This window comes from Equus caballus, chromosome 28 (genome assembly GCF_041296265.1).
Source record: "Equus caballus isolate H_3958 breed thoroughbred chromosome 28, TB-T2T, whole genome shotgun sequence".
Taxonomy (NCBI): domain Eukaryota; kingdom Metazoa; phylum Chordata; class Mammalia; order Perissodactyla; family Equidae; genus Equus; species Equus caballus.
Genome location: NC_091711.1, coordinates 9,396,767 through 9,468,855, shown reverse-complemented (window position 1 = coordinate 9,468,855; position 72,089 = coordinate 9,396,767). Strand labels below are relative to the sequence as shown.

General features: G+C 43.5%; 2 long non-coding RNA genes across 3 annotated transcripts; one reads left to right on the top strand and one right to left on the bottom strand.

The window, feature by feature from the left end:
• Window positions 1-27,887: 27,887 nt before the first annotated feature.
• LOC111770991 (uncharacterized) lies at window positions 27,888-49,356 on the top strand. The gene is made up of 4 exons (XR_002804496.2): window positions 27,888-32,908; window positions 34,155-46,177; window positions 47,088-47,188; window positions 49,194-49,356. It is a non-coding gene; the product is annotated as an uncharacterized lncRNA (long non-coding RNA).
• LOC138921197 (uncharacterized) lies at window positions 46,866-52,456 on the bottom strand. 2 transcript variants are annotated; one of them, XR_011433558.1, is made up of 4 exons: window positions 52,172-52,456; window positions 49,244-51,555; window positions 48,154-48,359; window positions 46,866-47,516 (listed from the first exon to the last, which is right to left on the bottom strand). It is a non-coding gene; the product is annotated as an uncharacterized lncRNA (long non-coding RNA). The 2 variants fall into 2 exon arrangements; XR_011433559.1 differs by having other exon boundaries at window positions 49,244-49,303; window positions 52,172-52,451.
• Between the last annotated feature and the right edge of the window lie 19,633 nt (window positions 52,457-72,089).

The window sequence follows — 72,089 nt, the reverse complement described above, 5'->3', positions numbered from 1 at the left end:
TCTTACCTCTATCGATTTCAGTGGGATTTATGTTCTGGTCACCCAGAGTCTAGTTCCAGAGTCACTGCAATTAGACAGGTGGAAAACTTACTTCACAATCCTGGAAGTGGTTTCCAATGATGTGGCGTCAGTGAGAGGGGCCTATAGCAAGCGAACTTGGAGTCACTGATGTCTCAACGAAAGACACTGAGGATGTGCTTATTTAGCCTGTAGGTGACGCTACATCACGCAGACCAATGTGACATCATTCAACAGGAAGCACAATCCCAGACAAACAGGATAAAGGAGGGGGAGAGTGGGCATTTAGGAAACCAAAACCATAAAAATCATTACAAGATTGGTGAGCCACACTATTTTAGAAGACCAGAGCTGATCATTATGAGTCAGCAACATCATGTCGCTGTGGGAATAGAGCTGAGACCAGCCAGGAAGGACGCAATTCTTCCTCTACGCTCTGCAAACAGTTGACGCTCCGCATCCGCCGGAGTCCACATCCGCGGATTCAACCAACCTCAGATGGAAAGTCCCGCGATGGTTGCATCTGTACTGAAGATGTACGGACTTCTTTTCTTATCATTATTCCCTCAACAATGCGGTATAACAACTATTAACAGAGCATTTACATTGTATTAGGTATTATTCGTGACCTGGAGAAGATTTAAAGTATAGGAGACGATGTGCGTGGGTTATATGCAGATACTGCACCATTTCATATGAGGGGCTTGAACGGCTGTGCGCTTTGGTACCCGTGCAGGTCTAGAACCAATCCCCCCAGATTCCAAGGGATGACCATGCTTCAGTCACTTGCTAGTGTGTTACAAGTAATACGGCTTCCTGAATTAAAAAAAAAAAGATTCAAACATTAGTATTTTAATTAAACCAATAAAATTGGAAAAGTTAAAAAATAAGACTCAGTGTTAATGCTTGTTTGAAAAAAGGGACATGTTTACACTCCGTATGGGATTCTGAAAGATGCCACCTTTTTACAGGGCAATTTGATGACAAGTATTAAAAGTCTTCAGCTGTAACTGTTCTTGGAGCAATTCTAATTTCAGGATTTTTTCCCCCTGAACAAATTGTTTGAGCTGAATGGAAAGATGTGGTTACACAAGTGTTTCTTGCGGTATAATTTATAACAGCAAGATTGGTTAATATGGTGGACTATCATGGGGCTGTTAAAAATCCTGTTGCTAAACGAGAATTTTTGACTGTTTTCATTCAGGTCATATACTCTTTTGGGAATATGATGAAAGCAGTCAACTCTCTTCTTGGAAGCACATCTGTACCCATATAACATTTTTAGATAATTTCACAGAATTCACGGACTATATGAAGCCCACGCACAGACCTGGGTTGATGACTGCTACTCTGTATAAAGAGCCATAATTAGTGACATGGGAAAATAGTCACAAAAGCACATATGTACAGTGGCATATGAGACTGGAAAGAGACATATCAAAATAGTTGTTAGCTCTGAGAAATGAGTTGATGGGTTTTTAAAAATTTCTTCTTCAGGCTTTTCAGTATTTCTCTAATTTTCCACCATGAACATGTATTACTTCAATATGGTTTTTAAAAATTATTTTAATATGGACTAAAAAACACACAGGAGCCTTAGAGAAGTTCCCCCGAAGTGTAGCAAAAAGAAAAAATGATCAAAAGTGCAGAGGAACAGTATCACGTTGCCTGCGGTAATAGGCACGCTTAGGAGGAGGACAGCGACCCGGCCTCTGTGCTCAGGGCACATTCAAGGGAAACGCATTTAACGTAAACTAAAGGTTATGCTTGCGCAGAAAATAGACTTTCTTTTTTGTCAGTGCTGTAAAACGCTCAGATGAGGCCCCAAGGACAAGGTGGAACCTCTGTCCATGGAAATGCAAAAGACGTAACAAAAAATGGTCCATCTTGTTAGTTTAAGCCTTCATCTCTCTGAAGGCTTGAGACGGAATCAGGAGCTTTATCTAGAGCCCTTCTGCTCAGTTTGCTCCTGTTTTTGAAGCAGGGTACACTGGTACCCAAGAGAGAGAGGGACTGCCGCACTCAGCAATCTGCTCCATGCCCCCGTGCCTCACCGACACCCCTCTCACACCCCTGTCCGATGGGGCGTGGGCGCTGCTCCTCTAACAAGGGCATTCAGGCCTCCTGTTAACACGTATTGGTGACCAGGGAAAATTGGTGATCTAATTTCAACAAAGCTGAAATTCATTTTTGTGCCTTTAGTCTGATCCACGTTACTAGGTGAAGTATATAGTAGGGAAAGTCTGGTCCAGTAAAATTATCCTCCATGCTCACGGTTATTAATGTTAACGACTTCTCTGGAAGACAGCAATCTATTTACTGGCCAGACCGAATCCTCTGGGGGACCTGCTGAATCTGGGGGGTATTCCTCTCATCCACTCTATAGGCTTGGTAATCCTTTGACCTTGTTATTTTTGTTTCTTATCATGCTGACTATTTTTTTTATGACCTTGAAGCATTTCTGCTCAAAGTATATACCTCAGGACAATTCACTTTCTGTGACAGAATGCACAGATTGACTATCACTGTACTACACACACACATACACACATATGCGTACACAAACATACTCCCAAGTACATACACACGTATGTACTACGTATATAGATGTAGCAATATGCAATATGGTGTATGGTTGAGAGCATGGGGTCTGTGGATAGATTTTCTGAGTCAGGCTCCTGGCACCAAAACAGCTTTGTGAAATGGGCAATTTATTTAACCTTGATAAACTTTAGTTTGTCAAGATGAGGATAATAATGGTTACCTTTTTGATAGTGTAGTGGTGGTGATTAAATGCATTCATACAAGTACATTGATTATAAGCTTGCCTGTACTATAGTGCACGTTTGCTAGGAGTATCAATACTTCCTGAGTGTCAGAAGGTTTGTGAGAGGCTCTGATTTATTGTCCCTCCCAGCCCCAGGATATGAAACTGTTCCTTGTTCCTAAGGCCACAGGCACTGGGCTCTCCATTGGATACTGTACCATTTCCAGCGCCAGCTTCTCTAGGGCAGATGTGCCCCAACTGCGTCTACAAGTGCTGGGTCGTTATGTGCACAGGATTACCCAAGGGAGGTTCGTGAAGCAGATAGAGCTTTCCCAGCCTTGGGTGCCCACGGGAGTGGAGTACTACTCGTTATCCCTAAGTTAACCTACTTGCCAAAGCTACCTGAGAAGAGGTTACTTCTTAGTCCCTCGTATTTTTACTGGTCTCCTGGGCGGAGTACCACAGACTGTCTTGGGAGTGTGGAGTCCGCACTTCAAAGTCCCTAACTTCACAGTCGAGTTGATTCTCTCTTTACCAATGCTCTGCCTTCCAATAGGAGGCCTGAGCTCCTCTTAGGATTCTCATTCCCTGCGATCCTAGACTTTCTGACTTTCCTAGATGAGGCGGAGGAGCTGATTATGGTGTGATGTTGATAAGGACAGCCCACAGAATCATGGATGGGTATATCTCTCTTCACACAGAAGTAAAATTTCTCAAGTTGTTTATAAATAACATTTTTTTAACTCAAATATAAATTTGTTGAAACAGTTTGTTCTTTTTTTTGGTAAAGATTCTGCCATATTCTCAAATAACGCATCAAATAAACACAGGTAACCATGTTCTCTACTGTAGAAGGCACTGTAAGAAATATTGTTAAAGAAGTTATCAAACAAGTAGAAATCATATTTGTCTCCATAGAGTCCACATTTTAACGGAGAGTCAGGGAGAAGCATAAATTAGGATTTTTTTCAGTGTACATGATCCTGTTTGGATTGCTCTCCAGCTGTGGGGAGTAGAAATACTAGTCTCCCCAGACTTCACAGCGAGGACTGCACAGGGACAATTCTGAAATGTTCATACCATTTTAATTTCCCGAAGGTTGCACATCCTGCATTTACCGGGACAGCATCTACTGCATGTTATTTCATTCTATTCAATAGAAGCGACTTGTTAAATTCACAACCAGTACAACTTAAGTATTTAGCCTTCCGTAACTTTTTATGCAAATCAAAACAAAACCATAACAAACCTTTGATGGACCTCAGGTTCTAATATTTGGTTCTGAAAATATGGTCTTTTGGACTCACAGCACTTTTGGTTTCATGGGCTTCTCAAGAGCGTTACTTAGAAAAAGAGACTGGCGTCATTTGGGAGTCTGGCAGCCTCCTCTGAGGTGGGGACAATGCTTTATATTCCCACAGGGCATCTGGGATTGAGCAGCGCCCTTGGCACAGTTCTCCGTGGTGCATTGTGACCTCTGTAGCATGAATGTTGGCCTGTCAGCTTTTCCATCTGGCAGAGGGGACCAAGAACAAGTTTGAGTGATCCTGCCGTTGTTCACTGTTGGCTCCGGCTTCCTCTCCTCTCTGTTTCCCACAGCTGCTCCATTGTCCTCCACTGGTTGGCTGCCTCACCTGGGACACTTTGAAAACTGGACCGTCCAGGGATGGAGCGAGTCATTATTGAGTGTCTGCCCCTAGTCAAAGGAAGACTCCGGACAGCCTCTGCTCTTTGTTCTTTTAAAGGAGATTGGAGAGGACATTGCTGTGCGTTGTGTCACAATGTAGGTTTGGCCTGTAGTGCCCTAAATGCCTAACCTGAGAAGCGGGGGGTTCATTGTTCGTCTTCTTTGTGTCTTTGGGCGTACAGTTCCTTAGCTGGTTTCGTCCTTGGGCTAGAAAAGTAAATGTCCCACATGAAGCTCAAAGGAATTTTCCTGCTTAGGATTTAATAGTGCAAATAATAACTGTAGTGCTGTACAGAAAGCATACTTTGATGGCTAAAAGAAAACTTTTGGGGCCAACCTGCTCCCTAAAGTTAGGAAAGGAGAGGAGATGGGGCAGGTCAAGTGTTTTCAATCTCTCCAGATCAGAGTTCTAGTTTTGCAAATTTTTTTATGGTTCATAAGCTGTATGTGCTCTAAACACATTTTAGAGATCTTAGCATAAAACATTCTGTAATAAGCTTCAGAGTCATCTCAAAATAATTTCCCTGAATTAGATAGAACGGATTGTCTGATGAACTATATGACTCTGTATTCGGACTGGCAGAGCTGATTAGCCGTGAACAATTGTTCTTGGCCATTTTTTATTATGCTAGTGGGAGAATTATGCTTTTATTTCTTACAGCTATAATTTGAAGAAATCTAAAGACTTTACTAAAGTAAATAGCGTATTTTAAAAAAATTTTTAAAACATGTATTTAAAATCAGGACACCTTCATTTGAGGTCTTCCATCTCCTCCCATCTCCACCCCCTGCACTCACTGGCTGTAGGATCCTGACAAATCACTCACACTAAGTGTTGTCTCAGCTATCACATGGGTTAATAATGATACTCGCAGGATTAAATGAAAGAGTATCGTGATTGCGTTTAATAAATAATGCTATGTCACGTTGTTTATAAAAAAATAATAATGAGGCTTGAAAGGGGCTTGAATAAGCAATATTTTTCAAGCAGTGGGTTGCAACCTATTACTAGGTGCTGAAACCAATTTACTAGGTTGACATGAATAGTAAAAAAAAAAAACAGTGAAATAGAATGGGATGTTAAACATCAGTGTGCTCACAGCTGGTGAGGGCAAGTGTTGTTCCAGTGAAGGTCGTGAAGTGCATGTGTCTGTCTCGGGTGCCGATGTTTAAGGTATTTTTCACTGTGGATCAAGGGTGGTGATTTTGAGAGCCACTGGGGAAGGTGTACCTTATAAAACGAAAGCAACATCAATTTTTGAGCAATTTCATCCACTTTTCTAGTTTCATATAACTTTTCTAGCTGCCTTCCTCTGAGTTTGTATTGAAGACAAAAATATCCATTTTTTGAAGTCTTAGATCCACAGAATCTTAATCAGATGCATTAAATAACAATATTGAAGGCACAGCATTTTCTTTCTGCAGTAGACACTGATGCCCACCTAATTGCCAGACTCCTCCATGTCTTTCTTCCTTACTGTGACCTCTGGAGCTCTCCTAGGAAACTCAGGGAAGACTGGCCCTATCTTCAGTTCAGGGATAAATGCTAATCATAATGGTTTCATTTCTCTTGATGGTAGTTGGTTTAGGAATGGACATGTGACATAATTCCGGCCCATGAGATGTGAGGGGAGTTCTCCTGGGGTGCTTCTGAGAATGGTTTCCTTGCTGACAAAAACAAGTCACAGGAAGAGTCCCCTTTTTCGTCATCAGTAATGCTTGGGTCTGTGACGACGTCTTTTAACTCAGACAGGAAGCATCTGAGGACATCCCAGTGGATGGCACAGCTGAAAGGAGGAGACAACTTGGGTCTTTGATAATGATGTTGGGTCTCTAACTTCACCCACCTTAAAGCTGCCTTACCTGCACCTCTGACTGCCTTCTAACGGAGATAATACATATTCTTTGTGGCTTAAGACATTTTGTGTCAGAGTTTTCTATTGCTTGCAGCTGGAAATGTAATAGCTAGCACATCCCGAATAACATCTTGATTATGTTCCTAAGACATGTAACCCCTGCCACTGCACCTCCTTGGAACATATTGAGCTTTACCACATGACTATTTCTACCTGAGAGCCAGATGTGAGTCAGAAGGTTCGATATCATCTTCTTCCAAATCACTATGCCTCATACTCTTTGGAGTCATCTCTTTACAGAGGTTGTTGGTATAGGTGTGTGAGGGAAAGAGATTCTTAATTCTTTGTGGAGGTATTGTGCTTTGTACTTTTTGAAGTCATTTTACATCTATTTTAATTGAGCATTCATTAATTTAAAAGTGTTTATTGAAAACATACACATGCCAGAGTGTTAGGCATTTGGAGGTACGTGGTATGATCAACATAGCTTGTCTTCTCTGAAAGCTTAAAATTAAGTTATTCTCAGTAACTTTGTAAAGTAGAGCGACTATTATGAAATTTATTAATTTGTGTATTTTTCATTAATTCGCCATGTTTTTGGTGAGATTCTGCTATATACATGGCATTGTGCCAAGGAGTGCAATGGTAAGCAAGACAGACACGACTCTTCCCCCACTTGGAGCTTAAAATCTAGCTCTTCAGGATCGTCTTACAATTAGTAAATATTAATTCATTCACTCAACAAATATGTATAAAACACCTTCTGTGTGCTAAGCGCAGATGAGAAAACTGAAGGCAGAGAGATGAAATAACTTAACCAACACAGTACTGGTTAGTGAGAAAGCTCAGTCCAGAATGCAGAAGTCTGTGATCTAAGTGACTTTCTCATGGGATCATGTTGTCTTTTAAACAATGCAAAGGGCAGTGAGAATTACTTCCGAAGCACAGTTTGCCAAATGCATAAAGGAATTGGCATCAACATTGTCCTCTCAAACAAGGCATCGGAAGGTAAGCTGGAACATTGCTCTGAACTTTAAATGTAACATTTACTTTTATATCCCAGGGGGCAAAACTAGCCCAAATATTTTTAGCTCAAAAGACTGGGGCTCCATCAAAATGGAAGGTTTGCAAATGAATAAGTAGGACTATTAGGGTGATTAGAGAAAAGTAAAGATTCTAGTATTTATGGAGGAAAGAACATAGGTGAGTACCTTTGTAGCCGCTCATTTCAAGGAGCTATTCATCTCTGTGATGCTTTCCCGAAGACTCCATGTATGTCTCCTAGGTGTCTGTGCTGGGGGAGTTCCTGTGACTGTCTTGTCTTTTGTGCCTTTCTTTTCTCCAAAGCTTTCTTTGGATTCCTTACTTTTTCTAAAGTCATTCTTGACTTCACTCTGTCCAACATCTTTGACTAAGATTCTGATTCAGAAGGAGAAGAAACAGTACTTTAAGACCATCAAATATAGAATATTTAATGCTTAAGGGGCTGTAAGTTTCTAAATAGCATAAATTCTCATAATTTGGAGACAGGGCTGGAAAATACCACTTTCTGAAACGGTAACTAACAAGCATTAACATAATTTGACATGAGTCCTCTTGTGGAAATATTCCTAGTAAATAGCATCCCTTAAGAGAAAAAGGACAATGATGAAAGGAGAGGACAAAAATTGCTGAATAAATCAAACAAAGAAGGAAGCTGGGGGATAGTGAGGGGAGATCAGCAGCAAACATGGAATGTCAACTTTTGGCCTGAGATAAGCTGGCCCCAGGGAGTAGAGGCGGGCCCAGGAGCCCTGGGTTGTAGGTGGACTGCTAGAGTCCTTGGGAGAGAGTCGAGGCATAGGCTTCCTGTTGGATGTCTGGTTCTTTTGGAGGCGTGTCTCGCCATGCGGAACATGTATAGAGTTTTGTCCTCTGCAGGTGCGGAGGATGTTTTGCCTTGCCATGTGGTTGTGAGCTCAGTAAGTGGCCTGCCTGGGGTCCTCTAGACCGTACTCTAAAAGGAGTGGGGCGTTATTAGTTCCATTCACACATTTATAGCTCCAAACATAATTCCCAGTACATGGCAGAGAGTCAATGAATGTTCTCAAATGTTTGATCAACTAAATGGAGCTTGGGTGTGAGTGTGACTATAGGTCAAGTGTAGAAGTGGAAGCTGAAAGGCATCATTCTATTTTTATTGCATTTAACTTCGTCAGTAGTTCTTACTTCTGTTTTTTTTAATTGATGCTACCTTTCAATTTAGCCAATAGTCAGTGCAATATCGGAAAGCTAGTTTCCTAATGGAGACAGAAAAGTGAAAACAAAAAGATGGTGACAAAATGAACATCAGAGGAAATACCATCACTGGAAACCCAGTCCAGTCCGTGTGACCACCTTGGACAGGAGCATATGTGGGCAGACCAGGCAGCATGAGGTATTTTTATTATTATTATTTTTTGTTTGAATTAATTTATTGTTCTCTTCGTAAAAACAGTTACCACAGATTTGTTGTTTGTGTCTCTGGTTGAATATGAGCCAGAGTATACACATGTATTTCAATTTGTACCCAGTTCGAAATATGCCCTTTTTTGTAGAAAATGAAATCATGGTCAAGTCACAAACAATTTTCTGATGGAAAGCAGTGACACCAATGTGTTATTGCATAGCTGAGTTCTCAACCAACTGAGTGTGAAAATGAAGGGCCTGGACTCTGGGACCAGCATGCCCGCGCTTGACTCGCAGCTCTGTCACTTACTGGCTCTGTGACATTTTATGTAACCTCTCTGGGCCTCAGTCCCCTTATATGTAAATTGGAACTGACAAGGACTCTACCTCACAGGGTCGTTGTAGGATTTTGTGAGTTACCATATGTTAAATCGTTAGAACAGTACCTGACACATAAGTGTGGCTATTGTTATTAACCATTAGATATTAACCAGTAAACAGTACTAATAATATCAATGTTGAGATCTAATAAAATTTATTAAAGAAAATTTAATAAAGTATAATATTACTATTAAATAATTTAGAACCACTACATCTTGTAATATTAGCAAATGTTGACTGAGAGAACACACAATGATAAAAGCTTTTATAAATTAAGTAATGGTTTTAAATAAACATATATTTCGCTAATCAATAGCATTTACACATATATTTGAAACATAGCAATACTGATATATATGAATATATGTGGATATCCTTGTGTGTGTGTACATATATATGCACGTAGAGACATCCGTAGCATTGTTCATTTGGTCTTTACGTGAAACAGAGTGAGTATATGAATTTGTGGCCCTTGAGGCCTCGACGGTATTTGCAGTCCTCAGTTTGGGAACCACCAGCTTTCTAAACCTTTATGCTCACTCTATATATCACTCCTATAAATTAGTCCAGATTCTTTTCCTGAAAGAAATTCCATTGAATCTGAAAGAAATCAGGCTGCATTTAAGAATTGAATACATTTAAATCCAGTTAAAAATACCCAACAGAACTGGGATAATATCTGCCTCAGGCTCGTGGAGTTCACTCCGTGGCCCCAGGGCCTCATGGACTGAGGGAGGTGAGCGAAGGAAGACCCAAAGGCAGTTCTGCCATGGGAGGTCGAGTGGAGAGCAGAGTGGTTCCACAGCTACTCTCTGAGGAAGGTGATGTTATTGTCCCTTTTTACAGATAAGAAAACTGAGACTCAGAGCGGTTCAGCAACTTGCTCCAAGTCTGACAATAGAGCTGAGATTAAATTCTGCCCGGCTGACACCAGAGCACTATACTTTTATGCTATGGTCCTTCCAGTAATGGCCCTCTTTTTAAGATAGCCTCAGGATCGTGCAGGTTTTTTTGGTTCTATTTTTATTTTGCCTGACTCTCAGAACATAGCACATCAATATAATGCAGATGGAGACACCAGAAGAAGAAATGTAGCTATTCATCATGGCAGTCAGCAACAAGGAAGGGTCTGAGATCTGCCACAAAATTCCTTGTAGGCCAGAGACTAAAATCTAGGTTATCTGAATCAGTTGCTGGGGCATCAGCGGTCAGTAAAAATTAGGCCTAAAGATTAGGCCTGCTTAAATGCTAGTGGGCGTGAGGTGAAACAAGAGGGTGGGCCTCAGACTCCACTGCAAAGTGCTGGTGGAGCTGATGAAGAGAGTGGTAAGAAAGAGCCATTTCGCGTGGTTGGGTGTCTTTCAAAGGAAGGAATGGGGGTGGATATAGAAAGACCTTATCACGATCCAGGAATGCATGTCCAGGGGCTGTAAAGGAGGGGACGGGAAACAGACTCACTCAGACACAGGGAAAGGAAGGAGGCTGAGGCTGACATCCACCCATCCCCGGGGAGGCCTGTGATGTGGGTAGAGTGGGGCAGTGTGGGGAGGAAGGGTGACCTTACTGATAAAGTCTGTTGTTTATCTTCTTTTAGCTGGTCTGCGCTCTAGGATGGCATTTGAGTATCTGGTCTGGTCTTAGGTCAATACTTTCTAAGATATTTATCTCTTATTGCTGGTACCTGGCCTGTGGTTCGCCTCTCTTCTGCTATTCCTTTCTCTCCCCAGCCTGTTTCAAGGTTTTCTTCCTCTGAGGGTTCCAGAGGACACTCTCCTATCGCCTTATTTTATCAAATACTATTCCTGTGAGGGAGATTTGTGAAGCTCCTTCCCTTTGTCTCAAGTCCCCTGGCTGAGTTCCTGATGACCCTGTAAAGAAGTAACAGTAGGTGAAGAGTAGCAGTTGTTTATTGAGCATCTACTATGTGTAAGGCACTGGGAAAACCATGCTCAAAGAAACGTAGTCCTTCCCTTAAGCAGGTGACATACCCTTATGGAGGTGATCTTTTAAGAGGGGAAAACAAAATTACAAGCAAATGTGTATAATACAGTGTAAAAATCTACTAAGAATATGTGCAATGCTGAACGTGAACCGGCGTTTCTCAAGGGCTCTTCCGTGCCAGTGGAGTCCAGTACATCAAAGAGGAGTTCCACCTGCCTAAGAGGGGCGTGTAGGTGGCAGCAGGGCAGTGGCAAGAACAGAGGAGTGGAAAGTGAGGGGATGAGTCAGGGAGTGTGAAGGAGGACTGTGTAGGCCACAGGTGGCCTCTGAGTCTCCCTGAGCAGCCCCTCAGCTTTACGGAAGGGCAGAAGAAACGAAACTTACAACGTGTAAGATAATTATGCTCTCCCATCGTGATGAGAAAATTTCATGATACTATCTCCTCTTTTTCCTCTCTTTATTTAGATTAAAATTGAGTAGGTTAGTCTCAAAATGTTTTTGATGATGATTTAAGAAGAAACTAGAAGCTAGTTAGGAGATTATTTTGAAGAGATGATGGTTCCTGGAGCCTGGGTCCTACATGCTCAGGGAAGCATCTGAGAATAACGAACAATATGAGGACAGAAGAGACGCTTACCACAGGGGACATCGACATGGAAGTGTTGCTCAGAGCGCCTGGATCTCTCCACCCCAGGAACACTTGACTTGGGAAGAAGATGATTTCGCAAACAGAAGGAACCAAAACTTGGCACCGACCTTTGGAAACACAAGTTAACTGATGCCAATAGATAAAAATGAGAATGTTTCAGAATAAAAATTTGCCAAATAACAGAAAGAAGTAACCTATCTTTGGGAAGTTCATCTAAATATGATCTATTAAAATATCTTCATGTGTTACAAAGTTAAGGAATAACACAAAAGAGGGATATTAAATATTGTGTAAATGTCCTCCTGTTAGAGAAGGATTTCAATGAAAAGTAACCAAAACATCAACAGAAAAGAGATAGTTCTTGAGAAGACTGAGGATCTTATTTTCCTCTAGCTATTCTTTTTCATCTGTTTTCTTTTTTCTGAGAGAGAGAACTTCAAATGGAAATGGGATTTCCTGAAATGAGAACTTGCAAAAAGTCTCTAAACTCCCCAAGGAAGAGAACTGATTCAAGATCCAGAAATAGCAGGAAAGGGAAAGTGACCTCAGGAAGCCCTTGGTCCACTTGTGCATGGTTGGGAGAGCTGCTTCTGGGCTGTCTGAGAGGAACTATACAAAATATGAATCGGCAAAGATACGACCGGCTAGGGGCTAAAACTGTTTCTTTGCTTGCTGTTCACCTAAAAGGAACTAGAAGAAACTGTGACTCAAAATTTTTGGGTGGTGGAGTTCCCAGAGTTGTGAATGGTGTTATTTCAATTCAATAAACACTTATTGAATATCTGTGCCCATCAGCATTGTGGTGGTTGCTATTGTTACTGACTCCTGGCCACCCTATGGATGAGTGATGTCTACAGTGTCCTGTCCTCAGCAGCCCTATGCAGCTTCTGTAAACTTATGCCTATGGCCTCCTTAATGGAGTCAATCCATCTCATATTCGCTCTTCCTCTTTTCCTGCTGTCTCTACTTTTCCCAGCATCGTTGTCTTTTCTGAAGAGTCCTGTCTTCTCATGATGTGCCCCAAGTAGCACAGCCTCAGTTTTATCATCTTTGCCTCTAGGCATAGATCAGGCTTAATTTGCTCTAGGACCCACTTGTTGGTCTTTCTGACAGTCCAGCGTATCTGTGAAGCTCTCCTCCAATGCCATATTTCAAGTGAATCAATTTTCTTCCTGTCAGCCTTCCTCATTTTCCAGTTTTCGCACCCGTACGCAGTAATTGGGGATGCGAGGGTGTGGATGATCTTGGCCTTGGTCTGTAATGACGCTTCCTTACACTCGATGATCTCTCCTCATTCTTTCATTGCTGCCCTTCTGAGTCTCAGTCTTCTCTTCATTTCTTGGCTGCAGTCTCCATTTAAATTGATGACTGAACCAAGGTCAACAAAACGTGCAGGTGTACCAAAATCACTAAGATGTGATTCTTACTCATATTCTTTAGCCAGAGCTGTGATACGATTTGTGAGTGGGAGGGAAATTCATTGGGATTTTTGGATAAATAAAAAAAGATACCCTACAAGATAGTGTGACTGTAAAATTATTCACAGATAATTGATAATTGATCTGATTTTTGAGAATCCAGCCTTGCTTGGTAGCAAAAGGAACGTATCTAAGGCCCCCAAACCCCATCCCTGACATGCTGTGTATTTTTCTCCTTGCCGTTTCTCAAATAGTGTCTGGAATTTGGGGTGGGGTGGGGGACGGAGTCAGCTTGAAGACGTGTATTAGGGAGAGGAGCATTTCCAAAGTGAGATCTTTGTTCACAGAATATCTGGCTTCTAACAAGACAGTATTTAATCGAAAGTGAAATTGGTGGATTTCACAGATGTATTTATCCCTCTATAATTAAAAGATCAGTCCCATACAGTTCTTTTCTTTAAAGATTATTCTATAATGTGAATAAACCATTCTCAGAAATGACAGCTTCTCTCTTCTGAAACCTTTCATCTCTTCCGCAGCTGATTAAAAGGGCTGCTCATGGTCTTTTTCAGCTGCTTATAAGGCATATAAAGCAAACCAGTGCAGCAGAAAGAGATGAATAAAGATTCCTTTGTTCGTGATCACGTGCCTGAAGAGAGAACACCACTGCCCTTGAGGCTCTCTCTTGAGTGGGTTCAGGATCTTCCCCCTTCCTGTAGCGGTCGGTGCGATTCTCTCACAGCGCCGCCCGATAAAGGGCCTCTGTTCCTTCTGGGCTGCACCCCCGCCATCGAAGCTGCCACTGCCACCTCCGTTCCCTTTACCCAGACAGCAGGGAGAGACTGCTAACAGCACAGTGTGCTTATTTATTCCCTCTGCCTAGTGGAAACTTGTTTCAAAGAAAATAACAGGGATTACACGGTGGGAGAAGTTTCAAAAAATTGAAATACATTTTGTAAAATAATTGGGCTCCATTATATGAAAGTAAGTGGTGTCTGTTTGGGGGAGTGGCAGAGGAATGGAGCAGCGGGTTCATCAGGGAAGGAAGGAGGCAGAGAAAAAGAGACGCATGCATCTTCTCTCTTGGTACGGCGTCCAATGACTTTAGCTTGCACATCACATCTGAACATCTGCCTAACTGATGTGATATGTTTATTTTGATTTCCTTGAGCTTATAAATTTCCTGGAAAAATACAGCATCTGGTCTTTGGAATCTTTTTCTCTCACAACCTTAAAAATCTGATTTCTGTAATTTCTCACTCGTTCCCTTTCTTAGAAACCCTCAGGACCCAGCTTCCTGGTGGACTCCCTGGGGTTTTTTGATACGTTGATGAGTGGTTTTCATTTGTAGCCCGGGCCCCCATGCAAAGTCTTGCACACACTGGGTGATCAATAAATGTTCCCTAAAGAAGCGTATGAATAGAAGAACAAAGAGGTCAAAATATTAAACTGTTCAGTGAAAATCTGACGTGTAAGCCTTTCTCCCTAGGAATATTCTGATTCTGATCCCAGGCTCAAATATCAAGCTCCTCTGAAAAAGGGCCTTGTTTTCTCTAGGCTATCACTGAGCTGAACGCTGGGAACAAAAGCTTTGGGAAAACATCCAGTGCAGTGGCCATTGGGGGTAAGATTAGGCAAAAGGTGGCCAAAGTAAATGTGGCTCCATTTTTCCTCAGGACAATCTTGGGCTGTATAGCTGCCTACGTGAGATTTACTAGGCTGTTAGTGATTCTTTGAGTATGAAGAAGAAAATACAGGGAAACGTTAGAGATCTAGCTTGATTTACTGAATGCTGTGCTTCTCTTCTTGTGAAAGCCCTTCTCTGTCCTCCTGTATCAGTGGGACTGGGCCTCATGGTGAAGAAAGTGGAATACCACTCGGGCCACCGACAATGTCTGTGTTGCTGGAATGAGGCAGCCTCACCTCCCGGTAGCAGTGGGTGTGGAGGGTAGAGTAGCAATGTCCTTCTCTCCTCCAAGGTCATGGCCACGAGGGGAGCCTGTATCAGTTTGCTAGGGCTGCCATAACAAAGTACCACAGACTGGGCGGCTTAAACAACAAAACCTTGATTTCTCATGGTCCCGGAGGCTGGAAGTCTGAGATCAAGGTGTCGGTAGGTTGGTTTCTTCTGAGGCCTCTCCCCTTGGCTTGTAGGTGGCTCTCCTCTCCTTGTGTCTCATAAGGTCTTCCATCTGTATGTGTCCGTGTCCAAATTTCTTCTTCTTATAAAGACACTGGTCATGTTGGATAGGGCCCACCCCAATGACCTCGTTGAACCTTGATTACCCCGTTAAAGGCCCTATCTCTAAATATAGTCACATTCTGTGGTCCTGGGGGGTAGGGCTTCAGTATATGAATTTTGAGGGAGATGAGTCAGTTCATAACAGGGCAATAACAGCCAGATCCTTCTTCCACCATTGGATGTAAGTTATTTTACCTTGGAGAAAAACGAAACTGTAAAAATAGAGAATAGTTAGCTACTGATTGTAGGCAATAGTAACCAGAAAGTGTTGGAGATGTTGAAATAAACCTAAGAGGCAATAATATAGCTGAATGTGATTAAGTAAAACACAACAAAACAACCACAGTTCCCGACATTGGGCTGAAAAAGAGCCTCCTAGCATGCAGAAAGAGCAAGGGAATTTTCCCTCAAACAGTATGTGTCAGGCTGCCATATTATGGTACCACTCGAGACTTTTAAGAAACGAGTGATTTGAAGGGTGAAGGAAATTACAGAGGTGGAGGAAAACGAACTATGGAAAAAAGATGAGAAGAATCTAAATTGCTCAGCTCAGCAAGAGCTGAGAGTGGGAGAAGGCTGAGTGGCATGAAGAGCGGGAGGTGTCTCGGCTTGGGCACAAGTTAGTGATGTACCACAGACTGGCTGGCAGGCCAAACAGGCATTAGTTTCTCACATTCTGGAGGCTGAGAGCCCTAAGAGCAAGGCCCCCGCTCTCTGGGGAGGGCTGGCTTCCTTGTTTGCAGAGGGCTGTCTTCTTGTTGTGTCTTCACGTAGCAGAGGGAGAGAGAGAGAGAGAGAGAGAGAGAGCAAGCTCTTCAGTCTCCTTCTTAAGGGCACTGATCCCATCATGGGGGCTCCACCCCTAATTAATGACCTAATTACCCCTCAGAGGCCCCACTTTCTAATACCATCACATTGGGGGCTTGGATTTCAACATATGAATATTGGGAGGACACAATCATTCAATCCAGAACAGTAGGGTTAACCCACGGGTTATCTGATAGTGTGGGCAGAGAGGGTGTCCATCTTCACTGATGGCAAAACGTTTCTCTCCAAGAAACTGTAAAAGGAAAAAGCCCTCATGTGAATGGGGTTTTGGTTGATATAAAACTTGAGGGGCTTATCTTCAAGATGCCTTTAGAGAGAACTAATGACGTTGAATCTGAGAGTCTTAAATCGAAACACAATAGAGAGATACAAAGTTTAAGCCTAAAACGAAGAATAAGGAATCATTGACTAGGGCTAGCAGAGATGCTGTGGTCTCTGGACCACCCTTCTCCTCTTATAGGGACCCACAGAGGGTTGAGTCCAAGGTCCTTCAGATGTAGAATTGCTGTTGCAGGTCTCATTTTGGCTCTTTTACTAGCTTCTTAACTGGTTGTAAACAAGTTAGTTAAACATATCATATAAAATATAGATAGAGTGACGTATGAACTGTAGGAGGGTGTAACGGGAATTTAATGATTTAAGAGATTGAGTCCTATGTGATTGAAAATGTACTTGAGCCCCATGTGGCTCAAAAATCCCAGCATCTAAAGAGGTAATTAAAATGAAAACGTGAGCATGTGGCACTTTATTTAATGTCCTTTTCGTGGAGCCAGAGACTCAAGGGGAAAATCTGTGCTTTGACTGTTCAGGGCACCCCGGGTAACTGTGCTTTGGCTACAGCCGTCTGATTTTCCAGCATGGAAGCAGAACCCGTAGGGTTATTTACTGCGCAAGGACCTGCCACAGAAGAGAAACTTTTGTGCTTTCAAACTTTGTCTGTTTTAATAATTCATCATTCTATTTTCATTCTCTTCCTCAAATCTTGTTGCTGTTGGACAGCAGGATGTGCTTTGTGACCTACCAGATGTATCTTAAAAATATAGAGACCACGGGGCCGGCCCCCTGGCTGAGTGGTTGACTTCACGTGCTCCATTTTGGTGGCCCAGGGTTTCGCTGGTTCGGATCCTGGGCGTGGACATGGCATTGCTCATAAGGCCACGCTGAGGCGGCGTCCCACATAGCAGAATTTACCTACAACTAGAATACACGACTACGGACTGGGGGGCTTTGGGGAGAAGAAGAAAAAAAAGATTGGCAACAGATGTTAGCTCAGGGTGAATCTTAAAAAAAAAGATGTACATTACTTAAAAAATATAGAGAACTATTTTATTGATACAGAATTTGAAAATGTATGATAACATGCTTATCTAATTAAACTTTTGAATCATCTTAATAGTAAGCTTATTAACTTAGATGTAAGAGACATTTTTGAAAGAAATATACTGAATTCGTTCATGATTTGCTGAGGTTTGATAATGGTTCAAACTTTCCTACCTTAGAAATGATGGAATAAATCAAGTTAAATCTTTAAAAGTGGTATCCTGATTTTGTCAAAGCACAGTCTACTTAACACATATTCATGCACATTTAAAAAAATCCCTCTTTGCATCTGGGAGAGTTTCCTTTTCATTTGTGCTTTTTTTAAGTAGTTGGATTCCGAAGATTTTACCCCTATTTCTTCCAACCACTTAGTCATACCTTCTTGGCATCTTTAATTACTTAATGAGGAAGATGGTGCTTCATTTTTGTAGTGAAGAAGCTGAGTATCTGAAATTCTGACTTCAGCGTTAATCAATGTTGTTGCTTCCTGAATTTGTTGATGAGCAAGCGTGAGGTCGAGTGGAAGAGTTTACTTGTTTACGTTCTGTCTTCTCATTTGCGTCATGATGTTCCCAGGGGAGACCCAAGGCAGGAGATTTGGGCTGATCAGGAGTCTTATTGCCGTGAAGAACTGATGGTGGGCCTGGGAAAGAACAGAAAGAGGGTGGTGACAGAAATTTGTGCACCAGAACAGAGGCATTAAGATTCAAACATTGGGCTCCCTCAGCTTCTTGGGAAGTATCCTTCGAAGGCAAGGAATTCAACTGAAGTAAGAGATCTGAGGAACTCGGACTACCTCCTAGGATGCTGGTTTACTGTCTATTGACAGTGGCAATCCAAGGGACATTGTTCCAATTTTTTTTGCGAGAGAGGAAGAAGAACTGAGTTAGGACACCTTTTTGGAAACCTTATAAGAATCATAATTCTGATGGGGAGAGGGACCTCTTCCACCAGAGGGATGTTCATTCATTCATTCATTCATTCACACATGAAGCTATGTGGCAAGCATGAGATGCTAGAAGGCTTAGCAGGACAAAACTTCAGCCCTCACGCAGCTTGCCTTCTAATATGGGAGGGAGAAAATAAACGTATATCATGTGGAAGAAGGGTTATCAACAAAAAGAAGGCAGGATGAGGGGCTAGGAAGCGTGGGAGCGGGCAGTGGGCAGGACTTGTATTGCCTCAGAGCTCGGGGCAGGCCCCTCTGATAAGGCGACCTGAAAGAAGTGAGGAATGAGCTCCATAGACACGTGGGGAGGAACATCCCAGAGAGTGAAAGCAGGCGTGCACTTGGAGCAAGGAGCAATATGGAAGGCAGTTTTGCTGAATCATGATGGCTAGGGGTGGTGGTGTAGGAGATGAGAAAAGAAAGATGGAGTTGTGGGGCAGATCGTGAAGGTTCCTTTAGATTCTTGAAAGGAATTCTGCTTTGACTTTGAGACGAGAAGCCATTTGAGGGTTTTGATCCGAAGAGTGACTTAATTTGACTTTTAAATCATGGAGTGAGGAAATAACTAGAGATGTTGGGGTGGAAGCTCAGTGGGGAAGTGATTGTACTAATGCAGCAAGAGGTGATGGGGGCTTGGACCAGGGTGGAAATGGTAGGGGTAGGAGAAGTGGTGGGAGTCTGGATCTATCTGAAGGTAGAGTCAAAAAGATTAGCTAATGAGTTGGATGTCCAGTGTGAGCGAAAGAGAGGAGGCAAGGATGACTATAAGGTTTGGGACTGCCCATCACTGAGATAGGGAAATGGTCTGAAGAGGAGGTTTGGTTTGGTTTTAGAAAACAGAGTCTGACCTGACTATTAGATACCTAAGAGGAAATGCTGACAAGGCCATTAGATAGATGAGTGTGGGGTTCAGAGGAGAAGTCAGTGCTAGAAATCTTAATTTGGAAGTTGTCAGTGTATGTGTGGTATTTAAAGGCAAGCATCAGTGATGGGAAGAGCAACGGGGTGTTTGGTAATGGCAAGGAAGTAGCAGCTTGGCACAGGATCACAGCCCACCGTGGGTTAAGGCTTTGGCAGCAGGTAGGGGAACAAAGTCAATAGCTGCTGAAGGAAAATGTTGATGACTATCAAGGAGACCCAGTGACCTTGCAAAGGGAAGGCAAGTAGGCCAATTTGGGGCAATAGGAGCGAGGGACACAGCTTGGTGCAGGGTCAGATCCACAGATGCTTTTTTTTTTTTTTTTAAGATTTTATTTTTTCCTTTTTCTCCCCAAAGCCCCCCGGTACATAGTTGTGTATTCTTCGTTGTGGGTTCCTCTAGTTGTGGCATGTGGGACGCTGCCTCAGCGTGGTCTGACGAGCAGTGCCATGTCCGCGCCCAGGATTCGAACCGACGAAACACTGGGCCGCCTGCAGCGGAGCGCGCGAACTTAACCACTCGGCCACGGGGCCAGCCCCGCCACAGATGCTTTTTGTTGCGGTTGTGATGCTCGCCCCCGACACATGCCTGATTTGCCAGGTGGGTGTGGCTTGGTGAGGTAGCAGGCACCCCTTCACGGCCCTTGGGTTACAAACGGCACGTGTTTTGGATGATTAGCTTCAAGTCTTATATTTCCTGATTGATTGCATGTTCCTTAAGAGAAAAATACCATATTCGAATTCATTTTTATATTTTGCATAGAGCTTAGAACAAAAGCTTTTGTATATGGAGGTATTCAACAAAATTGAATGAATTAGTTAGAAAATTACCAAAAGTTTCAGAAATCTCCTAAAGGTTCTTAGACGGAGAGCAGTCATGGAGGCGATTAGCTGTGCTGGGTTCTCCTGGACTAATGGGCTGCTCTGCTTGGAAAATGCCCTGAGCACGGCCGTGCAGAAGCGTGAGACCACTGAGCCCTGAGCACGGCCGTGCAGAAGCGTGAGACCACTGAGATCACTTACCGTGGGGGTGGCTTCTTAGGTAGGATCTTTCTAAGACTAAAAATTATAGGTTGTTTGGGTAATTGTTTCAAAGTATTTGTCCCAAGTAAAAGTTTTGCTGTGTGTTATGGCAGAATTATCCAAAAAATATATGCTTAAGTTGAGGTTTCTAAGTAGGATCTTGTAAAAACAGGCAATTACTTGCTCAGGGCGGTTAATTGCGTGCACAGATGGTTACTTGTGTTACCAATTACTCGTTTGCACTTGTGATTACCATTTGCATTACTTCATGAAATCTAGGGGAATTTTTAGGTACTAAGAAAGGTTTTAGGCGTGTACAAAACATATTACTGCCATAAGAGGAGACTGGAGGGAAAGAAAAATCTAAATATAAACCCTATTCCAACGGCTATATTTAAAGAACATTTTTTGAAGCTCATGGTTATGGAGCGTAAGAGGTTTACCTGATTATCTTACTTAAGTTGTTTCCATTCACTCTGGTGGCTTGAAAAAACAAAAAGGAGAAGAAAAGAAAACAGTATTTCAGCATTTCTCAGTTTTTGTTTCTGTAGCTTTCTATTAACGGCAGTCTCTGTCAGACTATTCCTACTTTGATGCCTTCTAGTTTGATAGAAGGGTTTTTTCTGAAAGAAATGTACTCAAAGTTCTTTGAGATAACTTGAAATCATAGACCTGGGAAAAAGCAGGTGAAAATCCCGAATGCCCCAAGGTTGTGACGGAGCGTCAAAGAGGCCTGCTGTTCGAGGTGGTTCTCTTGACAACCCCGCGCTGTGGTAAATGAACAGCCGCATAAACAGAAAAGGAAAGGCATTCTCCTCCCCTTCAGGATATGAGCACTAGCTTTAAGAAATATTTTTTCAAAATACTTATTGAATATTCTGCCATGAACAGCCTGAAATAAATGCTTTGTGAGGAAAAATATCCTACACTAAGATGTTGTCATATGATATGCCAAGTTTTGTACTGAAAAGGGAACTAACCTGTCACTTTCTGGTGGGAGCTACAAAGAACTTTGACTTTAAAGTCCCTTAAGGCACTTTGCAGGATGTGCTGTTTTATTCTGGTAGTTGAATCTATTGTCCAAAACCTTTTGGGGAAAGAAGACAGGGAGTAAACCTATCCCATAGGAGCACTTTAGTGGAGGGGACAATGGGTTGAGATCCTAGAGACCCTTCAATGTCCCGCTGGCTTAAGAGTACTGCTTAGGGATGTGGGTCTGAGGAGTCGGGCAGTCAGCACGGGACCCTCTGAGCGGTCCAGCGTAATCCTTAATTTGGAGGATTCCCAGTAATGATTGGGTCAGTTCTGGGAGTCTCTCGTTGTAGTCCATTCTCGTGCATTTGCCTCCTGAACTGAGGTGATCCAAACCCAGGGTGCACTGGATCAGTTAGGATAGGCTAAGTAATGCTGCCGTAACAAACGGTCCTCCAATCTCAGCAGCCTGAAGCGACAAAGCTTCCCTTCTCTCTCATGCCATGTGTTCATGTGTGCCCACATCTGGGAGGGGCTCTGTTCATCAGAGTCACTCTGGGACCTAGATAGATGGAGTATTCTCCATTGCTAACATTCCAGTCACTGTGCCAGAGGGATAAGAGCCGTCTTAAAGGGCTTGCATTATCACTGAAATGCTCCTTCTTGGAAGTGACTTATTTCCTTCTGCTCATAAGCCATTGGCCATAACTAGTCACATGGCTCCACACACCATAAGGGGGCCAGAAAAGGCAATCCTATCCTGTGTCTGGCAATAGGGTGAACCAGAAATATTTGGTAAACAGCACTAACAACTATCCCAAGTGACTTTAGATTTAAATGGACCCGATATGGTGTCCTTTAATTGGTTCCAGGAGCCACATAACTATCTTCTGTAGCCAGACTATACTGCCTGCTTTTTAGGTGACTTTTCCTTTATCACGTGCTCTCCTACTAGGACGACTATACTGTGGTACTGAATGCTACATGCTGCACTTTTTTTTAACCCCCATGATGAACGATTGGTTTTAAGTAACTATAGGGCCACTTCTTAGGAATTTCTGAGACATTTGAGAAGAAATCCAATTGTGTCATTTGTGGTTGTATATAAGATTATCAGAATTCTAAATACCTTCTCTAAAGTATTCAAAATTATCTGAACTCTGGAGTACCTGGGCTGTTTCTCTTTGGCAGGAGGCGTCTTTTCACCTTCTATCCTAGTTTTGAGACATTTGGGATTTTTGTATTGGGAAATGTCAACAGAACAAGAGCTGTGCTAAATCTGAACTCCCAGAGGAGAGTTAAATTGCTCAGTTTGTTAGCCAAACCGGCTCACAAAACAGAAAAATTACAGGGAGAATAGATGAGAGGAAAAGGAGGGATAGATTAACGTTCATTCTTCATAACTTCTTTTTTAAAAAACTGCATTATAGCCCTGGCAACAATGTTTATTCAACAAGGTAGACGGATAATGGTATAAAAAACGTTTGAGCTGATTCCAATATTGATCTCTGGTTCCTTCTCATAAAGGACCTAGTCATACATCAGCTTGGATGGCTAAGGTAACGTGACCCATTTCTTTCTATTCTTCATGGTCTGGTCTAAAGTATCCTCTGCTTGCTTTATGATTATTGCTAAGCCTCAGCCTTTGCTTAAGTATTTCGTAAAGTATGTTTTGAATATTGGATTTCTGTCAGCTAATTCTGTGAAAGCCTTTGCTCCCTTCCAATGTGAATTGCCAGTTCTGAGGATGGATACGCAATTCCATAGACCTCTGTTTTCCCCTTCTGAACTCCATCTTCTCTCCTACCCCAGCAGCTGCTTGCTCTTTGCAATTCACATTCTATGTTCTGAGGGGTCAGGGTTCTTTCCTGTGCCTGTGATAATGGGTGGTAGGTATGTAAACCCCTTTTCCTGTGAAGAGTCGCCTCCCACCATAGATGCTGGAATCTGGTCATTCGTGTTCACAGAGCCGTGACACTTTCCTGTTTGGTTCGGCAGGGAATGCTGGCAGACAGTGGTTCCAGATGAGACTGTTTAATTGCTTACTGACCATTACAATTTGTGTTACGATAGCATTTTCAAATTCGTTACCCATTTTTATTTCTGCCTTTGCTACTTAATAGCTATACCACATTGAAAGCATTATCAAGATTTCTCTTTTCCAAAATCTGTAAAATCACTCAGTCTCTCAGATTGAAAACAAAACTTGTCGATTTTGCTGGTGCTAATAAGTAACCCACGTTGCACTGTGCATGAATGAATGCCTAATAAATTCATGTTTTTGATGGTGGAGGTGATTATTTTGAAGAAAACCATCATGCATGAATCAGTTTACCATTTTCTACAGGGGTCTGCTTTAATGAACACAAGCACTGCAGGAGATTGAGGCTATCTGTCATCAGAGAGAGAAGTCACAGAATCGTGGAAGGTGAGAATTGGAAAAGACAGATTTTTTTTCAAATTTATTAAGCCATGAAACCCTTTCTCTAAGGAAAATCTCATATGGAAATCCAGTGTAGAAACAGATAAGACCTGTTGTGGCTGAAGTGTGGTAGTGAGAACGGGGTCCCGGAGATCCACGGATTCTTCTCCGATCTCTCCACCCCGACTTCCACAGTACGCAATTTGAAAATAACTGATGCCCAGTTTCCTTTCTATGGACAGAAAACCTGAGCTCAGAGAAGGCATGTGACTTCCCCAGGACTGTGGCAGAGCCACATACCTCAGTCTTCTCATTTGCCTATTGTTGCCCTTTTGCATTAACACGTGGTCTCTCAGCAGTCACAGAGCGTTTTGTGCAGACAAGAACAGAATGTCATGGGAATGTCACTGGGAAATTGTCTCAGTCACGAAAGAGAAGACAGTGGGCTTCAGCAAAGTCCCTGGAAAAGCGAAGAGAGGGGAAGCTCTCTGTGCAGTCGCCTCAACCCTCCTGCTCTCCCCACGGTCACGGTCACGTCTTTCTTGTGACTGTGTGTGACCCAGTGTGAAAGGAACAAGAACTGTCACAACAAGTCAGTGGAGCTGTCCTGCCCAGAAAGGGCTTATCTCAGTTCTTGGGGGAAAAGGAAAAAAGAAAATAAAAAGTATAAAGTAAAACAGCTGTTACCCCGCTGTTGCCGTACCTGAAACACGCAGCCCTGGACTGTGGATGCATTTTAGCAGCTCCCGGGCTAGAGAGAGTTCTGTGTATTCTGACCCACACAAATCAGTAGTCCTCTGCTGTGGTGGAGCCATGCACGGTGAGCTGGGCTGCAACTGTATTCAGGTCAGGCATCAAGGACAGAACCCCTTTAAAAAAAAAAAATACTCACAAAGCTTTTCTTTCAGAACAGTGGGTTTAATTACATATTCTTCATCTAACAAATAACAGTTCTGCAACCCTTGCTAAAATCATTGCATTTAAAAAATACGTGCCCGGGGAAACAGTGCTGGAGAGCAGTTTTACCCACATCTCTGCGGGTTCTCAGCTGTTTCACCTGTCCGTGTCTGGAGTAGATTTTTTTCTGCTTCTTAAAATTGATAAAATATGGGTTCTAAGTTTTACTTCTTTTTTCTTTTTCTTTTTCTTCCCAAAGCCCCCCAGTACATAGTTGTATATTCTAGTTGTGAGTGCCTCTGTTGTTGGGTGCTAAGTTTAAAATTTTCCTCTTCCCCTTTCCTTCTATTATGACGGTTTAAAGAAGAACAATAAAGTCTGCGATTCTGAAATTGCAAATCCAGCCGTTGATCCTGAAGTGTTAAATTTCACAGTTTCTTGGGGAAGTTTTGAGGCCGGTAATTGATGACTGGATTGGGAATCTTTCCCTTCTTCTGTCATATGATAGAAAACTGACCGCTCCGCTTTCTCCCGACAACCAGTGGAGTGGCTACTACGCGCCAGGCACTGTGGTGGAGTCTAAGGGTACACAGATGGATTACACATAGTCCCAGCTTTTGAGAGGCTCAGTCTACTGAAGATTTGGGTAATAATTAGCCCCTCACTTCTTAGCTCAGACTGTGTTCCTTACACACAGTTAGGCTGCCCCACTCTGTCCTTTGGCAGCCACAGAATTCTCTTTCTCCCTTGGCATTGGTGAGAACTTCTCTCCCTTTCCCGATGTTCTCCACTCTTACCATTGCAGATGCCGAGGACACTTAGGGCCTGCTAAGGGTGAACAAACCTCCCCTGGCCCTGCCCAGCAAGTTGCGAGATGGACATGCTCACTCTGATGCTGAGTTTGAAGATGAGGGAATCTGAGTACATGATGGCCGAGCTTTCTGACCCATGCATGAAGACTGTTTTCTGGAAGGAAGGAATTTAACAGGAGATTAAGGAAGGCAGAAGTCTGGTTATTTTGGTTTACTCTTCTCAGAATTGGATTTAGTTTTCCCCAGCCTGTAAGGCAGGGGTTGAATCCCAGCTGAGTGTGGTTAGAAGCTGTTTTGTTTGGCTCACAGCGTATGGTCGTGGTTGTTTTAAATTTGAGTTAGAGGCCAACTTTTTGCATTTGAGAGATTTCACATGAAATCTAAAGCCTGGCTTTTCTTGAAAAAATCAGAACATCTGGATCCAGTACAGCAAAAGTCAGGTGGCAGAGCTGCCTGGTGTAAGGACTATGTTCGTTCCATGTTGCCACCAGAGCCTCATTGATTTGCACTCCCCTCGCTATACCTGGAGATTTTTCAGATTCATCCTTTGTGGACTAGGATGGTCCATTCTAGTCGGTAATCAATGGGGAAGTTAAGTTGCTTCTGGAACCAATCTCTTCTGAGAAGTTTTCACTGGCCCATGGCGTGTGTGGCTCTGATTAGGTGCTCATAGGTCTGCATGGAGCTGTGGTCTGTTGTAGCTAGCACCCAGAGCCATCAAGATGGAGCCCGGATAAGCCGTGTGCCACTCATCTTCCTCGCCAACTCTCTTGAGCACAGGTGTTCTTCTAGTCTCATGGTCTGAAATGTCCACTGGAAAAAGAATACTATGCCCAACAAAATGGGAGTCGAAAAGCAGAGACATTGTCCCTGGTGCTATGGTAAAGAAAGCTGGAAGTTCTTTTCCTATTTTTCTAGACGCTTGATATTTATCTGTGCCAGATCCTGAAGATAGAGTAGTGAATAATAGGGATGGAAATATCTGCCACCACTGTGTTTCACGTCCTAGAGAAGGAGACAGATGATAAACAACAGTATGTTAGATTACCTTAAAAAGATGGGGGGATCATGTATAGTGTTGAAGGGAGGTAGGAGAATAATGAGGCAGGAAGGGGGCAAGGATGTATTGGGAGTGGGGAGTTGCAAGTTTAGATGAAGTTGTCAGAAAAGGCCACACTCAGAAAATGACGTTTGAGTAAGACTGGAAGACAGTGAGGGAACATGCCAGGCAGAGATCTGGGGAAGAGAATGCAGAGAGCACTCGAGGTACAAAGCCATGAAGAAGGAACAGGTCTGGTGGCTGGAGGACTAGAAAGTTCCTGAAGTTGCGTGTTGTTGTCTGGATTTTGGCTTTTGCTCTCAGTGGCTGGGCAGCCATGGTGGGAGGAGGGCAGTGGTTAAACGGAGGGTGACATCTAACTTAAGTTGTTCAAGGGGATCAGTCTGGCTGCTGTGCTGAAAATAGACTGAAGGGGCAAGTGTCGGGGAAGGGAAGCTAGTTTTGAGTCTGCTGCAATGATTTAGGAAGGAGTGGCAGCAAGTGGGACCAGGGGGGCATATTTTGGGATATATTTTGAAAGTAGAGCTGACAAGATTTGTTGGTGGGTTGAAGGGGAAGTATGAAAAGAAGAAAGGAGCCAGGGATGACTTCAATGCTTTGACTGAAGCAATTAAAAGAATGGAGTTGCCAGTAACTGAGCTGGGGAAGACGCAGCAAGAGCAGGGTGGGAGGGATGAATATTTGTAGTATTTTGGGGGGTGAATATTTGTAGTATTTTGGGGATATGTTAAATCTGAGACACGTATTAGACATCCAAGTGGACGTTGCGAAGGCAGGGAATCATGGCTGTTTCAACTAAGGTACAACTTCAAGTCTTTGCCCATACAAATTCTAAATAACAATTAAGTGTATTCTCATGCAATTAAGGAAAAATATGTTAAAAAAGTAAAAAGATCTTTTCAACATTCAGACAATGTGAAAGGAGGCCAATTTTAATAACCTTCAATTTAACATCAGATTCTTCTATTATTAACGCAAATGTTAAAAATCATCATAAAAACTAAATAGTCATTAGAAATCACCTTGGGCTGAGAGCTGGGAGAATAATATTTTACTTCAATAGACCTAAAATAAATATTTAATGCTGATAATAGAGACACATAGAAAGTCAGTGGGAAACATGCATGACTCACAAAGGAGGCATCAAGGGCTTTTTAATCAAATTGAAACCTTTTGTAATAAAAGTTCTTTGAATTTTCCTATGACTTTTTTGAAGTCAAAGGGCTTCTAGAAATAATCTCATTAAGCTGTAGTGAGACTAGCCAGGACACATAATATTATTTCTAATTTCTAGATCTGGCGTGGAGGAAGCGAGGATGCACAATAGAGTCCCTGTGTTCTTGGCGACTCAATGGCTACAGAAGTTTTGGAGCCTGCATTTTTTTCATTTCAGATAAGTTATTTTCCAGCTTCACTAAATTGTTTTCTTTCTTTTCTCTTCTATGGTAAACAAACAAAAAGATCCTTGTTTGGCTTCCCTTAATGTCTTCTACCATTTTAGCTTCAAAGGGTCAATGTGCAAAAAAGATTTTTCACACTAGAGGAAAGATTTGAGCTCTGGTCAATTATAGCTTAATTATCAGTCTCTAGGTTTCAAGCTGTAGACAGACTCATACATTCTCTCCTCAAGATACGTGTGAAGGATGGTTCTTTCCTCCGAAGTTTCAAGTAATCAGAGGGAACCTATTCCTGTTGTAAATTAGAGCGAGATGTGACATACTATCTAGTGTGGCCAAAGGTGGGATTTACCTGTATCCAATTTTCAGTATTCCCTTTAGAAATTATGTACATCCGAACGTGAGACAGTCAGTTAACAAACATTGTTGAGCACCTGCCAAACAGATAACTCCAATCAGTGAGTCAATGGGCTTTGAGAGAGGCAAGCCCTATGTGTTCTAAGAATACATCAGGATTCCTTAGTTAGAATTTAATGAGAATGTGATTATAAATAGCCCCTGTGCTACATCTTTCTACTTCCTTGACCCCACATGCAAGAAATCTTCCCTTCTAGCCCCAGTTACAAAAATCCAGAGGCAGGGACTCTTATTGCTAAGTTTGTGTTACATCCCTATACCTTGGACCAACCACTGTCACCAGGGCCATGGGTTACTGTGATTTGTTGCATCTGGGTAATGTGGGCAGCAAACTGTGCTTGCAGACACTGTAGACTCACACGGAATGAGTAGTGGGAGAGGAGCTGTTTCTCAAAGGAAAGAGAGGTGAGGCTATTGCTAAGGGAACGGATGCTGAGAAGGCCATAGCAATAGAGGGTGGTTAACAAATGACGGTAGGCAGGACACCAAAGAGGGGAGTCAGGCATCAGGGATGGTTTACCCAACCTGAGTCATTTAAAAAATGTGAGCTAAGTGTTGAAGAAAGAGTAGGCATTCTCCAGGTGTTTCTGTGTGTATTTGTACACGCATGAGAGGTTAGCGTAGTCTGGGTAGAGGGAGTAGAGTGGGTAAAGGTACAAAGGTGGGAAAAAAAGAAAATGACCTATTCGGGGAACTAAGGAGTTTGGTGTGGCTGGAACGGAGGGTAAGATGATCAGGCAGCAAGAAATGGAGAGCTTTGTATACTATGGGATGGGAAATCATCTACTGAATTTACATTGGCTAATATTTACTGAGCACTTCTTAGTGCTGGTGCTGCTCTGTGCATTTCACCTGTATCAGCTCATCTAATCCTCACGTCAACCTGAGGAAGTGAGCAAGGGGGACCTACAAATATGTAACAACCAACCTGGCGTGGTCATGATTGGTGACCGTTGAGTCAGAATGGACATCAGCTGTAAAGCACTGCTACTCCCCACGGTGTGTATCCGTGGCCACCAGCCCTGGGTGTGGGCACGCTTATAATCCTTGTTTTACAGGTGAGGAAGCTGGAGCACAGTGTTGTTTACTTGCCCAAGCACACATGGTAGCAGCAGAGGAAGTAGGCCTCAGACCAGAGGGGCTGCTCTGTACCACTTGCCTGTAAAGGGGGAACGCGAATTCATTCTTTAGAAAAAGGATGTGAGAGAGTGTAATTCTCATGAAGACAGCCACTGGGTCTGTGTTTGTTTCTCATTATATCCCCAGCACTGTTTCTGACACATGGTATGTTCTCAAAAATACTTATTGACTGAATGACTAGAAAGCTCATTGCAGATTTGAGAAAGGCAGATAAGACTGAGGCATTCATCCAGATAAGAAAACAATAAAATCTTGAAGTAAGGAGCCAATTGGAACTGGTAAGGAACTAAGGTGACACCAATTGGAAGATATAAAAGAGGTAAGAGTAAACAGAATTTAGTGACTGTTTAGATGTGGGACATGAGTCCCAGGTTTCTATTTTGAACAATGAAGGAGGTGGTGTTGTCATTCACTGAAATAGGAAGTGTAAAGAGAATAGGTTGTTAGCGGTGGGTAACGTGAAGGGGGATGAGAGAAGATCATGAGTTCCTTTTGTGGATGTCGAATTGGAGTGCCTGCAGCTGCTTAGGAGAAACTGGATTTGGAATCCAGAGAGAGACCAGTGCTGCTGATGTAGATGGGTGAGTAGTCAGGATACAGATGGAGGTTAAAGGCATGGGGGTAGATGGTCATCCAGGAAGAGTCTATGCAGAGAAGAGGCTGGAGGATGGCGTCCTGGGGCAGGGGAGAGAAGCAGAGGCCCAGTGAGAGAATGAGAGTGAGTGGCCAGGCATAGAGGAGGAGGAACCAGAGAAAGCGTTGTCAATAAAGTCCAAATTTGTAGGGGCATCAGTATTTGTGGTGTTCTGAGTGGCCTGGCTCTAAATGTGGAAAAGGTAGCAGGCAGTGGGATTGATCTGGAATTTGGCTTTTTCCGAGTGAATATGGTCCACTATAGGCAAAGGAGTTGACAGTGACAAGAAATGCTGTGTGATGGACCTGAGGCCCCGACAGGTAGAGCAGGAAGCAAGTATAGTAAGGGCTGAATTAGAAGTCAGTCAAGGATGGGAGATCTCAGTGAGTCAAAGAGAGGGTGTGGTGGGTGTAAGGACTCAGGGAGCTGAAGGGATAGGAAGTTGTAGTCAGAGTGGCGTGCTGAAATCCAGATCCAGGTGGTAACAAGGTCCAAAGGTGTGGTCGTGGGTCATGGGTGTGAGAGTTGAAATGCAAGGGAAGTGTACTAGTCAGGTTCTCCAGAAAAACAGAACCAATAGGATATAGATATATTATTGTATTTGATATTGTATGTATTCCATACTTAACATCTATCCATCTGTATATTTGTATCTCTATCTATGTAAAAGATTGATTCTAAGGAATTGGCTCATGTGATTATGGAGATGGGCAAGTCCCGAGATCTGCGGGTGAGTCAGCAAGCCGGGCATCTGGAAGAACCAATGGTTTACTTGGAGTCTGAGTCTGAAGGCCCGAGAACCAGGAGAGCTGACGATACAGTTTTAGTCCTAAGGCCAGCAGGCTCGAGGTCCAGGAAGAGTAGATGTTTCAGTTCAAGTCTGAAGGCAGAAGAACTCTCTTTTACTCAGGGGAGGGTTAGCCTTTTCGTTTTATTCAGGCCTTCAACTGATTGGATGAGGCCCAGCCACGTTAGGGAGGGCAGTCTGCTTTACTCAACCTACTAATTTAAATGTGAATCTCATTCACCCTCACAGAAGCACCCAGAATAATGCTTGACCAAGTATCTGGGCACCCCATGGCCAAGTGAAGTTGACACATAAAATTGACCCTCATTGGGAGTGGTCCATTTACTCCAGACCCTCTGTACTTGCTCTGGTCTTCCTGGCCTTGACCTTTGGGCTCCAAATCCCTACTTCAGCTCCTGCCTTTGGCCATCGACTACGAAAGCTGAGTCTGCTCATTAGAACTGTGACGGGAAGTTTCTGTGCAGATTGGGGTTGAGACCTGGGAGCTGGGACTGAGTTCTGACCCTGCTATACAAAGAATGCTTGCTCGGAGGGGCCTGCTGTTGAGAGAGACGCCTAGAAGTATTGCTGCAATTGTCTAATGTGTGCCCAGTTCATGATTCCCACAGGGACACTCAGGGCTAAACTGGCTCCTCAGAGCATTTGAGGACCAAAGTAAAGATTGCAGCGACATGGCTTCGTGCCACCCTCAGGTGAGTTTGATGGAGCAGATGACAGACACTGGCTGCATCCAGCTACAAACTGAATTGCACTCGCTGCAGGATGAGGGATGTCAGAACAAAACATGCTTGGGACTACCCAGAGAATAAGTTATGATTAGGTGTCTTGTTTCCTGAGCAGAGCAGTGTTAACGGAAATAATGGCAATTCTCATAAGTTTGTGGCTACTGGGTAGTGGATGAATCATGAGGAAAAGACCCACCTTTGTTTAGTGATTCTTGTTACTCCCAAATGTAATGAGATTAGCAAGGAAACCATATTTTTTCAGGAGCCGATAAGGTATTAAAAAGGCTGCCTCCTCTGAGCCTCCAAGGACTGGTTTTGTAGAAGAGAAATCAGGCAACTTCTCTGGGGATAGGCTTTGTGGGAGACAGATAACATATCATTTGGGACTCTTTTTTTCCCCTTAATTTTGCGGCAGATTGGTTGTCTTCTCACCTTTTCCCACCATGATGCGACAGCCCCCTCCTCTGTTTGAACTGCCTGGAACGAAAGTCCTACCTGTATTCCACACTCCACGAACTCCACAGGAGCCTTCAGGGCGCCCACTCATTCCTCTGCTTCTTAACTCAGCTGTTCAATGATTGGCTTCGACTGTCACCTTTTCATCTGTCTGGGACTGAATCCTGGCTCCATCTTTTACATAATGTGTAATCTTGGGAAGTTTATTTAATGTCTGTGAATGTCAGTTTCCTTATCTATAAAAGAGTGATAATAATAGATTCTACCTCCTGGGTTACCATGGAGATTCAAGAAGATGTTTTAGATAGTCATTGCAATGCTTGGAAACAGCAAATGCTCTCTAGTTGTTAGCTCTAATTTTCCTTTCTGATTCTGCACCTCAGAGTCTTCCAGGTTGTCTCTATAGGTCCGTAGCTGATCTGTGTGTATTGACTCCCTAACAATAGAATGTTGACCCAACTCTGAATCATGTTTTATTTCCTATAGGTGACCAGTTTATGTTTGAAAGTGGAAACAGGAAAATCTTGCTTTCCATAGTCTGCCTGAGTAACCAAACTTCACCTGGTTGAGTGGATTTGAGGGGAGTGAGGTGAGGGAAGGAGTGTTTCGGCCGTACACCTCAATTCTCAAATCCTACTTCTCAGCTTTCGACTGTGCAGGAAATCAGAGATTACATTTCTGACACTGTTGACCTTTTTGCTCCTGACTCATCTCAGATGATGCCATAAGGAAACGAGGGCTCTGGTAAGTGGACAGGGAATTTGTTTCTTCAGTTTAATAGTGTGTGAGTTGGGATTCTCTGAGCACTAATTTCCCTAACAAGGACAATTCCTGATTGCAAATTATTTACTCTATATACAATTTGGAAACTTGGGAATGTTAAGATATTCAGCTGTTTCACAAGCCAGACTATTCATGCTCAGAGAATGTCTGCCGAATCCTCTGATTTGATTCAGATAATATACAAGCTTATGCAGCTCTCGTAGAAGGTTCTGGGCAACAAAGCAATGGATCACATGGCTTGGTTGATTCCACCCTAGGTTATTCAGTCATTCTTCAAACATTTGTACTGAGGGCACACAAATGAGTGTGATACCATCTGTTCTCTGGGGGCTCAATGGCAGGTAGTACTTTTGTCAAAAAAATATGGTGGTTACAGCAGGAAACAATCATTTATCCATCTATCCCTCAATTCCATAAATATTTATGAAGCATTTATATGAGCCAGGCACGAAGCTAGGTATGTGATTCAACAGTGGATAACACAGATGCTCCCTACCCTCCTGGACCTGTCAAAGCTCATGGTGGAGATAAACAATTAAACACAAATTTATAGCACATTGTGATAAATGCAAGATAAGGGAACATTTACAGTACATTGGGACACATACAACACAAGGAAAGGAGCTAGACTTTAGTTACGTGCTCCATTCGGAAGTGATTTCTTTTCTCTTTTTTTTTTCTTTGACACTGGAACGATCTGAAGCCCTGAGCAGCCCACAGTTCCATTCAAAAGAACTCATATGAGACAGCTGTATTGTTAGAAGTTTCTTTAGTTACGTGAGTTTGTATAAAAGCAATTAGGAGTACAGATAGAAATAGCAATAGTAATATAGTTGATGTCTTAAGTGGAATCAAACCTGTGCAGTAGGCACTGGACTTTGAGTAACTGCGGACACAAAAAGCAAGAGTTCTTTATGACGAGCATATTCGCGCTGACAGCAGGAAACAGTGCAAAAGGACCTCCCTGGGTGTAGAGCACATGACGGAAGAAGATGCAGGTTTGGACTCGATGAAGACAGGGCTTCTCTTCTAAGTGGTCCTGGCTAAGGGCTTCACCACTGTCCTACAGAGGAGGGCATTAATACTTGCAATTATCTAAGTTTTACGGTACATAATTCTGCTTAAGAAAACTATAAGTTATATGTATTCAGTTCATTTAGTCCTAGGGAACTGTATTTCCTTAAACATTGTCTCATTTTCTCATCAGGTCCTGAGTCAAAAAAGCCTCTCTCCTATTGGTGGGAAATACCTGCGCCGGATGGGACCAGCGCTGCTGCCCCAGCTCCCCGAGCATCGCTGAGCAAAAACCTCTCACTTCTTTTTGGTCAGTGGCCCCCAAAACTGAGGGTGTCTGCAAAGTCAGAGGTTCCCAGCTCTCCTTGTGCATCAGAAAAACCTGAGGAACTTTAAAAACTGGAGAGAACCTGTCCCGTGCCGGGAGAGTCTGACTTCATAGGTCTAGGAAAATAGCTGGGAATGCGTTGTTTAGAAGGCGTCTCAGGTGGGTCTGATGTGTCTGGCCTGCCGTGGGTTGCTGTTTCAGAACCTCTGTACCAGCTTGCCTGCATGATTTCTCACCTGTTTCCACTTTCAGGTCGGTCCCTCATATTAAAACTTAACAGTAGACTTCCATCGATGGTAATTTAAATTCTCATTCCCTCCCTTTGTCCCACCCTCTCTTCTTTCATCTCTTCCATATTTTTCATAGAACGCTAAAATTTGTAGATACATTGTGATCATCTCATCCAAACATTGCTTTGAGACAAGGGAGGATAAAGAACCGAACCATTGAGAGAAATCCCTTACTTATTTAGCCCAGTGAGTTTTCCTGCAAGTCTCTTGATGTCAGATAACAACTCAGAGTAGGACTGCTTTACAATGAACACAACGTACTCGAAAAGACTTAGGGCAGAGCAGCTGCCAACCTGCTGAGATTGATACTTTGTGCAGCTGGCTTGGTCAGACCCTGCCTTCTGGCCTCTGCTGTCCCCTCCACGTGTCAGGCCCCATCCGCGACTCAAGACTCAGCTTCTAAGACCTGGTGACTTTCTCACTGGGGCCCCTTGGTTTGGCGCTGGGTGGGATTTGGTGACGGCTTTCCTTCTGGGTCTGGGGCTTGTCTGCGCTTACTCTGCCACCTTCCATTTAGCCAGTCAGCTCCCTTAGCCCTCTCCTGGCTTCCTTGAACCTTGGCTCCTTCCCTGGGCAAATGGCCTTCGGGAGCCACAGTACCCAACCAACTTTACTCCAGTGTTTGATCAGCTTGATGGCCGAACAGTTTCTTCCTTCTGTCCAGCTGAGATCTCTTTGTCACACTGTAACCATTATCCCCTTATTGGTCCTCTGAGGACTGATATCCGCAAGGACCCATTTTCCATTCCTTAAATCTTGTCTTTCATTCATCTCTAAACTCACTCTTTTTCCTTAAATGAATTAACAGATATAAAGCACTTTGAGCAGTGCCTGATATGGGGTAAGCACACATGGCTGTTAGTATTATTATTTTCTTTATATCCTTTTAATAGTTTTCTGAACAGAGATGGACTTGTGATTTCTCCAATAAGGGTCAGGGTAATCTGAATAGGGTAAGATTACTGTCGTGTTCCTCTTACTACAGCAACACAGATTCCTCTTTACTCCCTCACAGCCCCCTAACCCTCAACCTCTCACACCTCGGCTAACTTGCTGACTTTCAATTTGTTTTCAATGACAGTGACCTCTACGTCCTTTTTGTCACTAGTGCTTTTTCCTCTCGTTAAAATGTGTATGTTTTGGCAGTAATTTAATTGTGATAAAAGGTATACGGATCTATTTTCCATAAAAATTGCTTATTGTACCATAATTTGTTTGTAGTAGGAAGTTATGGTCCAGTAAATTCTTCCATATATTTACATTGCCAGAAACACTGTTTGCAGAGCAGCGGACATTTTTAGTTTCATTCTCCCTAGGTCTGTTTTCAGTCAGGGGTAAAATCTCCCCCTAAGATTCATCACCTAAACAAAGTGTGGTCAATGAGTTTACCTTGAGTAATTGTTGGGGTGTGATATGAAATGTCCTGTGTGGGTGCGAGCCCTCTTACTCTAAGACTTGGCTTAAGTCTGTAGACAGAGGACCTGCTGTCATTTTGCCAAGAGTCAAGGAAGGCGTGAGAGGTTGTTGGTTAGTGGGTAAAGTCTGCTAAAGCTGGGAATTAAAGAAAATCTGTATCTGTATCTATATCTCTTAAACCTTTTAGTTTAAACTTAAAATGCATGGATTATCTTTTACTGTAAGGGCCAACTTTTCCTGGCTGTGAGTTCATTGTTTGGAGTTGCATGTCCTCATTCTTCTATAAACCGCTCTCCTCATGCATCATTTACAACATGCAGTTTCAGTTTCTTTAAAGTGGAGCGAGATCTTGAAAACATTTGTGAAGTGAGCCGAGTGGAGTCTCTGTCTAGACTAGAGTTTTGGTACATTTTTCTCCGACCCTTTTATGGTTGCTTTACCCATACTGGTATGGACATCTGTTTGTATAGCAACTCACTTTTGAGTTTTTTGAGACATCCAACTGAAGTTTTACAGAACAGAATTTTCTTTTTACATTAAAATTTCATCAGTTTACATGATATTTAATATAATTACGTAATTATAACAATAAAACATTGGGCATAAACATGTCTGGGAATAAAGACAAGGGTTCTTTATAGCTCAGCCGGTGGGCGCAGAAGCGCGGGGTCTGCCGGAGCGCAGTCTGTGCCGGGCCACGGGTCAGTGGGTTTGAAAGAGGGACACGGCGTTAGGTGTAACCTCATGTCCCAGTTTGTGCGTATTGTCCTGGCTTAATCATTAAGAGCTCCCTTCTCACCCTTCAGGAGGTCCTGGGCAATAAATTCTATGATCACTCCTAGTGTTGGTTAACCTAGTCAGTCTGGTTAAATGGAGGTAAAAGTTGATTTAGAGAGTTTCTACCAAACTTGATTCAAGTTTAACTGTAGCTGACTTGACAGTGCCTACAAATCCTTGCCAAGTGATGGTGGTTAGAATTGGAGTTGTCAAGGAGCTAGAGTTCTTGATTAAGCTTGGGAACGGGCCTGGAGCCTCTGAGCAGCCCAGGAGGCTGCTCAGAGGCTGTGATTGACGGCTTCCCAGGTAATGCTGCTGCGAGGGGCTTCCCTGCTGCTGCTGGGCGGGGTCGCTCGTTCAGCCAGGTGGGTACTGGAGGCAGGTGATGATCTTGAGCACCAAGGGTGACTTTCATTGACATGGGAATAACGGGCACAGCATCTTCTGGTGGGAGCGGGGGGGGGCGTGCGTTCTAAGCATTCGTAGCTGTGGTTAACTGGAAATGATGTTGAATAAAAGCCTCTCTACTTCCTGGCAGTGTTTCTGGGGTTGGATCTCCCCAACTTCATCCATCTTCTCCATCTCTGCAGCTGCCTTCCTGCATTCTTTCCTCAGTCTGTCCTTCTCTTGGTTCTTTCCCAGCACTGCCTCTTCCCTATCTGTTCAGAATCCCCAGAGCATGCTGACCACCAGTGTGTCCTATCCTGTGTGAACCAACCCCGCTCCGCCCAACCATGCTCATTCAGGAGGAGCGCTGCCCACCACCACACCTCTTCGTTCTCCCCTCCTTTCACACACACTCACCTGTTTTGCTGTGAGACCTCTCTGTTGGTTTCTGGGCCTGGAGGACAACTCTAAAGCTACAGTCCCTGGGATGGATTCAGCCTGGAGTTGGCTTTAGATCCTGGCATCTGGGAGATCTGACCCTCAGCTATGGAGTCCTCTGTGTAGTTTGTAACTGAGTGCTGAGCTTGGGGTGGGGGCAGGAGGGCCAATGTGGAAACATTCACGGGGCCTGAAGACTGCTAGTGCACGGATGCTTTTAACACTTTGACTCAGTTTCAGATTAGCCAGTAATTCAGTGTTTGCTATACGCCTGGGTACAATGCTAGTTACTTTCATGAATACTGTAATATTTAATCTTTTCAACAACCTTTTGAGCTAATATAACACACACACACATACACAAGCATGCACGCACTTTTTTTTTTTTTAAACAAATGAAGATATTAAAGCTCAGAACGTATAAAGAATCTTCATGGGCACACCGACGGCAAATGTAGACCCAGGATTTGAACCTGATGCCTCTTGACTCAGCATCTCCTTCTTCCCAGCAGACTTTAGTGTTCCTCTTCTGGAAAGGATTGTTCGGAGAGCGTTGCTATTTACACACTGTAAGTAAAGAGATTAATGCTATGGCTTTCAGACTTTTAGAAACATCATAAAACCTATTATTTAAATGAAGTCTTGTGAGGAAGCTCAAAAGATAAAATGGCTAAGTGCGAAGCTGGTCCAGGCGGGTGGAGGGTGTCTGCGGTCATCTCCATTTCTTCCCTGCCTCCCATCCTCACAGCCCCTCGAAGCAGGCTGGGGGGCACAGTTCAGTGATGCGGGATTAGTGGAGTCATACATGTGCATCCATTTAATTCCACCGGCCCAAGAAGGCGGGGCAGAGAGCTCGCCTCGTCCCTGGCAACCAGCACCAGGGGCCCTCCCTGGATGTGGTGAGATGACTGTTCCACGTTCACCTGCTGATTTCTTACCTCTGTATAAGCAGATGCATATCTATTCTCTTTTTCCTTTTTGGTGATCAAATTGAAATAATTTGCATTTATGATCTTATTCACTTTCCCAACCATCCTTTGGAATCCCAAAGACCAAAAACAACACTTTTTAAAGGTACTCTGACAAGTAGGGTGACCAACCAGCCCAAAATGCCTATGACTTAGGGATTTCCCGGGACACTAGACTTTCAGTGCTGAAACTGTGACAGTCGCAGGCAAACTGGGACAGTTGGTGGTGAAGCCATGAGGTCACAGGAACTGGCCCTTGAGGACTGCTAACCAGGGCACCGGGACACCTCTACTCCCGTGACCTGGCCGGTTGGCACCTGGTCCCTGGGATCAGGTGAACTGCAGATCGTGTAAGGAGTCTGGTTAACACTGCTCCTTTATCCCTTGCCCTCAACTAGAGCTGAAAAATGAGTTTACGAGGGTGAAAATCAAGTTCACACAGGTAGCCATTTCAAAGAGATTAAAAAGCAATACCTTTTTGTTTTTAAAGCATAGTTAGAATATAGGCACTCTCTCTTTTTCTGCGATTGTTAAAGTAAATGAGTAGATAAAGCTATTTTTAAGGTTACCTAGCAGATAAGTGCTTTTTATTTTCTATGGATTTTGTTTATCCTTTATCAATTTTCTTTATTTGGCATAAATAAATGAGTTGGCTAAAACAAACCCCCAAACACCTCTTGTTATCTGCAAAGTGTAGTAAGCTATAGTATCTGGCAGTGTGATTAAACGGAAAAAAAAAGACTGGAGTTGCTTACCGACTGTAAGACATTGGAAAGGTCCCTTAACCTCTCAGAGCCCGAGCTTCTACACTGTCTCAGTGGAGATAATTGCACCTGCCTAACGGATTAGCACGAGATGTCAAAGTGCTTGGTAAATTGCATTTCCCCGATAAATGTTAGCTTCTTTTCTTCCTGGCATGGTCAAGGTTTTGCTTAATCAAATATTCTCATTAGAAGAAAGTTATCAATATAGAATAAGGTACGGTTAATAAATTCTTTATCAATAAAGAATAAAGTATGTTTACCATTAAAAATGCATCAAACAGGCATGCAGGCATGAGGGAACCTTCTGGGTAATGGAAGTATTCCATATTTTGATCTGGATAGTGATAACATGGGTGTTTACACACATAAATATTCACCATGCTGTATACTTAGGACTTATGTATCTTACTGTATATAAATTAGTCTTCAATTAAAAAAATGACTCCAGATATGTAAGTCATTTGTATTGATTTGTATGATTCTCCTAAGGCAGGAGAGGGGTCATAATCAGAAATTTATTGCAACTCACTCTTAGTGGGGTAGAAAATACCATTTATTAGAGAATTTTAGTAATTAAAATGCTAGCTAAGCCTGACATTACAATTCACACTACATTATTTATTGATATTTAACATTGACAGAGCGATGGGCAGTGCTGTCTTGTGTGCGCAATGGGCAGAAATGCTGTTCACTCAAGGTCTGAATCAGCTGCAGTTTATAATCTCTGTGGAAAGCATGGTAAAATACTGCTTTTCTTCCTTTTGTTATTTGGCCTCCCGGGAAGCCTCAGCTAACCAAACTTTTCAGTAGTTCAGTTATCATCCAATACTTGACTTTGACGAAGGCAGCCAAAGGCTGTACTCAATGGAGCAACAGCCTTAGAAATGATTTTGGAAAACGGATTTGGAAAAAGCCTTTGGGCACTGGGCCTATACAGAATGCACTCATAGACCGCTGGTGACAACACTTAGCACAAAGCACTTGGCTTAAAAAAAGAGAAAAATGCTGGCATTTTGAAACTAATTTTTACATTGTACCCTTTATTATACTCTCTCTCTCTCTGTCTTTGTGGTATCCTGTGTTTAAGGAAATAACATTATCATCTATTTCCAGAACTGGTTTGGATAACTTCTTCTTGGAAACCCTTCCCACGCATTTGTATTTTGGTATCTCTCTGTTATTTCCCACTCAGGCAGACTGACCACAGGCATGCTGGGAGACTCTCTGGCTCTGGAATGCACCAGCCTCCTACTTTCACAAGCCAGGGACACATGTGGGATCATCTAGAAAGGCAAGGGGAGTCATGACACAGAGGGGAAGCTAAACACAGGATTTTGCTCAGTTGAGGGGATATGTGACCATCAGCACCGCTGCCACTACCACCATCTCTATCACTACCGTCTCCACCACCACCATCTCCATCACCACCACCACCACCCCCCGCATCTCCACCACCACCTGGTACCATAGAGAGAGGGGAAGACTCAAGGGAGCTCCCTGGGATCATTCCATGAGACACAGTGTTCAATTCTCTGGTTGGTGGTGACAGGTGATCTCAGAGTGCTAGTGGGCAGGAATCCCAGGGAGCAGTTGTTCTCAATTGGAACAGAAGGGTGGAAGCTCTGGGGAGGCGAGTGTATCATTAAGAAAAATAGGAAACTGAGAGATGTGTTTCAAACTATTAAAAGGAGATTATTCCTTCTGGTAGAGAGTTTGCAGCTGAATTAGCAATTACTGAAAAACTAAGTCAGGGGAAAAAATGATTACTAATTCTAAGAAATATACAGAGTTAACAAGAAAAGAAATAGAAAACTACATGATGCAGCTTTGAATAAGTATTACATAATCAAGATAATGTAATAATGAATATTGATTTAACCCAAAAAATTATATTGGGAAGATGAGTGGAAAAGCAAGGGCTGTGTGTTTGTGTGTGTGCATGTGTGTTGAATTATATAAAAGCTAATTTCTCATTCTTAATAGTATGGAGTCAAGAGATAATATCTAATTGGAAAAATCAACGACTAGCAGTATAAGCATACTATTAAGAAATATGGAGGAAAGAAAGAGCCCTAAGAATTGAAAGTAATTGCTCTCAGGAAATAGGGGATAAGAATATAGCTTTGATAATTGAAATTAAGTTAAAAATTAACCAAAATTTCTCTTAAGTCATTAAAATTAAAGCCTTTCCTGAAGAAATTAAGGTGAGCAGAGAAGTAGGGCAGCTAACAGGTCAGAATTTTCATTGAGAGTGGAAAACAGAGCTCAGAGTCCTATGTCCTTGAAGCTGTTGGTGCCCAGCCCTCTCAAAATGGACTCTGCTGAGCCTACGAAAGACTGGCAAGTGACTTTTGCAACACGTGACATTTCTTCTGGAGGCTGTTCAAAATTTGAATCTGCAAGACAGTACCTTCCCAGGTCCTGAAAACTTGAGAATACAGTCAGAGTGCAAAACAGTGGCCAAAACATTCATTCTGCGGCTTTGATCTCACCAGCTGCTTCCAGTGAACTGTTGCCTGTCTACACTCTCCCTCCCCTCATTGTGAGTTCTCTGCAGTGGATTATAGCTACTCTCACATATTTTTCTGGATTCTAGATTGTTGCAGGGCCCATCCTTGACTCTTCTGGAGTTTCTTTAGGCAATCCAGAATTGTTCTTGCTCCCGTCTCGGATCTCCTATCACAGGGCTGGACCCTGGGAACTACATTTCCAGAATCCTGCGCCAATAGGGCTCCCAGTTAGACTCTGTCAATGGGAGGAACCTGGGGGAGATCTGGAGGCAGAAGCGGTACACATTGCTTCTCCAGCGGTGGGAGGCAGACAGAAAGGCTTTACTGGATATGAGCTTCTGGAGCATCCTTTAGGTCATCCCCTGGAGTCATCTGGTGTGGTGTTGGGGTGCTGTAATCACGGGTGGTGGTTACCTTGGGATTCAAGCAACTTCTTGATTCTCTGAAAGCAGTGGCCAACTTCAGAGCTAGTGCTGTTGCCACCAAAACCTTGGATTTGGGTAGAAGTGGATTTGAATCCTGACTTTTCCTTTTTTGAAACTAGGTAACCCTGAGCTGGGATTTTTAATCTTGACCTATTTTTTTTAACAGTATGATAAGGATAACAGCATTTATCTCATAGGCTACAAGGCATAAATATAATACATGTGAAAATGCCCAGGAAAAAACCTGGCACCAGAGTAGGTACTCAATAAATGGTAGTTATTGATGTTATTACTTTTATCCTGTGTTTATTTTTCAAGATTGGCACCTGAGCTAACAACTGTTGCCAATCTTCTTTTCTTCCCCGTCTTCTCCCCAAAGCCCCCATTACACAGCTATATATTCTAGTTGTGAGTGTCTCTGGCTGTGCTATACAGGAAGCCACCTCAGCATGCCTTGACAAGCGGTGCTGTGTCTGCGCCCAGGATCGGAACCAGCAAAACCCTGGGCCAGCGAAGGGGAGCACGCAAACTCAACCACCTGGCCACAGGGCCGCCCTGCTTTTATCCTGTGTTTGCCACCTGTCACTGTTCTTATTTATGCTATAGCTGCTGTGCAAACACTAGGCGAGACATCCGTGTGCAGGGTGCTGGACTGAGCCGCTGGGACAGCTCAGCCACTCCTCCTTCCACAGGCTTCTCCTTTTACAGACGGGATGCCCACGTCTTCCCTTCTCCCTGCCTCAGAGCGTAGGCCTGAGCCTACCCGATACCCAGCCCGTCTGTGTGCAGGAAGCCAGGACCATCTCGTCGGCTGTGACTTTAGCACGTGTATTTTGCCCGGTTTGCTTCCTTTGCTAACCCAGGGAGTACAGCAGCCCCCACCTTTTTCTCTGCACAGTGAGCTGCCATTTGATTGACATCCTTGGCTCTGCTTATTTTTGGGGGCCAGTCGCTCCCTGTCACTATCCTGAGGTCACCATGCTTGAGAGAGATTCATTCTTACACCTTTGGGATCTTTCACAACAAACCTCATTGCAAGGCAGAACCATTTCTAGGCAAAGTCATAGAATTCCTGATTTGGAGAATTTTTTCCCATCCTCTTTTTTATATGTGAAACACCAGATGTTCCAGCTGATAAGCCCTATCAGTGATTTCTTTTTCCTCATTGATTTAAAAAATTGTACCCTTTCTCTATACAGCACATGATCAAGCACTTTAAAATATATAATTAATTAAAGTGTTTACTGAAACTGACAAGCAGGCAAAATAAATGCAAATGAAGTAGGAAATCTATAGAAATAGCCTGGGAAAAGCCATCTCTGCATGGACTGACTTATAGGATACCCTGAAGTCGAAGAAACTGGAGTCCTTGCAGATTGGGAGCCAGTCCAGACACGGGGGTCACCACGCTTAGGGTACAGTTTCTGCTTCTCTCTTGCTTAAATGACAGATTTCCAGCAAAACCTTCTGGCCTCTCTCTGTCTTCAAGAAATATGGGCAAGCAGGGAGAGAGAAAAACAGAAAGAAAATGAATTTATTTATTTATTTAGTAATAATCTGAAAATAATATGTTTTCTTTTTTTAACATTTTAAAAATTTATTTGTTTTTATTGAGGTAACATTGGCTTATAACATTACGTAAATTTCAGGTGTACATCATTAAATTTCAGTTTCTGTGAGGACTGCGTTGTGTAGACCACCCAAAGTCTAGTTGACATCTGTCACTGTCTGCATGTGCCCTTTTACCCCTTTCGCCCTCCCCCCTCCCCCTGGGTAACACCAATCTATTCTCTAATCTATATATTTGTTTGTTGTTGTTGTTTTTGTCTTCCTCATATGAGTGAGATCAGATGGCATTTGACTTTCTCCCTCTGACTTATTTCGTTTAGCATAGTGCTCTCAAGGTCCACCTATGTTGTCACAAATGGCAAGACTTTATCTTTTTTTATGGCTGGGTAGTATTCCATTGTGTATATATACATATACACCAAATCTTCCTTATCCATTCATCCAGTGAAGGGTACTTTGGTTATTTCCAAGTCTTGGCTATTTTGAATAATGCTGCAGCGAACATATCTTTTTGAATTAGTGTTTCCGTGTTCTTTAGATAAATAGAAAACGGATTTATAGAGTTAAAGCCATCCTATCACAATCTATCCCATTTCCCTCACTATTTCTGGTTTCTTCTCTCTCCTCCATTTCTGGAAGGTTCGCATGAGACAGGAGCAAGGGGAAGGCAGGGTGCTGTAGGGGGGAAGGGCCCAGCCAAGCCTCTTCCCTGTTCCTCACTGGAGACCCTGGAATTAGGCTGGTGGCCTGTTGTGCTCTGCTTTCTCACCTCATAGCCTATAACTAGAAACAAGTCAAAACACTACACCTTTATTAAGGGTTATTTTTTTTTCTTGAGTGAAAAATTTAAAATATCCCTTACTTTAAAAGGCAGGATTTGAGCATAAAACTTAAAACCAAAAATAATCAAACACACTCCTCTTTTCCTAATGTGATAGGAGTCATGGAAAGGGAGGGCTGGGGCGGGAGAGGAGAGTGTGGGGCTTCCTGCTCAGCGGTCGGCGTGGCGGTCAGGTTAGTCTCTTCCGCATTTCACTTACGCCGTTCCTTTTGGATGTGGTCATACACACTGGATGTGCAAGGAGGGGGGATGTCATTTTTTTGTCAGCAACGGGAGTTGGGAGGGAGGCAAATGATAGTCTGTGGGTCAGATCCAGCCACCACCTGTCTTTATAGATAGAGTTTTATTGACACCCAGCCATGTCCATTTGTTTACACATTGCCTAGGGCTGCTTTTGTGCAACAATGGCAAATTTGAGAAGTTGTGACAGAGACCATCTGGCCCACGAAGCAGAATGTGTTTACTATCTGACCCTTCACAGAAAAAGTTTTCCAACCTCTGGCCCAGATGAAGTATTATTCTGGTCGCTAGAGTCACTTTAGCTGCTGGATGTGTGTGGCAGACGGGGTGAAATTAAACCAGGGGCCAAATCTGACTCTTAAAGTGCTTTACAAAAGTTTGTAGTAACTGAGAACCATGAATTGCTTACAACTGTCATGTTGGTTTCATGTAGATAACATCACTTAGCCATTCAGTCATTCACGGTCTAAGCAAATATTTGCACTTGCATCACCTCTGTGGGCATGGTGCAGGGTGGGCTTCCAGTGTTTGTCGAAGTGAATGAATTGCCCTTGTTAGCACCTAAATGCCAAGCAAATGAATCTGAAAACTGAGCTCCTTTTTTCTTCCAGAATGAGGTGGAAATATTTTAAGAAGGCCGGACGGATGAAGAACCTTTATGATTTGTGAGAAAGATGGAGACTAGGATATAAGACTACTCATAATTAGGGAAATTTATATTATCAAATAAAAATATTGTTTTTAAAAAGCATCTTTATGCCCATGTCTCTCCTATTCTTTCTCTAAGGACAGTCCATATAGAGTAGCAAATAAGATAAGTAAGGGATATGGTGCCAGCACACCTGGGTTTCAATTCTGGCTCTGCCATTACTAGCTGTGTAGTCTTGGGCAAGGTACATAACCTCTCTGTGTCTCAGTTTCCTCACTTTTAAGACAGGAGGAACCCCCTTTCGCAACCCTCAATGGGTTGTTATGAGGATTCATTGAGATGAGGCAGGCAAAGACCTAGTACTGTGATGGTGGCAAGTTGGCCATAATATTATATTCCCCTCTCAGAAAATCCCGCCAGCTCTCCCAGAACAATGACTTCCTGTACTTGCTTCTCAAAATCCGCCGTTAATTTGCCTGAGATGTCAGACATGGGCCGTTTGGCTGGAACCTGTGATCTCTGCGGAAATGAGAACCCGGTGGCAGAGAGCGTCCTGAGATTATCTGAGCTAACCACTCATATCCTGGCAACACAATCTTCTGAAAGAGAACCTGGTGAGTCACAGAGGGAACAGGACCATTTTTGTGTTACTGAACCATGACCAATGGCTTGCCAATCACCAGAATGGGTCTCTGTCTTTGTTGAATACACATTTTTACCTGCTTTATTGTTCTTCCAACTCGGGCCTGTCTTTAGTCTTTCATCTGGAAAAATCTCTGACAAAAGGAGTAATTAAGTTGCTCCCTTACAGGCATGAGGCTGATTCCAGCAGACTTGGGATATTTTGCTGTAATTGTTCGTGTGAGGCACTGCCCACTGGTACTTTTGCATCTGAGCTTCAATCATTTTCAAATCTTCCTCGGGTTACCTTTCATCACCTCCTTTTATTAACAGACAGATGTTAGGTGTCAAAAGAGCTCACCCAGGTGCTGGGGAATCGGAATCAATGCTTCTTGAGGAGAAAACCGCCCCAGGAGGCTGGTGGTGGGTAGTGGGTTCGCCATCCATCCACCCTTCAGTCTATCCATCTGCTGGGGTATTGCGAAATAATGTTGAATTCGACTTTCGGTTCTACCTAGAATTCCCCAGTTAGCTGTTCTCTCCTCTTTCAAATTCCTTTTTATTATATGTCAAGTGGGAACAATAAACATTTGTCTAACTATTGTAGGGGAGGAAGACATTTCCTCTACCCTCTCTGGGTTTGTCTGGCCGGAGAACAAATTAAATTCACATGAGACAGAATAGCAGGAGAAAATTAAGCAAAGCTTTATAACACATATACATGGGAGAGACTCAGGTAAACCAAGCAACTCGCCAAAATGGCTGAAGCCCCTGCCTTAAATATCATATCCAGCTAAAGACAAAGGAGAATGTTGGGAGTGTGGGGGGAGTCAGTTATAGGAGGTTACCAGACAAGCACAATAAACAAATGCAGATTTAAGTCCTTGCATTCTGTATTGATAGGAGTTTCTAGAGAAGGTCATCCACGTTCTTCCTGGTACAGAGAGGGAGGCATCTTTACAGATGGAAATTTCCTTTACAATGTAAATGTCTCCTAACAAAGGGTAAGTAAGTTCTACTTTTCAGTTGCTTTCCTGTCTGCAAAGTAACCAGCGCCAAATAATCATCATGCCAAAGACACATATCTTGGGCTTGCCAATTCCAGGCCCCCACACTATCTTGGCCTCTCTGGACTCATTTCTTACCACCACGCTTCCCCCAGTCCCTCACACCATACGCACACACTTGGAGACACGGAAGTACTTTGCAGTCCTGCAATCATTGCAGGTTTGCTGAAAGTTCATAGCAGGTCGCAGATGTGAAAACACTTATTACCAGGTCTGGAGCAGCACAGGTGTTTCTTGGGTTTCTGTATTTGAATTCCAAGGCCTGCTATGTGTCACAAACACAGAAATGTGTTTTAGAAGACTTGTGGTAGGGTCCCAGTTCTGTCACTTAATAGCTGTGACACTTTGTGCCCTGTCCCAAACCTTAGTTTTTCATACATAGTGTGAGGAAAAACTATGCTATGTTATCAGGCAGATCAAATGAAAATATATGAAAAGAACTTTTTAAACCAAAAGATGATACAAATGTATACTGCTATACAGACAATTGTGACAATTGCAGCAGCCTTCAATTGGAATTGATAATAAAAAGTCAAGTTTAATGATATTTCTTTGCTTTAATTCAGCTTTGCTTAATGGCCCCAGGACACTCACCTAAATGTTAATAAAGCAGGAGAGCTCTTGACCTTGCTTTCCAACCAAAGCAAATGCACACGCAGCTTATCACATCCATCAATACACTAGGTGCTTTCAGACTTAAGCTGGAGAGAAGTGCGTGTGGAGCCACAGCAGGTGAAAGTACAGGCTGGTTGGCCCCATTAGTGCCCTGGGGCCAAGTGCTGACTGAAAAGCGGGGGAGACAGAGGATGGCATCAGTTTCACCCAGAGGAGAGAGGCTGATCAAGCGCCTGTCCTGGCCAGTCCTTCTCTGTTGCCTCAATTAAAAGGGGTTAATTACTCACATTATCCAGCTGTTTGCTGAGTCTCTGATTCACTTTGCTGCGGGAGGGAGGGGTGAGGAGGCAGGAGGTGAGCGGCTGCTACTCCTTGTCCTTTTCCTCCTCCAGTCCAGGGGAGCGGGAGGGAGAGATGGGAGCCAGCACGAGTCATCTGTAAGAGACACTTGCTTTCCCTGTGCGGAGACGGGGAAACTCCCGTGTCGTGAACACTGGAGAAAACAAATGAATCACCATCATGCATTAAACTCATTTGGCCTCATTTTCTAGCCTATGGTGTGGGGGCCTGAGGTCAGCACAGAACTTGACAGAGAGGAGGAGAGGGGAGAAGGAAGAGAATACATGACAGTGACTGTAGCATGCTCAGAAGGTACATGTCCAGGCAGGCTAGGTGTCTTAGAAGGAAGAAGACTCTGGAAGGGAGGGCCTGGAGGTTTAGGCAAGGCTAAGGTTTGTGTGGAGCCAGGTGAGACAGCTGAGTGTCATGGATCAATACCAGAAATTGGGTAAAAAAAGTCACACTGGATATCAGTTTCAAAGATGCAGTAGATGCAGGGGAAAAGCATCTATTAGGTTTTAGATACTGTGGAGGATGCTTTACAAATACAATATTACTGAATCCCCATAGAAATATTATGAGAAAAGCTATAGATGAATAAACATCAATTTAGGTGAGCCTAAAGCTGTTAGCTTAAATGGAGGGGATTGGTTCGATTCCAAAGTCCATGTTCTTTCTTTAGTTTCATGTATAGAAAGTCAAGCTAAGGTATGTCACCTGTGGGCAGGATTTTTGTCCCTCTAAATCCATAGGATTTCTCCATTACTGCTGCTTCAGTTGTGGTAAGAACTTTGTTATCCTTACCCAAAGGTTTTGTGACCTTACCTTACCCTTATGTAGCAGGGAATGGTCCTGCTCACTGATATTCCGGTTCTTCTCCTGCCTCACAGGTTTGTACTGCCTCGCTCCTTGAATACTGCCTTGGCCGTGTGACTTATTTTGACCAGTGAAGGATGAGTGAAAGTGACTTGTGTTGCTCATGTTACAGGTAGCAGACTGTAAGAGCCCTTATAAGAAAAGGAGATTAAGAAAACTCACCATGTTTTCTTCTACTTGCCGAAGCAGCTGTTAACCCTCCAGTTGGTAAAATGTCTGAAACTGATGAGAAAATATGGAGCAGAACCCCTGTTTATTTAGTGTAAGAAATAAAACTTAACTGTTAAAAATTCCTAAGATTTTGGGATTATTTGTTACTGCAGCATAATCTAACCTGTCCTGACTGATCCAAGGAGGAAATGATGAATTGCCTGTTGTTCATGATTTCAAAAGATGTGTTCTTACAAAAGAGAAAAAACAGAGAAATAGGCTGATTGGAATAAGAAGAAATTGGAGTAAAAACTCAAGTCATCTCTTGTTTGTTTGTGTTTAAACCCAGTGAAAAAGTCTGTAAAGTTTTCAGCAGTGTACAGGTTTTAGGTGGTGCATGGTTTCTGAAGAATGGGAGATGAGAAGTGTAACTTTGCTTGGGCTGCCGTAACAAATAGCACCGTCTGCGGCCTAAACAACACAAGTGTGTTTTCTTCCCATCCTGGAAGTCCGAGATTGAGGCATCTGCAGGGTTGGTTTCTTGTGCAGCCCCTTTCCTTGGTCTGTAGATGGCTGCCTTCATATTGTCTTCCCTCTCTATGTGTCTGTGTCTTAATCTCCTTTTCTTATAAGGGCACCAGTCATTTCAGACCAGGGCCCATCAAATCACCTCATTTAACCTCAATTACTTCTCTAAAGACCCTGTCTCCACATACAGTCACATTCCGAGGTACTGGGGGTTAGGAATTCAGCATATGAATTTGGTGGGAACTGCTATGGAATAGTATCTGCTACATAATGCAGACCCAAGAAAGGATTTCTGAATATCTTTTGCCCCATCAAGCTGTTTCCTATATATTCTGCTCTGTCAGGAAGGAATCTAAGGCTCTGGCCATCTGGCCTGAACAGACTCTGCCACAGGGTAACTCTGCCACAGGGTAACTGTAGTGTCTCATTGATCTCTTCATCCCACACCAAAATGAACCTGGATGGGAAAGACCTCTGCAGGAATTTTGTGGAGAGCACTCCTAATCCCATTTTAATAGTTAAGGAACTGGAGCTCAGAGATGTTAAGTGACATGTCCTAGGTCACACAACCAATGCATTTCAGAATTGAGAATTATGTCTATGAATTCTGAGTACCAGGAACTGTCTTTCCATAAGGTCAGAGCTAATGCAGTTTACAGTAATAAAGTCTGGGCTTGAAACGAATGAGAGTGTACAAATTCAAGAGAAGATTTGCAGAATGGGATGAGAAAAGAGATCATTCCAGATGAGTGGAGCGACATGAGCAAAGGTGGAATCAGGAGGAGTAAAGTAACTGGGCCCCTCATTTTTCACCACTGTCCGTCCACTTCCTGCTCTGTACAATGGTGTATACCACTACTCATGTTGAGTGCGCATGTTGAGATTGGGCCAACAGTGCCTCTCTGGATAATCCAGGAAATAATGAGGCATCCTGGATGTGTCATCAATTTATTTACTGGCTCTTTGGGAAAGCCATTATGGTTATTCATCAGCCACTTTATATTTGCAAAATGGTTTGCCATAATTTTCATTTGATTTCTCTCTAGCAAACTAGCTCAGGGTGGTCACTGCAAGTTACCCAACTCACCAAGGAAACATTTAAAGATATAAAGGCATTAAGTGAATTAGCCCAGAGCAACAAAGAGCAAGAGCTAGGATTAAGAATTGGAAACCTCGGAGACCTCCTCTGTTTTGCCTTCGGGGCTGGCTTTTTCCACAAACAGGCTTCTGGGAAACAGAACGATGAGGGGATTTCATGAAGAGCACGACATTTTCTATCACCATTTGTTGAAACTGCAAGTCATCACATTAGAACAAAGGCATCCCAGGGAGGGGGAAGGCCCCACGCTGGGCTGGGCTCTGGAGCAGGGGTCCTGGACTGGGTCCTGGGTAGCACACCCCACTGACGACCGTGAAAGGATGCTGCGTCCTCAATGAGACAGCTGCTTGTATAGAGGCGTTTTTATGAGCTGACAAGCTAGCCAGGAGCAAGGCATGTTTGTAGGAAGTAGATGCTTGCCAGTTTTAGTCTGAGCTTTTCATTCAGCTGTAGCTGGAGACAGCTGAATTTTGAAAGTTCTGCGTGAAGTTCCTCGTTTCGGATTTTTGTCAGAACAAGGTCAGGGATTTGGTTTGGCTTAGATGCTCCGTTTTCAAAGTGTAACTGAAATCAATGAAAACAAAGGCAGCGCTGGTCGTTTTCCTTTGCTGCTGATCATAACTCTTCCGGGAGACCAGGTCTGGACAGACAAAGCTGCCTCTCGAGGGATGTTTACGTTTCTCATTCCAAGACTGAGCTTAAAGAGGGGAGACAACAGTTGACATGTTGTGATGTGAAAATGATTGAAAGTCTATCCTGAGATGGGAATTAAACTGAGGTCCCCAGGGAACCGAGTGGGGTCTTGAGGAGTTGGAGGACATGGTTTTGAGCTACACTGATCAGAGTGAAGCATTGCCTTTCATCTAGCTGCTTTGGGAGAGAAGATGTTTCTCCTAAGAAAAATTTCCAGAAAACTGAAGAGAATTTCTTCTAAAAATAAAAAAAGAGGGGCCGGCACCGTGGCCGAGTGGTTAAGTTCGCACGCTCGGCTGCGGTGGCCCGGGGTTAGGATCCTGGGCGCGGACATGGCACCGCTTGTCAGGCCACGCTGAGGCGGCGTCCCACATGCCACAACTAGAAGGACCTGCAACTAAGATATACAACTATGTACAGGGGGGGTTTGGGGAGATAAAGCAGAAAAAAAAAATAAAGATTGGCAACAGTTGTTAGCCCAGGTGCCAATCTTTAAAAAAAAAAAAATAAAAATAAAAATGAAATTTAAAAAACATTTCTTTTAAAAAATACACAAAAAAACAAGCAAAAAACACACTTCTGCTGAAAATTATTTTACAAGGCTTGGTACGCTTCCTTACCTTCTCAAGAGTGTAGCCTGGAACATGCCCTGTTCTCGGTGATCCGGGTAATCACACCTCCTCGGGCTCTCCTGTAGGGAGCCTGCGCGGTCCTGGGCCACGCCTTCCTGCGCCAGGTCAGCAGGGCAGCCTGCCCATTGGCTGCTGACGGTTGGGTGCCCCTGGGGATTTGTATTTTTATTCTAGACTGTGAATGGAATTCTTTCTTTAGAATCTTACAAAGAAGGGCAGAATCTGAGAATACCCAAATCCTGCTATTGGGAAAATGATAACTATATACACTAACCAACTAAGTTAGCATGTCAGCAGGTCAACCAGGTTCATTTGACCAGCAATACTTTCTCATTAGAAAGTTTTTTGTGGACCTCAAAGTTTCCTGTCGCCTGATGCTTTTCACTGTTTGTCTCTTCATATACATGTAGCAGGGGGTTTAAAAACCACCTCTGTGTTTGCATAACATCTAGTTATTGTGATATAACTCAACGTAGGACAACTCAGACTCTGAAAACTAGAATCTCACAGCTTTTCACAATGCTCACTGAATGATCATTTGTCTCTTTTAAAACTGTCTTCAGACTTTACGCAGTCGCCTTCCGGATTCTGCAGGATTTCACCCTAGCTTCCTGAACACACAGGCAATAACCCCAGTGGTCGAGTCATTCTCTGGTTATGCTGGAATCCAGTCTACACTGAACACAGTCAGCCTGTTTTCCAACTGCCCTTAACTGTCCTACTAATTTAATAAAGGGAATGGATATTTATTTCCACTTGCAGTTTTGGGTGGGAAATGATTGGTTTTGTGGCTGAATCCCACTAGGAAAACTCTCTTCCTCAGGAAAAAAAATTAACCTGAATTCATGATCTTTCCAGCAATCCTACTTTGAAACAATCTTCTTTTGATCCTGTGGGACATAAGAAAAAACAATACCAATACTTTTGACTTATTTCACACTATTGCTTTCCCAATGGTTAATCCTTTTGGCAATTTTTAACCTCATAATATCTTTTCTACTGGCAGACTGTGATATGTATTTGGGCATTATTTTCTGATTCTTGGCTATTTGTTGGATATTTGAATTTCCTGGATAAGGAATGCCTGGATGAGAGAGATAATATTCTTCATGATGTTAATTGATTTTGTTTGTTTGTTTGCTACAGGTTTATTAAATCAAATGGCCTAACTCTCAGGGTGTTGTAGGCTGAATAATGGCCCCCAAAGATACCAGGCCATAATCTCTGGAACTTGTAGAGGTTACCTTGCATGGAAAAAAGGTCTTTCCAGATGTGAGTAAGTTAAGGGTCTTGAGATGGTGACATTACCCTGGATCATCTGGGCGGGTCTTAAATGCAATCACAAGTGTCCTTATAAGAGAGAGACAGAGAGAGATTTGACACAGATAGAAGAGAAGTAATGTGACCATAGTGGCTGAGACTGGATGATGTGGCCACAAGCCAAGGACTGCTGGCAGCCACTGGCAGCTGGAAGAGGCAAGAAACAAATTCCCCAGGAGCCTCCAGAGGCAGCATGGCCCTGTCGCCACCTTGGTTTTGGCCTAGTGATACTGATTCAGACGTCTGGCCTCCACAGCTAGAAAAGAATACATTCCCACTGTTTTCAGTCACCAAGTCTGTAGTAAGTTGTTACAGAAGCCATAGGAAACTCACACAAAGGGTAAATGAACTCCTCTGGAGTTCACTTTCGAAAGTAATCAGCCATCTGCAATACAGTCTGAAAACGTCCTGAGTTGTGTGTCAGACCACATGGAAAGCAGAGCAGAAACAAAGGACATGGTTCTTCCCCTCAAGAGCTTTATGGCCTCTCTGGGGAGACGCGGTGGCATTCACGAGGTAAGAGCAGGGGATCCGGGGCAGTGTATCGTTCAATGCTGCGTCGTTCTACAGGCTCCTGAGAGCAGATGAGGTTCAGAGAAGAGGTCGATGAGTCAGTCAGTGATGCACAGGGAAGCTTCAGTCGAAGAGGGGGGATGGGTAGAATTTGCAGGCAGAGAGCAGGAGGGCGGGCGCTCCTCTGGCGGAGAGGAGGGGCTGGGTAGCAGTAGGAGCGCAGCCGCTGTGCTCTGTGAGGGCAGGGACCGAGTTCCCATTGTTCACGGCCGGTCCCCACTGCCCAGGACAGTGCTGCACGTCGCAGGTCCTCTAACTAGCTGATAAATAAACAGGCGCTGTCTTTGTGGGGTTTCTCCATTCTAGGCAGCTGGCCTGGGAGAGCAAATGACACTCTTGGGGAATAACGAGGAATTAGTTTGGGTTTGTAGGATGGGGCCAGTCCTGAAGGGCTGGGGAGAAGAAAGTCAATGTATCAGAATACTGACACACTAGAGAAAAACTGTTCCTTCAGAGGGTCTGGAAAGGCGTGGAAGAAATAGACCTTCCTGGCGTGTTTGAAAACAAACCAACCGACAAACAGATCTCGTCTTCCTGTGACACTGGGTTGGAAAATATATAAAATATTTTGGGTGATAATCTGTTCAACCAGTTTGAATTGCCTTCATTTCATCTGGAAAGTGGAGGTATGATGGAGTTTTCAGTATCTGGTACCGGCCATCAGCCTGAGAGTCACGTCCCCCGCGTCTGGCTTCTCAGATCTGCAGACCGTCTGTGGCTCTCTTGTGCGTCCCTTCTCCTTCACTGAGCCGAGCCGGACAACAAAACCTGGCAGTTCTACCAGGACAACTGGACAAATGCTGGCAGGCTTTCTGGTGGTGCACTGAAAACAGTAACCAGCTTCCTAATGACAAGAAGCCCAGGAACTTTGCCAAATCAAAGTTCCTCCTCACAGAAGGGGGTTTCCATTCTTTGAAAGGAAGGTGCTAGCTGCTCACTGACGTGTCCTTTATCATGGTAACAGTACCCATCGCCATATCACAAACACAGAACTCTTGTTTCAATAATGAAATGATCCAGGCTGCTAGTGGGGCCAGTCTTACCTGTAGGGTTGTCATCTCCCGTAGAAACCGCCTTGTTTCAAAATAAGGTAACAGCGGCATGTACCACAAGCTATCATTTTTACTTAATCAACCCATTCTGAATTGTGCTTAACAGAGATCATTCTCTCCTTGATTATTGTTTATCAAAAAAATGTCTACTACAACCCAACAAAACAAAATTGTTGTCTGAGTGTGTGCTCCCTCTCATGCATTTGAATCTCTTCCTGTTGATCGTTAGGCTGTGTCCCTGTCAGCCAATAAAAATGCTCAGTTCTTCAGAATCCTAAAACAAACAAACTCTTCATCAATTCTGCTATCCTGTCAAATAACCATTTACCTTTCTTGGTCTCTCATCGCCAGAATTCATGAAAGCACAATGGCTTCACGAGGCCTCAGACCAGCAGGCGGTGAGCTATCTTCTGTCTGCAACCCTGTTTTGTTGGCCTATGCCATGTTTTTTTTTCTTCTAACATTTGAAAATTGAGAGATTTGCATAAACATCTGTATTTCTCTTAACACGCTGGGGAACTGGCAACACTGGGGCCACGTTTGCATGTGACAAGTCTCTTAGAATTGAATATCTGTTTCTGCCTTTAGACAGAGTACGCATTCTCCAGTTAACTACAGACTCCACCACTCCCTATTGTCTCCAACACCAAGATGAAGTGTCAGCGAGCCTTTGTCATTGCCTTGCAGTCCTGTTTTCCTCGGGCACAGAAATATTTCCCTGTACCAAGGCCTCTGTCAAAAGTGGAGGTGAAAGGCAGGCCCAGAGGGCTGCATGGCCTTCTTGTCTGCAGCCGGTTTTACTCGGGCATGTTATCTGCCTGGCCTCTTTTGCATATGGGTTTGCAAACTCTGACCTGTATTACACTTTGTCAGCCTCTACAATTCTTCAATTCCTTGTTAGACGCCTCTTTCCTTGTCATCCATTGTCACCTGTCTCAGCAGTCACTTCTCACTTGATAGATCAAATGACCTTTTGTTAATTCTCTTTCTCAAAGCCCTGTCTGCTTGCCCTTCTTCCTCACTTTCCCTCCATCTTAAACCACCTTTCTTCTTGACTTCGTTAACACCGCCTGGAATTCTCTGCTTCCTCTTCTTCTCACTCCTGCACTGTGTTTCTCAACGTTATGTCTAAGATCCTTTTATTTTTCTATACTCGGTCTTGGCAGTTTTCTTCCTGTCATGGTATTGACGATTTCCTCTATGCGGAAGATTCCCAATTCCACCCTTTCCTCTGCCGTCTCTCCTGAGTCCTCATCCTGCAGAGCAGCTTCACCGGGGGTCCTTCCTCTCCTGAATCTCTTCAAGCCCACGCATCTGCCACACTTATTTCATCGCGTCTTTCTCTGAATGAGTGACTGTCCTTCCAGTTGCTCTGGTGCATGATGTTGTCTGGTCAGTCTCCATGTTTGTTCTTTCTTCTCTCTCCCTTGGTCACTGTCCTAGGCAAGCCTCTGTTACCTCCTTTTTCTGATCTATTGGTTTCATTCTCTCAAAATCTCCTTCAATCTATTATATATGTTGCCTCTTGACTACTCTAAAATAGTCGTTTATTGATTCATTTATTAATTTATATAATAAGTACTTAATGCCTGTAAAATGTGCCTTTTTTTTTTTTCTCCTCTTCTGCCTCCATTGACTCTCAGCCTTGCCACTTACTGGTTGTGTGACCTTGAGCAAGTCACTTAACTTCTAAGCCTCAGTTTCTTCATCTGCTTAACCTAGGGTTATTTGAAGATTAAAAAAAAACAATAATAAGCCGTGTAACACAATGCGTGGTGCAGAGTAAGAGCACCATAAATGTTGGACATCATTATCCAACCACATCCGCTTCTCTACATCCTCCTGTCATTTCTTTGTCCGGGAATGCCTGCCTTGTCCCGCTCTCTCTACACATCTAGATCCTGTTCATTGTTCAGGCCCAGGTCAGATGGTCCCGCCTCTGTGAAAGCTTTTCTGATCCCTACCAGGTAGACCTACTTTCTCTGCTTGCATCCTAAGTATAGACATTAGTGCTTCATGATTTGCAAGATCGTGTTTATATACAGGTCTCTTCTAACCTCCAGTACAGGAAGCTCTTTGATTCCCAGGATTTTAATGATGTCTTGGCTGCCCGTGTCACCCAGGGTGCCCTGTACCAAGTAGATGCTCTATAACTGTTTGTTGAATGAGTAAACATTCGTCTGAGTGGGTATTTTCTTATGGTTCTCTGTTTTTATCCATTTAAGAAAACACAAACTACGAGGGGTGGCCCAATGGCCCACTGGTTGAATTCGGCATGCTCCACGGCAGTGGCCCAGGTTTGGTTCCCAGGCGCAGACCTACACCATTTGTTGGTGACCATGCTGTGGCAGCGCCCCACATACGAAATAGAGGAAGATAGGCACAGATGTAAGCTCAGGGTAAAGCTTCTTCAGCAGAAAAAAAAAAAGGAAACACGAAGTATCAGTCATTTGATTTAAGAAATGTAGCGTATTTTTCAGTAGTTTTTTTCCCCTTACTCCTATGCTATAGGTGTAACACAGGTGACTTATGAGGAACTTATATATCTATTGCTTTATCCAGAACTTATGCCCCACCTTCTTTCAAAAGGATTTGAAACAGCATGCACATTAAACCTAACGTAAAATAGGACAATTATGGCTAAAAAGAGAACAGAGACCATCTCAAAGAAATAGGGAGCAGATGTTCCCAGGCACCTGGGATGAGCTAATTCCTATACTTGGTAACTGAGTTTGGCTGAGTTTCTTGGTAGCTAGAGCTGAAAGGAAATACATTGGGTTATTCATTCGGCAAACATTTGTGGATATCTTTGATAAACGGGGCACTGTGCTGACCCTAGAGATTCTAAAATGCACAAGTCTGGGTCGCGGGCTGCAGCACGTCACTTAGCCAGGAGTCAAGTGGCTGGAGGTGGATAGAGGGGCAACAGGAACTCACGGAGAGGGTGCAACTATGTTTATAAGGGTGAGAGGCAGGGACAGCTCGGGAAGCGGAGGTGCCTTCACCAGACCCGTCATTGGGGAAGTGCCCTCATAGGGTGCAGCACACAGAGAGACTGGGAGGCCTCAGAGCACACGTTTGCTGAATGACAAATGGGCTGAGGGAGTGGTAGGAGATGGGAGAAGCCGGTGGAAGCCAGAATGTGCTGGACTTCACCTGAGATGTGAAGGAGTTGGATGTTATTCTCTTGGCCAGTGTTTTCCAACCTGGCTGCGTACAGGACTCACCAGGGAGCTTTGGCAATGTGTGCACCCAGACTTCCGGACGGGAGGCCGAGGATCTGCGTTTATAGTGTAGCTCAGCTGATTGTCATGCAGCCAGACTTGACGCCTGCCCAGGCCGGTCTGTGGACGCCGAGGCACGGGCGAGAGAGCCCCCTGAAAGAGTGGAGGCAGAGGAGTGCGTGAGAGATGGATGGAAAGCCTGCCTATGTTGCAGAGAAGGGAGGTGGTCGCGGTGACGTGAGAGTGGAGGGAAGGATGGGAGCTGGGTTTACTTTGCTCACTATTCTGAGTACTTAGCACAACGCCCAGCAGACAGAGGCACCCAAAAGTCATTGTTTCATGTTTGCATGAAAGCTGCTTTTCCTTACGGTGGCTGTGAGATTTCTGAGGTATAACGGGGGGCTGGATCTGGACGCTTGATCAGAAGTGAGACATGGTAGAAAGATCTATGGTGTCAGATAGTCCCAGGTGCAGATTTCAGCTTCATCCCTCGCTGAGATGTTTTAAACCCCTCAGAGCCTCAGTTTTCTCACCTAGGAGGCAGGAAAAAGGACCCCTAGCCTCTAGGACTTCTGTGAGGAGCACACGAGATCCCCCAGGAAGCGGGGGCAGTAGGGGAGCGGGTCTCTCTCCTCGTCACTGCAGTGTAAGTCGGCAGGGCTGCCTCGCCCTCTCACTCATCCCGTCCTGGTCATCTGCTGCTCTGTGACAGATCGTGCCAAACTCAGAAGTACGAACCACAGCCGTCTCCCTGGGCCAGTGGCTTCCGTGGGCTGGGAGCCCAAGCAGGGCAGCGTGATCACAGCCTATCTCTGCCCTCCAGGGAGGCCTCAGCTGGCTGGGACTGAGATGGCTGGGAGCTGGAACCATCTAGGGGCTCTTCACACAACGTCTGGTGCCCGGGCAGAGATGATTTGCAGACTGGGTTCAGAGGGGACTACCAGGGGAGCGCCTGCCTGGGGCCTCCACATGTGGCCTGGGCTTCCTCACAGCACCGAGCTGTCGGGAGGGCCAGACCTCCTGCATGGTGGGACACGGCTCAGAGAGGGAGTGTCCCTATGGAGAAGGTGGGCGCTGCATGGTCTTTTTTTTTCTCTTTTGACCCCGTGATCACCTTGTTTGTAATGTTGAGATAATTGTCCATGTTTGCAGAAACCAAATAAGGAGAGCGCGATTCTCTCTTGACTATGTTCTCTGTTGTTCCAATACCACCTGCCCGAAACAGCTCCTTGCTCACCCTCGTGTGTCTACTTTTCTCAGGTATCAGGCACCATCTATAAGCCTACGCTCCTGAGAGTCTTCATGAAGAGAATGTTTTAAACATGTTTTAAAGACAACTTCAACTCACCAAAGGGAGAGTAAATGAATGGAACCCTTTCTGGGATTTGCCAGGGGCCATGGAAGGAAGACTCCTGATTTATTGGGCCTCAGTTTCTTCAGGTGCTGGAAGTTAGAGGAATTGAAATAAAATGGGAGGGTCATTGCGCCTGCTCAGAGCTCATCTCCGAAAAGTGAACATAGTTAACACCTTTTGTGACAACCTTATTCTTACCATTTCGTGGAGCCATGTGTACCCTGCCGTGACAGACGGTCCCAATCTGCTGTTGCCAGATAATGGCTTCTTTAGGGGCTCAGGGTGACTGTGTGACAAGTCCAGGCTGGATCAGGTGTTTCCCCTGCAACTGAAGAATGGTCTGGCTGAACAAACGTAGGCAACAGACTTTCAAGCCACGCTTCCACTCCCTGGAAGTATCCACAGTTTCCCTGGCAGGAGAACCAACTAAGGTATTTCTTCCAAAACATTTACACCTTATTTTTTTTCCCCCAAGAGCACTGATCTAGGGGTCAGGGGACCTGGATTTTAATGTCATCCTGTTGCTAACTAGCTCTAACTGTGGATGCATCGTGTAAACTCTCCGAGCTCTTATTTCCTAAAATAAGTCTGAATTAGACCATCCTTGAGGTCTCCTAGACTTTTGCTCTTTTCAGTCTTTGAATCCAAATTGTAGGCCATAATCAAGTGTTAGGCTCTTAGCTAAGCCTGTACTAACATTACTTTACTTCAATCATGGAGGCCTTAGGTGGCCATTGTCATTATTATTCACCATTTTATTTTATTTATTTTATTGCAGTAACATTGGTTTATAACATTATATAAATTTCATGTGTACATCATTATATTTCAATTTGTGTAGATTACAACATGTTCACCACCCAAAGACTAATTATGATCTATGGCCACACACATGAGCTTGTTCACCCCTTTTGTCCTCCACCCTCCCCCCTTCCTCTCTGGTAACCACCAATCCAATCTCTGTTGCTATGTGTTTGTTGTTGTTTTTATTTCCTACTTCCGAGTGAGATCATACGGTATTTGACTTTTTCCCTCTGACTTATTTTTTTTTTTAAAGATTTTATCTTTTCCTTTTTCTCCCCAAAGCCCCCCAGTACATAGCTGTATATTCTTCGTTGTGGGTCCTTCTAGTTGTGGCATGTGGGACGCCGCCTCAGCGTGGCTTGATGAGCAGTGCCATGTCCACACCCAGGATTCGAACAACGAAACACTGGACCGCCTGCAGCATAGCGCGCGAACTTAACTGCTCGGCCACGGGGCCAGCCCCTCCTTTGACTTATTTTGCTTAGCATAATACCCTCAAGTTCCAACCATGTTGTCTCAAATGGCCAGATTTCATCATTTTAAAGTTGGGGAAACTAAGTAACAGAGGGCCAAGTGACTGGCCAAAGTCAAACGCCTGGTGTAAGGCAAAGCCTGGCTCCATAACCCCACACTGTGCTGTAGACCTGTGTGAGCTGGGAAAGCCGGTAAGGCGAGAAAGAATCACGATATAAACAAATGAACAGACTGATGATGATGTGGCAGCCCTGTGTGCTCTCCTTGCACGTTATTGTTGGTGTTTCTATATTTGTGATAACTTGGGGTACATGCCTCAGTCCGTTTCAGGGACTTGCCTCCCTGAAGGCACCGGCAAGCCCTAAGAACCAGACTGCTGGGGTTCCCGTGTTTCGTGTGTTTGAAAGAGCCCATTGATGGGTAACACTGGGGCACTTTGGTGTGGGGCAGGGCAGGGTGTGGGAGTGTGTCCTTTCCTAGAAAAAAGCAGAGAAGCCACAGCACGCTGTCAATATACCTCTGTGTGCTTAAGTCACGTGAACAGATCTATCATCTCTTAAGCCCACTTTATTTTAGTTCACATTTCTGAAACCTCTCATTACATTTGTCTTGTGTTTCCTGGTCATATGAATTTGAGACAGTGATCCCTTTCTGTGAAGAATGACCTCATTCTCCTCATAGAAAAATTACTTTGGCATTTGAGCAAATAGGAATTAAATTGAAACCCCAGCGGGGTTTCTCTGATTGTGGTAAGCTTCTCCACGCAGCAGCTCTTTGGTGTTTTGCTATGAATATTGAGTTATATTTTTTCTCTAGGCTTAGGTTTATTTTAAGACTATAATATAAATATTGTTTAAATAAGCCCTTCCCCACCAAGTCCAGGATAAAAGACTTGGTCACGCTGTGAAACAAAGACAAGATATTTAGTTGACCTTGAGGTTGAGGAAAGGCTCTACTAAATTTAGGCGGCTCGATTTTCAACTGGGATTTGAGTCTCAAGAGGCATTTTTTGCAGAAAGCTTGTGAGTATTAGCAAATACTGCCACTGTTGGGTCCTGGAAAGAAGGAGGTATTGTGGCTCCCACAGGATGCTGCCAGCCCTTTTGTTATTTGTTGACCATTTTACGTGGTCCCCCATCCTCCCATCTGGCATTCTTAGGTTTAGTCCCTCCTGTGCCTGGCGGGTGAGGGGAGAAGCCTCCTCAGAGGCCTGTGGAGGGGCGTGATGGCAGTGGATCGGTGGCAGGATCTTGAGTACTCTGGTCAGTGTTACGTGACGCCAGTCCCGGGCACGCAGGTGATAGCGGAAGACCATCTGAATTAGAAAAAGGAAAATTGAGTCCACCAGGCAAGGCGATTTAGAGAGGTTTGAGGGGAGCTAGACTAAAATGATGTATATTAAGTTGACATTATAAATTTAGAAAATGATTTTCTGGGACGTCAGCTAGCACAGGCAGCTGTGTAAATTAGTGAAGTATATCATTGCTGGTGTCTCACACTCACAGTTCACAGCAGTCCATTGATTACATTATAGACCAGTTATATTGACAGATCTGGCCAGGTCAGTAAAGTTGCTGTACCACGTGCACTGTGGCTGAGTTTAGGTTGGTCCTCTCTGCCCTTCCATCATGATATTAGAGTTTCTCACCTTTGACGTTCTTGACATTTGGGGTCAAAAAATTCTGTGTTGTAGAGCAGGCTGCCCTGTGCACTGCAGGAGGCTTAGCAGCTGGCCTGACCTCTACAGATGCCAGTAGCCTCCTCCAATACGACAACCAAGTGTCTCCAGATGTTGCCAACATCCCCTGGGGGCAAATTACCCTCCTCCCTAACTGAGAACTACTGCGTCACTTCATAGTGACCAACAGGATTAAAAGTATCTGTGAGTTTGTGCACGCATGCACCATGTAACATGCCCTTCTGTCTTCTAAGATGGAAAAGTAGTAGCAATCTCTTACACATGATGAACTTTGCATAAATAGAATTTTAACAATAACTCCTATTTAATACAATTATGCTACCTTCCTTCCACTTGAAAAGCTGACTCATCTCAGAGAATGATGTCACACCGGGAAGGATCGATGGCAGATTATAACCGGAGCTGAAGAGCAGTTGTTAAACCAGACTTGCAAGGCCTTCTGCTGTTGGGTGAGGTAATTCATGGTGTGAAATCTGAGGGAACAATGAGCACACTTGGTTCTGCTACAGCATCCGTATGGCACTTGGGAGAATTGGTGCTGAATTTTTAGAAAACCTAGGGCTAAATTCAATGGATTGCACGATTTCATTTTGTTTCCTTTTGCTTTGGGTAAAATCCCTGCTTCTTTTGAATTAGCGGAGGAAGTGTGGACAGCAAAAAGAGCACCCAAGGAAGCTTCAGGGATGAGAGGAGGAGGAGATACTCATCGCTTGGGCAGGTCATCAAATCACAGAACCATAAAGTGGGAACAGCCTTTAGAGTCCCAGTTGCCTATGGCCCCGTCCCCACGCCGCCCCACCCCTCCCCCCCACCATTGTAGCAGTTCCTATCAGGGTCATGGGGACCACATATTGACAAGTCAGTGGTCAGTCACCTGCCCTCCTCTTATCCTGGAGCACTTGACACTGTTGATTGTCCCCTCCTTGAAACACAGTCTTGTCTAGGATTCCTTATCATCATACTCAAGAGACCTTTCCATTTGCCTCTTTTGCGGGCCCTTCTCTACGATCCTGTAAATATTGGAGTTTCCCACAGCTCTGCTTCTTTTCTTTCTTCCCTCCTGAACTGATTTTACCAGGTCCTCTCATGACTCTCACGCACACCTTTAGCCCAGAACTCTTCCTTAGGCCTGACTCATACTTTCATTTTTCTTCTTAATATCTCCTGTTGGATGTCTGACAGACACTCCAACTCAATGTGGCTAAAAGGCAGGTGATTCCAACACTCTTCCTAGTTCATACCCCTCACATCTTCCCCATGGTGGTCAATAGCCCCACTAATTACTCAGGCCCCATGTCTAGGACTCATCCTTCATTTCACTGACACCAAATCTGTCAGAATCTCCCATGACTCCTACCACTTAAACATAACCTGAATCATATCACTTTTCATCAACGCTAAGCTCCAAGCTCTAGTCCGAGCCGCCCACATCTCTCAGTTCATCTTGTCGCTACTCTGCCCACCTGCAGTCAATGCTTTCCACAGCAACAAGAGTGATCACGTGTGCATTGTACTGAGCCATCTCCTGGTTGAACCCTTCAACAGCTTTCCATTACACCAAGAATAAAATTTTCACTTTGCCCACAAGTCTCACAAGATCCACTTCCTGCTCCCTCTCTGGCCTTATCTCCTGGCACTCCCTCTCATTCCTGTGTCTCTAGCCAACCCTGGCCTCTCTCCACTCCTTGAACAGACATCCAGTTCATGCCCATCTCAGAGCCTCTGTGCTGTTTCCTTCTGGCTGGACTGCTCTTCCCCAGATCTTCACATTGCTGCCAACTTTTCATCCCGCTGATCGCAACTAAAGGCTCCTCTTTCTCACAATATCCTGTTTCTCTTCTTCATAGTGCTTATCAGTATCATAAAATATCTCGTTTGCTTACATGCTTACTGTCTATCTCTTCCTCGCAAAAAGGGGAGCTCCTGAAGAGGCTCTGTTTTCTCAGTGCCTGGCAAATAGTAGGTGTTTAATAAACACGTATGTGTTGCCTGACCAACATTTCCACAACACGGTGAAATACAGCCACATTCTGACCACAGGCTCTGCTGGCCAAAGGGAAGTAGCCAAAGGGAAGTTGGCTGGTTCAGAAAAAGTTCATTCATATTTCTCATGGGTGTAGACAGGGAAACGATTGGTCGCGATTGTAGCTGTCCTTTAAGGAACATTGCCTTTGACATTGGAGGGCAGGAGCCGTCCCCTAATCTGGGCTGAAACACTGAATAGAGTCTTCAAGCATCTGTGTATCATGCTCTAAGATTTCTCTTTTAGTTCTTTGCAATTAGTGTAAATAAAATAGTATATCCATCCTCGTTGGCCTGGATTTCCAGAACAGACCCTCCCTTCTCCCGTTTTAAAATAGAAAACACAAAAAACCAAAAACGGTTCCATTCCCACTTATCATATTTCCACAGAGGGATAGGAAATTCACTCCGTGCCCAGGAAGGCAGATCTTGGGAGGGACTCTTCCAGGTTCTCTTGGCCTCTTTGCTCACCCTCATCAGAGCAGGACTTAGCTGATTGATGGGTTTGAGAGTAAGAACTGAGCATGCTCAGCTGTTGAGTATGCCTGCGCACCTCTCCTGTTTCTCTCTGTGTGCCCACTAAAAGGTGCAGTCTCATTTCTCTCTGCTGCAAGGTAAGCTGTGTGTTCCGGCCTATGGGTGCTGAAGGATGCCAGCGCCTGGAGGATATGGCTGCAGATGGGGCAGCAGGCAAGGAATCAAACACACCTTTCAGTCTCACTCTCTCAGTAAGGAACGTGTCATGAGCCCCATTGGTTTCAGGCCTGTGTCTGTTTCCCTGCTGGTTCTGAGCTTGGGCAGAGCAGAGTGCTGGCATTTACGGCCCCTCTTAAACTCCAATAAAAGGACTGACTCAGTCTCCTAAACTCCAGTTTGAAAGATGCCAATAGATTACAATATAACAAATATTCAAAGTTTTTCTGAATCCTGATAGCCTGGACTTTTAACCATAAGTTCAAGTTTCCAGGTAATTTTATAAGACAACTGATATTCCATGAAGGCAGCAGTGTTGGTGAAAAGATCACGTTTTGAAATCAACTAATAAGATACGACACCAGTTCCCAGCATGACCCCTTAAAAATAGCTTTGGGTAATCACTCAGCACCTTAAAGCTCGTTTTCCTCATTTGTCACCTTAGGATAACAGTACCTTGGCTTCCCAGGGCTGGTGGGAGCCTTCAGTGAGACCGTGTGCATGAAGTGCTTCCCCAGTGCCTGGCACCAAGAGTGCTCAATAGGACCTAGCTCCCATCCACCCGCCCCAGGCCGCATGGCTGGAACTTAGCCAGAGTGTTGAGTCTTGCATAATGTCTATCTAGTATCGTCATTAACCTTTGCCTTCTTCCTTACACCTCTTAAATGCGTTCACATACACCGGATGATCTCTCTTGGTCACCGTGTGTACATGTGAGGTAGGTGCAGGGGTGGGGTGGCCCTCTCTCACAGACGAGAAAAGGCAGCTCTGATGGCTGGTTGATTTACCCAAAGTCAGCAGGGTCAGCTTTCAAACTCAAGTCAGACACTTATTCCACCACTCTTCCCAGCATGCCTTGCAGCTCTGTGCCATTCTGTTTGAGAAATATGTTACTTACTGGCTATTCCCACCGATAGGGCAACTGGGAGAGGGCAGGATGAGCATATCGCACCTAAAGTGAGCGTTAGAATAACTGTCAGATAAGTTTCCTTACATTTTTCAGATATTACTTCCTTGTTTGTTCCTTTTCTTATGATGTTTTATTTTTCTAAATGTTTATTTTCCCCATCCATTCATTTATGTATCTATTCATTACTTATTCATTCATGAACATTTCTTGAGTCCCTACTATGTTTATCAAGCAGCAAACAGGTGCTGTGAATACAGAAAGTCCAAGATGTGGTCTCTGCCTTCTGGGAGTTCAGTATTGCTGGGGATACGGATGGACAGAGAAATAATCCTAACACAGTGTGATAGAGACCATGGGGAAGGCGTGTGTCGGGTGCTGTGCAGCTTCAGGCAGGGAGTGAGCAAGGAAGCCTGGAGGGGGCAAGGTCACAGGCGGAAGGCTTCTCAGAGAAGACGCCCAAATGAGGCCCTGATGGGAGGAGGAGCCAGCTACCCGCTCTGAGCCGCATCTCTGCGAGATGGTGATCACATTAGGAACTAACTCATACGGTCGTTAATGTCTGTAAAGCGCTCATATCCACGCCTGGCGAGTAGTGAGCACTCCATAAATGGCGGCTGTTATTACTATTACCATTGTGTTCAGAAAAACCCATTTCATTTTATGTTCAACTTCGCATGGGACAGTAGAATAAAAACATTTTCAAAATCTTTACATGTTGCTTCCAGAGATGAGCTTAAAAAGGCATACATATTTGAGCCCAAATTCTAGATAACGCTAGGGAAAATAATCTTTAAATTTTATTTATTAAAGCTTGAAGGAAACTTATCACCTGACCTCTTGCTCCTCCTGCCTTACCCTTCTTCTAATTGCTTGTGGCGGGCGATATTAAAATGACGGGTTTCAAATTTCCTGTCCAGAAACTGCTGTTCTGCCCAGAGTGCTTCTGATGTGTCCAAAAGAGCTATCTCAGTGTGATTCTTTTCCTAACCTTTGGGCCTGGTCGACCCTTGCTAAATTCTGCTCCTTCACCGTGGACAATTACATGTTTAGTTGCAATGTGAAAGGACTTGGGAGTCATGGAGAATCTTAACTCAAGAGGGTTGTTGTTTAAAGATGATTTAACCCTCAGGAGCAGGCTTGGTCCACAGGCTGTACACCTTCTCAGGTGGCCACATCTGAAAGTCCTGAAGCTACCCTACATTTTTGTGAAATGAAGCTTCCTGTCAATCATATTCACGTATTTAACGTCTCATTTCTTTCTCAAGTTGCCTCAGTAAGGGAGATGTCCTGGCTTTGGAGATGTTTGTATTTGCAATAGAAGACATTGTGGGGAATTTAGATTTCATGCTGCTGAGTAGCCAAGAGGGATGAAATGACAAACTCAAGACTCTGAGAAAATGAAGACTACGGTTGGCTTGTTATGACTTTTCTGGGAAGAGGGATTCAGATAAGTTGGTGGCCTAAAGTGAACTCAGCCCAGCGTTTTATCTTCCTTCCTACTTGATAACAGGGCACATCTCCAAAGCCCAGCCTAGAGAGCAGAGCTCAGCTGGAATTTAGAAAATCTACAGAGTGAGTCGGCCAACTATATCACATTTCTCCTCTGGAGAGAGAAAATGCTGGACTGCCAGTAGCAGTAGTGGTTAGCATTAGTGGGGCCAAAAGATAGAGCATTTGAGGAACAAGCCTGAAACTCTGAGACTGAACTGTCCACTGATAGAGGAGTCTGTTTAACCCTCTATCAGGCCCCTAACTTAAATATGTCACTCTTCTTCTTTGTTCCCTGGGCTCATCTGACAATACCTTTGACATAAAATACAAAACAAGCTGATGTGCGTACATAAATGTGGTTAAGAAATGTAAGCTTGCTCTATAAAAGCAAATACATTTTCGATCATGTCATATTCTATTGGTGATGCTAATTTCATATTTTTCATTTTAATATCACATGTTATTATCTTTAAGTACATAATTTTCAATGTTGTTAACAAAAGTGAAATTGCACAAGAGGCAATAAAGGTTGATTTGCAAAGGAATGAGGTATTCCGGCAGTTACCGTACTGTATGTCAGCTGTTGAAACGGTAGAAGAATACCTGTCCGAAACGTTACCGCATGCCATATGACCTTGTTTACACTGTGCCCCAGTGACCTCGTGATAACATATGGTGCTTTCAGGTGTGAGGCTTAATGCAATTTTATTTTTATTATTGTAACTATTATTGTCAGTGACATTTAAGGAATTCTTTGCATTTCCAGAGAATAACTATTGTCCTTGCTTATTCAAAGAGATTTAACTGTGTGCTCCGTATGTGCTGAAACTCAGTTACACAAATGACTGACTGAGTGCAATAGAAATAGAGACTAGTGCAAATATTTGACACATTTGGAAAGAGATGGCCCTTCCTCTGGATTACAACACGTGAACTTTGGGGTTGAGTTTTGTTTTAGAATTTAGCTCCTTTTCTGCACATTGAAAAATAATCCGAAGTTCAGTGCCTTCTGGCAGCAGAAAGACTACTTCATGTGAAAACCCTCCATTTAGCAGGAGGAGCGAGACGGTGTGAGCATAAACCTCCCTTTTAAGTACGATAGGAACATTCGGGGAGGCAAAATATGCTTTGTTATTAAAAACTAAAATTTCAGCTCTGGAATTAGACAAGCTTCGGTTCACATTCAGCACCCCACTTACTAACTGTGTGAAATTAGACGAGTTATTTGTTCTCGCTAAGCTTCAGTTTCCTCTGCTGTAAATATGGAAATAACAGAAACTTCTCATATAGTTTTTAGAAGAATAAGATGCTTAACAGACTGCTTAATAATAGTAATCCTGCAATGAATGATCGCTCTTATTGATATTACTTTGGATGAAGAGATTTAAGCGCATGAAGGAACAGCAAGTTCTCATGAATCACTTCAAAGATTACTAAATATTCTAAAGAAAGATTGTGTCTTTTTAATAAAAGAACATTTTGCTCTGCTTGTAATGTCTGTGGCATTCTGTAAAGCTGGGAATGTAATCATAAGAATCTACACACAATCCGTGTTTATCATGTCATAATACAGGATAAACTGTTAAACTTTTCTGTGTTTTTATTTATGAGAACAATTAAAAATTAAGGGGTGAGGATTTAGAGAAGCTAATTCTGTTTCTCCGGTTGTTCCTTTTCCTTTTAAGTTTGGTGCTTAAAGCAAACCACCCCGTGCCAGAATGAGTTGGATAATTGTACAACTGTCACAACCACAGAAATCATGAAATAGTAATGTATCTGTTTACCAAAAATGTGTGGTATCAGTCCAGTTGGCATAAAAGAGTAAAAATGGCAGCTGTAAATTAAGCACATGGTAGCTAAAATGGAAAAAATATGCTTTTAAGGCATAATTATTTTTATTCAGAGCCACTCTCCATTATTCTGAAGCTTTTATGATTACTCATATTATCATCACTCTCTCTGTCCTACTGTGTTTTCTGAGAAAAAGGGCCCCAAGTAATTCAAGCTGCCTAAACTTTCTTTGGCCCAAGCCATGTTCATCGATGGAAACCAACCTGCTATCCCGGCCCTGACTGTGGATCAATGATTGGCGCCCAAGCCAAAGTCAACCCTGGATGAGTTTGATAGAGGAAATGCCAACTACAAGGGGGCTTGGTGTCAGTTGCCAATGAGACTGGTTCAGACTGGATGGGCACACAAGCCCACTTAGATGCTGGGATAGATAAATGAAAAGGACACCGGAAATAGTGAGTTCCTTGTGTTTATACAATGGCCAAAATGGCCCTGTGCTATTCTGTCTCTCTCCATGTGGCCAACAATAACTTCCAAACTTGGAAGTGCTTGGAAACAGAGGTAACTGGACTAGAATGTTGTAACAGCAAGCACTTTGGGGACTGGACATCATTCTGTAAACTCTTTGGACCAAAGTCCAGAGCTGTTTCTGCTGTTTCCTCCCAGTCGAGTTGGGTTCCTTTGAAATTCTGGCCCTGTTGAAATGCGCCCCAACTTATGTACTGACTCTGAAGCCAGATTACCCACATCCCATTCCCAGCTGCTCCCCCTAACCACCAGGGTGGCCAGTGCTTGTTTCTTTACTTCTTGTAGTAACAATTCAATATGCATGTTAAAAGAGCCAGTCTCAGTCAGAGCGTTCTCATTCATTCATGTGTCATTATCATTTATGAGCCATGTCACAAGAAATCTGTTTTTGATAGGATTTAAAAAGTAAAGCTCACAAATGGACTCAAAAAAAATTAAAGCATTTTCAATTTCTCTGTCACAGTGTTTTGTGTTTTTTAAAGGCAGCTTTATTGAAGTACATTGACCTACAATAAACTATACATATTTAAAATCTACAGTAGGATAAGTTTTCTCTTTTTTTTTGGCTAGGAAAGATTCACCCTGAGCTAACATCTGTTGCCAATCTTCCTCTCTTTTTTTCCCTCCCCAAAGCCCCAGTGCATAGTTGTATATTGTAGTTGTAAGTCCTTCTAGTTCTTCTATGTGAGCCACAGCCATAGCATGGCTACTGACAGATGGGTGGTGTGGTTCCACACCTGGGAACCAAACCTGGGCTGCTGAAGTGGAGCGCACTGAACTTTAACCACTAGGTCATCGGGGCTGGTGCAGGATAAGTTTTAACATATGTTTATTCATGTGCAAACATCACCATGGACAAGATGACAGACAGACCCATCACCCTACAGCTTTGCTTGTGCCGCTTTGGAATCTCCGCTTCCAGTCCTTCACTCCTCCCCACTTTTGAGGTGACCACCGATCTGCTTTCTGTTATATACATCACTTTGCATTTTCCAGAACTTTATGTAAATGGAACCATACAGTGTGCAGGGGTTTTTGTCCTCTTTCACTTAGTATAATTATTATGAGATTTATCTTTGTAGTTGTGTGTATCAACAGTGCATTTATTGTTGTGGAATATATATGTATGCCTATACTACCCTTTACTTCTTCATGAACTTGTTGATGAGCATTTGGGTTGTTTCTAGTTTTTCACCTTTTACAAATAAAGCTGCTATGAATGTTTGTATACAATTCTTTTTATAGACAAATGCTTTTATTTGTCGTGGGTAAACACCTAGCAGTACAATGGTTGAATCATATGGTAGGTATACATTACAGTTTTTAAGAAACTGCTAAACTGTTTTCTAAATTGGTTGTGCCATTTTACATTTCCATCAGTAGTTTATGAGAATTCTAATTACTTCACATCCTCACCAACAGGTGCTACAATCAATCTTTTTAACGTTAGCCATTTTAATAGGCGTATGTTAGTATTTCGTTGTGGTTTTAATCTGTGTTTCTTTAATGACTAATGATGCTAAGCATCTTCTCATGGTTTATGCCATCCATGTATTTTTTTACTGTGAAGTTTCTCTTCAAATCTTTTGCCCACTTTTTATTGAGTTGTTTTCCTATGGAGTTTTGAGGGTTCTTTATATATTCTGGATACAACTCCTTTATCATACATGTGATTTGCAAATATTTTCTCTTGGTCTGTGGCTTGTCTTCTCATGCTCTTAAAAGAATGTCTTTCAAAGAAACATTTTAAATTTTGATGAAGTCCAGTTTATCAATTTGTTCTTTTATGGATCATGTATTTTGTGTGATATCTAAAAATCTTTGCCTACTATAAAATCATGCAAGTTTTCTCTAATGTTTTCTCCCGAAAGTTTTATAGTCTCAGGTTTTACATGTCAATCTATGATCCATTTTGATTCTGTTTTTTGTTTATTTTTTTGTGAGGAAGATTCTCCCTGAGCTAACATCTGT